The 72,089-nt window shown below is 45.0% G+C and overlaps 1 pseudogene; it reads right to left on the reverse strand.

The window, feature by feature from the left end:
• Positions 1–20,167: 20,167 nt before the first annotated feature.
• LOC127333817 (polycomb group protein EMF2B-like) lies at positions 20,168–56,649 on the reverse strand (annotated as a pseudogene).
• Between the last annotated feature and the right edge of the window lie 15,440 nt (positions 56,650–72,089).

Raw genomic sequence — 72,089 nt, forward strand, 5'->3', positions numbered from 1 at the left:
ACCGGCCTAGTCCGAGTCTGTCTCGACCAGATCTATTCTGGGTCGGTTATTCTTGTATCTTTTCGACCAGAACTCGTCCCGGACGCCTATATAATTGCCTTGGACGACCCCCTAGCTGATTTAGACCATGTTTAAGATAAACCCTAGTTAATAGTTGCTTGCTAAGCAAAACTATTGTTCCCCAACTCTCCAATTCGTTGCGATCTGGAGTTTTATGCTACTGAAAGTTTGTGTAATCTGTTGTTCCATTGGGGATTAGAAGATTGCAATCTACCGCTTCGTGGTCAGCGGCTACGTGCGCAAGTGTATGGAGTTGCAAATATCTTGCAGGGTTCAGAGCTGTTGCATTGGCGACAGGAATCAATCGAGAGACTTCGTCGGCGTCATACAAGTTATCCTCCTCATATCATCGAATCCATCCGCTGCTACCATCGCGTGTTCATCACCACCCGTCGCTTACTGAGAAGATCGGGCAACCCCATATCATCTTGGTATCAGATTTCAGTGTTTCCTTGGTAAGCCATCCACAATCCGCCCCATAGTTGAGTTGTGAGTGTTTCCTATCCAGAAAAGGCCATAAAAAGTTAGGGTTAGGGTTTGTCATAGCCTTAGATTGCACTAATTTCAAGTTTTAGTTGCTTTTCGTAGTTGTTTTTGCGTATATTTTTCTTCCATCTAGTATTTTAGGGTTTGAGTTTACTCTACCATCTTGTGTTTACTTCATCATTGGTGTCAGTCTTTGTTACTCCAAGTCCACATAGCGTACAGTGTGCTTGTTCCCAACCATAGACACAGCCTTTCGATATAACGTGACTAGGAACTTCCCCAACCGCACGACAGGCTGCTCGTTAGGGTTTTGGTGCTTTGCATATTTCTGTTGGCCGTGTTATCAAGGAGTTGTGTCATAAAATCAAAAAAAAAGAGTCAAGAAAAATAGAAAAGAAGCAAAAAGAGCTACATAGCTGCGTGTGTTATACAAAAAGAAAAATCCAAAAAGGAAAGTGAAGTGCTAGTTGAATAAAGTGAAGGCCTAAGTTTACTTTACTGCACCCGTAGTTGAGCAATCTTGTGCCTGTCTCGTTGAGCTTTGCTAGCGTCTCTCTAGTGCATTGCATCCTTTCCTACATATAGTTGCATTGCCCCATTACATCGCCTTGTGTGAGTATCATTGGTTGTCTACGGTCAGCGCTAGAGCTTGTTATTGGTGCAAATAGGTAGCCCACCTACAGCCCCACATATATCCTGCTTTGTCGTGTGATTTGTTCTTATACCCTTGATATTCGCTTCACTACATCCGTGCACTAGTCCGTCAATCCAAGTTGGTAAGAAATACTAATTCACTTTGGAGCGGTAAGATTTACCTTTCTTATCAGTTTTGAGTGAGTTGTGAGAATACCACCAACGACTTTTGTTTAGTGCACTAACCTACTAATCATGTCTTCTACCGAGAATGTTGATGTGATGCAGAAAAATGATCCAACTACTACCGTTACTTGGCTGGAATTTGAAGCACTTCGTGATCATATGCAACGAGAAATCTGTGTTGCTAGTGACTTGTTGGACAAGGATATACAAACTGTTCACTTGAAGGTCGATGAGGCTACTACGGCGGTTAACACCGTTCAAACATCCATGACGACTCTTCAAGCATCTATACAAACTTTGACAAACGCCGTTGGTGAGATACGTACAATGGTGCAACAACAACAACCACCACCTGATGAAGATGGCAGTGTGCAACGTGACAATGCCGAAGCTGCTAATGCTCAAGGGCGTGGTGTTGGTCGTGGTCTCGGACGTGGCGTTGGTGAAGCGTTCCGTGGTCGTGGTTTTGTCCCCGTCGGAGCCCAACGTGTTCCACAACAACAAGAAGATGGTTTGGGTAAGCCCAAGTTCTCAATTCCCAGATTTGAAGGAGGTACTAATGTTGAAGAATATCTCACATGGGAGCTGAAGATTGAGAGATTATGGCATTTACATCCTGACTATACTGAAGATAGGAAGATCAAGCTTGCTTCCTCTGAATTTGATGGCTATGCATTGCGTTGGTGGTATGGACTTGTTCGTGCTCGAGAAGAAGATGGTGAGCTGCCCATTATCACATGGCGTGTTATGAAGCAAGTACAAGCGCTACTCGACAAAGGTTATATCCACATAAGCCTTAGTCCTTGTGTTGTTCCTATTATTCTTGTTCTTAAGAAAGATGGTACATGGCGTATGTGCGTAGATTGTAGAGCTATAAACAACATTACTATTCGATATCGTCATCCTATTCCCCGTTTAGAGGATATGCTAGATGAATTGAGTGGTGCGGCTGTGTTCTCTAAAATTGATTTGCGTAGTGGTTATCATCAAATTAGGATGAAAGAAGGGGATGAGTGGAAAACAGCTTTTAAAACAAAATTTGGTTTATATGAGTGGTTAGTAATGCCTTTTGGTTTAACTAATGCACCTAGCACTTTCATGAGACTGATGAACCATGTTTTGCGTGATTTTATTGGCAAGTTTGTGGTTGTGTACTTTGATGACATATTAATCTACAGCCGCAATGAATCTGATCATACTATACATATTCGACATGTTTTGCAAGTGTTGCGTGTTAATCAACTCTATGGTAATCTTGAGAAGTGCACATTTTGCAAAGATAGGGTCATATTTCTGGGTTATGTTGTCTATAAGAATGGAGTAGAAGTAGATTTGTCTAAAATTGAAGCTATTCAAAATTGGCCTACTTCCATGAATGTGAGTCAAGTAAGAAGTTCATGGTCTAGCTGGGTTTTATAGACGTTTTGTGCCTAACTTTAGTGCTATTGCTGCACCTTTGAATGAATTGACTAAAAAGGGTGTTGTATTTGAGTGGGGCGTCACCCAAGATCATGCTTTTGATGAACTGAAAAGATTGTTAACTTCTGCACCATTGCTTGCACTTCCTGATTTCAATAAGCAATTTGAGATTGAATGTGATGCTAGTGGTATTGGAATCGGTGGTGTGTTGATGCAAGAGGGTCGCCCAATTGCATATTTTTCTGAGAAACTTTCTGGTGCTAAGTTGAACTATCCTATATATGATAAAGAATTGTATGCTTTAATTAGAGTTCTTGTGGTTTGGCAACATTATTTGTGGCCAAAAGAACTTATCATACATTCTGATCATGAAGCTTTGAAATATCTGAAAGCCCAATCAACTTTGCATAGGCGTTTTGCTAAGTGGGTTGAGTTCATTGAGTCTTTTCCATACATTATTAAGCATAAGAAGGGAAAAGATAATATTGTTGCTGATGCTCTATCTAGGAAAACTATGCTATTAACTCATCTTGATGTTAAAATTCCTGGATTAGAGGTGTTATGTGATTTATATGCAACTGATCATGATTTTGCTGAACCATATCGCTTGTGTGCTATTGGTAAAGCATGGGAAAAATATCACATACATGATGGGTTCTTGTTTAGAGCTAACAAACTATCGTCTGTGCGTTTGCTCTTATTGCAGGAATCACATGTTGGAGGTTTGATGGGTCACTTTGGGCGTGAGAAGACGCTACTCATGCTAGCTGACCACTTTTATTGGCCAAAGATGAGGCGGGATATGGACATGTATGTGAAGAGATGCATTACTTGCAACAAGTCCAAGTCCAAGCTGAAGCCTCACGGTTTGTATACTCCTTTACCGGCACCTACTACACCATGGGAGGATATTAGTATGAATTTTGTGTTTGGTTTGCCGAGTACTAAAAGAGGCCATGATTCTATATTTGTGGTAGTGGACAGATTTTCTAAAATGTCACACTTTATTGCCTGTCACAAAAGCGACGATGCGTCGCATATTGCTAACCTGTTTTTCAGGGAGATTGTTCGACTACATGGAGTCCCGAAGACTATTGTTTCTGATCGTGATGTGAAGTTCATGAGCTACTTCTGGAAGACACTTTGGGGAAAGCTGGGGACAAAGCTACTTTTCAGTACTACTTGTCATCCCCAAACTGATGGTCAAACTGAGGTGGTGAATCGAACCTTGTCACAACTGTTGAGATCCATGATCAAGAAGAACCTGAAGGAGTGGGAAGAGTGTTTACCGCATGTGGAGTTTGCTTACAACTGGGCGGTACATTCTACCACGGAGCTGTGTCCTTTTGAGGTGGTGTATGGTTTCAAACCCATTACTCCACTTGACTTGTTGCCTTTGCCCATATATGAGAGAGTTAATATGGAGGCATCCAAGAGGGCAGATTTTGTGCGAAAGATCCATGTGAAGACTAAAGAGTTGATAGAGAAGAAAGGCAAGAGCAATGCTGCAAGGATGAACAAGAAGCGCAAAAAGATGTTGTTCAAGCCTGGTGATATGGACTGGGTACATTTTCGCAAGGATAGGTTCCCGAAGCTGCAGAAGTCTAAGTTGAAGCCTCGTGGTGCTGGTCCTTACAAAATGATTGCCAAGATCAATGATAATGCATACTCGATAGATCTTCCGGTTGATGAGTTTGGTGTCAGTAATTCTTTCAATGTTGCTGATTTGACACCATATGACGGAGAAGACCTTGGAGCATCGGGGTCGACGCCTTTTGAAGCCCCGGCGCCTTTTGAAGGGGGGAGAAGATGAGGACATCCCTACTACACCACTACCTCCGTCATTGATAAATGAAGATGAACCTGCTGTTAAGCTCAAGTCCAATGAAGTTAGGATTGGACCAATTACAAGGGCTCGTGCGAAGCTACTTAAACAACAGGTGAACTTGTTTCTAAATGATACTTTGATTGATGAGAACTTTATACTGCCTAAGTCATGTTACTTATGTATCATCAGGTATCAAGAGGAGACGAGCATCGCACGAGGAGTAGAGGAGCAGCTGTCGAGGGTACTCCTCGGCAATGCCCTCCGATTGGGGCTTAGGGTTGATGGAATCCTGCAACCTGACACGAGACATCGGTTCACAGACAAGCGGGGAGAGCGATTTACCCAGGTTCGGGGCCCTCGATGAGGTAAAACCCTTACGTCCTGCCTGTCTGATCTTGATTATGAAGATATTGGGTTACAATGGGGTGCCGAATAGTTCGGCGGAGATCTCGTCGAGAAGCTAAGTGCTACGGTGACCTAGCTCTAGACTTTTGGTGGCTAAGGTGGCTAAGATTGCTAACATTTGAGTACAATTAGGTTTACAGTAGTTTTAAATCTCATATTTCCTTGTTTGGCTGCTTCCTTGTCTTGTCCGCCAAGGAATCTTCTGGTGCGCCATCCAGGTGGCCCGTGTTGCCTCCAAGTGCCTTCATGGGCCTCCAACTAATTAATACAGGATAGGGCAATGTCGGTTAACCGAAGGGTAATGCCCACGTCAGTAGCCCCCGAGTGTCTAGCCGAACATAGTTCGGGTAGAGACTGAAGCATGCCTCCTTTTAATGTTCTTGTTCTTCTTGAATCAGCATCATCTTCTTCTGTCGGGTGCGCGTCAGCGCTCCCGATGGGAGTAGCCCCCGAGTCTAGGTACGGATGCTTGCAATCCGTGCGTAGACTCAAGTTGTACCACTCGAACATTTTGCTCTGCCGAAGTTTTTCTGCAAGTCTTTACAGGTCATCCGATATATTTTCTGCATGCAAGGGATAATAAGTAACGTGCCCAACTTTTGCTGGTTAACTGCCGATGGCAAAACAACGTTACCCTACACAGAATCAAGTCCCCGGGCATGATCCTGGAGTGCAAAAAAATTATGTCGGGTGTGCGTTCAGCGCTCCCGATGGGAGTAGCCCCCGAGTCTGGGCACGGGTGCTTGCAACCGGGTGCAGACTCGTGCTGAGCTATCATCTTTGTCTCCAAAGTTTTTCTTCGAGTCCCCATTCTGTCGGGTGCGCGTCAGCGCTCCCGATGGGAGTAGCCCCCGAGTCTAAGTGCAGATGCTTCGTAATCTCTGCATAGACTCGAGTTCACCATCCGATACCTTTTTATTCCTTCGAGTGCTTCGAGCATTCTTCACGACGTCATCGATGACGTTTTTACTGACACCTTGATTTTGACTGATAAGACGCGACCCGCTGGGCCCATCCTTTCCCTGTCTGGACCTATTTTTAAGCAATATCCGCCCTTCTCGTACAGTTACCAAGGCGCCTCCTCGACTCCCGCAGTCATCAATGGAAAAAGATCTCTTTAATGAACTGGTAGCAATGACACGTGCCTACACAGCCCTCGCGTTCTCCCTTTCTTAAAATCTCCAAAGGACGAAAATTTCTAATCTTCTCCCACATTTGCCGTAGCATCTCCTCGTCCTTCTTCTTCCTTTCTTCGCAACTGCTGCGCCGCCACCACCGCTTTTCCGATCCTCCCCAGATCTCGCAATGGTGAAGAAGAAGAGCCTCACTGCCGCCGCCAGTTCCACTAGCGATGGCGCCGACGCCAAATCCTCCTCGAATCTTCCAAAGAGGAGTGCTCCAGATGCTCCTCCTCCAGCTCCGGCGCCGCCAGCGCCGCCAGGCTCGATAGCCAAACCTGGGGATTGGCTAGCATCCTCCATCACGAAGCGTGATGAGAAGAGGGCCCGAAGCCTCGGGTTAATCTCCTCCGACGAGGGGAACGTGATTCTTCGAGGTGCGATTTCTCGGCCCAATCCCCCTGCTGGTTTTTCCGTGGTGTTCCTGTCGTTCCTGTATCGGGGTCTCTCGCTTCCTGCCCACGAATTCCTTCATCATCTTCTGCGGACTTACGAAATCTAACTGTGGCAACTCACCCCTAACTCAATCCTTCACGTTGCTGTGTTCATCACCCTCTGTGAGGCATTCTTGGGCATTGAACCCCATTTTGGGTTGTGGAAAAAGATCTTCTATGTTAAGAGGTACAGCAGTAGTAATGGATCTTTTGTCATCGGAGGAGTGGGGTTTGTGGCTCGTTCAGAGGTCAACTATTTTAGTTTCCCAATGAGAGAGTCCGTGCATGGATGGAGACTGAAATGGTTTTATGTCAAGGACTCCTCGACAACCGAGTCCCAGCTTCCTTGCTTTGCCGACGTCCTTGAAGCCAAGCCTAAGGATTCTTGGAAGAACATTCTCTCTCCCGATGAAAAGACAACAGCCGACGAATTATTTGCCAAATTCCTTCGGATCAAAGAGGCCGATGGTCAAACTATGATTGGCACAGAGGTGGCAGCGGTGTTCCTGAAACTTCGAGTCCAACCAGTCAAGGCCAGAGTTCGTCCGATGTGGTTGTATTCGGGTCCAAAGGATGAAACCAGGATAAATATTGCTGAACTGTCGGAAAAGGAGCTGCTTGATGAAGTCCGTCGCCTTACTCTCTTTAGTCAGGAAGACTCGATCCCATTGATATCTTCTTATACTCCCCTTGATGCCGATCATCCACCATCAGAGGTAGCTTTCCTTCTCATACTCTTATTACGCTGCTTCTACTTAGTCGACATAATTACTATTGTTCTTATTTGTTCTTTTCTTCGACAGATCCCCATAGTTTCTGGAAACTTGCATGATTCGGCGAATGATACTTCAGAGGGAAGAGGCTCCTCAGTCCCTGTTGATTTTCACACTATCGAGCACACAGGCCCAGAGAGCGAACACGATGATCCGATAGATTCTGAAGCTGTTCACACCGATCTTCCTTCCTCAGCCGATGATGCTTGCGACACAGAGGGATCAGTGCGTGATGATGACGCTGATTGTGATGCCTTTGTTAATGCAGCTGTGGAGGAGACAAGGGCTTCACCCGTGAAGAGATCAACCGGCGGCTTTGCCGATGAAGACGATCTCTTCGATATGTAAGCGCCTTCTTCCCTGAATTCACATTTCGTCCTTTATTTCCCGCATTTCTTTCGTAACTTTTGTCAATCATTTCCTTTCGTAGTGACGAAGGTTTCATTGAACCTCCGTCTAAGAAAGCCAAATCTGGCGCTGCTCCGCTGGACGTCACAGCTTCCGAAGCTTCGGCTCCTAAGGCAGCCCCCACGGCTCAGGTATCGACAGCTTCCTCCCTTTCTAAGGGGAAAGATGTTCCCTCAACTGCTGCCGCCATGACTCCTCCTTCTGTAAGTCCTTTTTGATTACAACGCGAATTTCCTGGTGTGTACCTCGTTTAATGATTCTTCGTCGAACATCCTTTTTCCTTTAGGACCTGCAAGGCGTTATATCCTCTTTGGAGGCCTTCGCCTCCCAATTCACTTCTCTGGAGGCGGACAAGGTTCGGCTGCAAAAGGAAGTTAAATCTTCTTCCTCGAAGTTGGATGGCGCAGTCAAGATAGCTGCCAAAGCTCGCCAAGAAGTCGACTCCCTGAAGGAGGAACTGGACAAGCTGAAGGAGAAGCTGAAAGAAGAGGAGGCGTCCAGGCTGGCTGCCGAGGCTCGGGCAACTGAAAAGGATGAACTCCTTCGTCAATCTTCCTTGGCTTTGCTTGGAAATTTCTTTTATATTCCTCTATCGATTATTGCACTTGTAAATTTGATCTTTTTGCCAGTGATCTTTTCCATTTTATTCTCTTGCAGAAGCCGCCAACATCCCTGCCGATGCCTTGGACAAAATTCCAAACAACTCTCCGGCAAACGGTGTGTCGATGACTCTCGCCTCCCACCAGCTTACACGGGAGCTTCTTGAAAAGGAAAAAGGTGCCATGGCGCGGATGCACTCGATGATCTTCCCCAAGATCAATCAGGACAAAACTCTGGGGCAGTTGATCGATGCCTTCGCGGTTGACACCAAGGAGGTTATCGAGGTATTCAAACGCACTTCGCGTACCTATGGTGCCCTCCTTGCCTTCCAACTTATGATGGGTCACGGCTTTAAGGCCAACATTGAAGAAATGTCTAAGGAGCTGCCGAAAGAGCAGGATGGGCGGTTCGTTTATTTAAGCATCTTCAAGACATCGGCTCTTAAGTGTGCACGCCAGCTCCTCGAGCCGGTTTCATCAAGGAAGACATCGGCTGGGCCTAGTTTATCGACTCAGACCCAAGCCCTTTGATTTTTGTAACAAACTTTTCTTTGATCTGCTGTGAAACAATGTTCTGTCGGATGACTTCTGCTTGTAATAGACTTCGTGCTAGCAATGTTGCTAGCACACCTTTGTTATGATATTTTCACTTGTATTCTCCCGATGGGAGTATCTTCTGATGTTAATGCGAATCGGTCTGTCATGCCTTTGACGCTTTTCCTTGCAGGTGTTCCCAGTGTCTGCATTTGTTGAAGATTCTTCGGGTGCTCTTTTTGAAGATGATCGAGTCCAACGTATGAAGGATCGGATCGCGCAGTTGGAAAAGGATCTGCGCAACACCTATGCCTTGGCTGCTATCATCAAGAAGAAGGGCGAGATTGCAGCTGACGTAGAGCGCTATGCCCTTACTGAACTGCATAAGGCCACTGAAAGTTTAAACTGTAAGTTCCCTGGTCCTTGCGTTCATTACTCTTCCGTCAAAAACGTATTGCCTGATCTTCCGTTGATTGCTCTGCTAGTCATAGCTTTGAACCGTGCGGAAGAGAACAAGCGGATTCACGAGCGTGTGCACGCATTGACCCAATTATCATCAGCCGAGAAATTTTCTGGCGGGAACAGTCGAAGGCTTCGGCTGTCGCATAATTCCAGGATCGGGTCCAACAAGTCCACCATTTCTTCGACAAGTGCTACAAAGCCCTGAGGGTAATTTGGAGGACGATGTTCCCCTTGAACAGGGTTCCTCCTACGCTGCTAACTCTGATGTCTGAGTTTGGAAAAACCAAGAAGATTCGAGACTTGGTGCGAGCTCAGATTTTTGCAGGGGCCAGGTTTACTCTTGCCCTTGTCCTTGCGCGTTACCCCTCAGTGAATCTGCTGACTATCGCCAACGCGGTTGGTGACTTGGAAACACTGTATCCAAAGGTATTGTTGCCTGCCAATATAATTGTCGACAAACTTGAAAAGGATTCAAAGGTACCTGAAGAAAAAGAGACTCCGCAAGGGTGATTCAGGGGTTACGGTTGTTTTGTAAATAGGTATTTTGGCTACTTCATCCGAGTGTTTGGATTGTTTAGCCGAGACTTTTTATTCGGTAGATACATGTATATGTACTTTTACCGTGTTAATGCCGTTGGCAAATTTTGAAGGAGCAAATCTTAATTGCCCGTTTAGATGTATGCGTATTCGTTGGTCAGCAAATCATTTGAGTGATCAGCTCGTGTTGCAGGTTTTGCTAAATCCGTTGTATGCGCAACTTTGCTTTCAACCGATGTATGTTTCGACAGCCACTCCCGAATATTTCGGGTGCAATAATTCTGCCGATGAGCCCGTTGTTCTTTGATATTTCCATAAGTAAAATATCGAACGTGGGTTGTGTTATATGTATTTCCGAACTCTTGCTATTTACGGCGCTCGTAGAGGCATCTATAGCAGAGGGAAGAGTTAATGTCCTTTGTTTATTTTGCATCCTGTAGCACTCGTAGAGGCTTTTTCGGAGCACGATCTTTTCGCCGCGCACTATGATGTACCATCGTTCGCCAAGGGGCGTAGGCAAGGTTTACAACGATGCGGTTGAGGTGCTCTGGTTAACTGCAATGCTTTTCAAGGAATTAAAACTTAAGTTCTTATTAATAATAAAAAAACACGGGACTAAAGGGCGAAAAAAGGGAGAGCCCTGCTTGAAAAGAAAAGGGGAGCTAAACACTAGTAGATTGCTTAAGCATGGAAAGGGTTCTTCTCATCTTCTGGCTTGTTCACCATGTTGGTGGTTTTCGAAGCGTCGTCGATTTCACCGGAGGTCTGGGCAGCGATTGCCAGTGTCTTGCTGTCTCCTATGTCTTTTGTACCATCAGCTGCCGAAGCTTTTGCTGCCGAAGCTTGAGCTGCAGAAGTTTGTGCTGCCGAAGCTTCAAGGGCAAGGTCGGCTGGCTTCTTCTTTGCTCCTCTGACGCGTTCTTCTTCCTTATTATCGCGTGACAACGATTTCGAAGGAAGGTCAGTAATTTCCTGCCTCAGTCCAAACTTTGCAGCAATCCTCTGAAAGTCGCGATCACAATTGTTCGAGCGTGAGAAACTTCCATGGACTGTGATGTTTGTCCCGTTGCTCCCAGACATTTTGAGCTTGAGGTATGCGTAGTGCGGTACAGCCATGAACTTGGCATAAGCTGGCCTCCCGAGTATAGCGTGATATTGCGACTCCCAGTTCACGACTTCGAACTCGATCTTTTCCTTCCTGAAGTTGTCGGGTTTGCCGAAGATGACGTTCGGGTAAACTTTGCCAAGGGAGTACGCCGGTGAAGTGGGGATAATCCCATGAAAGCGGGTGTCCGTTTCTTCTAGCATTCTCATGGTGATCCCCATACTCTTGATTGTGTCGAGAAATATCAGATTTAGTCCACTTCCACCATCCATAAAAACTTTGCTCATCTTGAATCCCCCGACCTGTGCCTCGACTACTAGGGCAGCGTGTCCTGGTTTCGGTATGGTCATCGGGTGATCTGCTCGGCTGAATGTAATATTCTGAGACGACCACTCGACATATTCAGGGATGTTCGTCATGATGCTTTCTGCCAGGTTGATTTCTCGAGTGAGCTTCTTCATTTATCTTCTTGAAACGCCTGTCCTGTGGATCATGCTCATCTGCCCACGTGGTGGTGGAAATGCCTCGTTGGGTTAATGAGGTTGAGCCTGCTGGACCTGATGCTGTGGTGGAGGTGCTGGAAGTGGTGGTGGTGCAGGTGGTGGAGGTGGTGGTGGCGGTTGCTGACCTGCCTGCTGGACATGAGTTTGTGCATGTCAATGAACTGCCGACAGTCCCTGAGCAAGTGGCTTGACTTCGTTTTGCTGTCCTTAGAATTGACATACGAGTGCAAGTAACAAGGAGCGTTGATCTGCTCAGCGTAGGGCAGTTCGGGAGTCCTCTGTTGCCGTGGTTTATAATTGCCACGGTTCCCAGAGTTGTTCCGATTACCGTCCTGCCGATCGTCTCGTCTGTCGTCATATCGATCGTCCTGCCGATCAGAGTACCCTGCGGCTACCAGGTTGTTGTCGTCATAGTTGCGGTTCTTCCTTCTCTTGTGACGATCCCTTCGTCCACCCGAGTCGTGCTTCGGCTGGTCGTCATCTTCGTCGTCACTGCGCTGTCGCGTCTTTCGTACGTTGTCCTCGCCATCAGCCCAGCTGTTAGCGATTTCCATTAACTTGGTTATGGTTTTTGGCTTTTTACGTCCGAGTTCTTCTATGTAGCTTTCACGTCGAATGCCATCGCTGAAGGCGTCGATTGCTCTGTCGACAGATACATCTTCGGCAGCGTTTAGGAGCTTGGTGAATCTCCCGATGTATGCACGCATCGATTCCTTCTGCTTTTGCTGGCAATGCCGTAACTCTTCAATCCCGACGGGCCTTTTGTACGTTGCTTGGAAATTGGCAACGAAAGCGTCTACTAGGTCGTCCCATGATTTGATGGAACCCTTCGGCAGACCCCTTAACCAGGCTCACGCTGAATCCTTTAGGTAAAGCTGCAAGCACTGCATTGCTGCTATCTGATTCCCCTTATGCAGAATCACAGTCTGCAGATAGTCGTCTATCCAGGACCTTGGCTCCTGCTGCCCATCGTATTTGGCAGCGTCAGTAGGGGTGGGTTTGAACTTTCTGGGTGGCATCGCCTCACGGATTTTGTAGCTTAAACAACCGGCTCCCCTTAGCTCGCCGTCGTTCTCCTGACTCTCATCTGAAGAATCACTGTCATATTCCTCCCTAGCGGCGCGTCGTCGCCTTGCTTTGTCAATCCCGCTCTGGGTGATTTCATCCCGAGCATCTCTCGCACGATGCTTTGAGCCACTAGCCTGCAACGTGGTCTTTTCCTTCCGCAGAACCAGATTATCTCCCAATATTACGAAGCTTTCTAGGGCACCTCGGTGGGCTTGAGCCATGGAACCTTCAGGGCCCTGATTGATGAGGTATGCAGCGAGGTTGGCGGTCGCTCCCGTGACGGGTTTTGGCCGTGGCATGCCCGCGGTGTCCGTGGTCATAAAGGACTTGGTCAGATTCGACGTTATTTCTCTGGCGTCGTCTTCCGAGAGCCTGGATAGTCTTGATCGGTGCTTGCCTGCCCCTTCAGTACTTCGGGAGGCGCTTCCTTGCGAACCTCTTCGTCGTTCACTGGATCGGTCTTCCGCGGATAGGCGTCTCTCGAGGGTGGCTTGTTCTTTGGATAATCGTTCCCGCTTTTTCTCCAATATAGAGCGGTAAGCGTTGAGGGTGCCAACCGTGGTTCCTGCCGGGAGCAGCGTATTGATGGTATGATCGCTGTTGTTGTTGCTGGCGCTGTTCTCAAAACTTGCTCGCCTGCTGGAACGGGGGGTGCGTTCTCCGTCTCCCCTGTTGGCAACATAAACCTGGTGGTGCGCTGTTCCTCGGGTGACACCTCGGACGATGCTGTCGACACTGTCCTCTCCCGATGAATACTGGGCATTGTAGATGAACGGTGTGTCGTTTGATCCTAGCCCGTGCCTGGTGTCACAGTTCAAGCAGTAGTACGAGGTTAACTCCGAAGATGTGGGATTGTCGGATCCAACCGACATGGAAGACGCTGAACGAGGAGTCGATGGCGCGGGCGAGCTCGTCGAGCCTGTCAGACCAGCCAAAAGGTCGACTGATGATGACGCGCTTGGACTCGTCGATCTGGAAGTGGGTGATTCCAGTAGCCGAAGGATTCCTTCCGAGTTGACGTTGTAGTGGATGCTCCCGAAGGTCATCTCCATGTTGCCTTGTAGATCGGAAAAGTTCGAGCGAGACGAGTCGCTGTGCGGGGTGAATTCGTAGGAGCCGAAGCGAATCGGGCTTCCCAGCCTTGGCGATGACGGTGTTGATGAAGCTGCTGATGACATGACTGGTTCTGCCGATGTCCGATCCTGTGCCGACAGGGTTCCCACAGATGGCGCCAATTGTCGAGGGTACTCCTCGGCAATGCCCTCCGATTGGGGCTTAGGGTTGATGGAATCCTGCAAGCTGACACGAGACATCGGTTCACAGACAAGTGAGGAGAGCGATTTACCCAGGTTCGGGGCCCTCGATGAGGTAAAACCCTTACGTCCCGCCTGTCACTGACGTGGGCATTACCCTTCGGGTAACCGACATTGCCCTATCCTGTATTAATTAGTTGGAGGCCCATGAAGGCACTTGGAGGCAAGACGGGCCACCTGGATGGCACACCAGAAGATTCCTTCGCGGACAAGACCAGGAAGCAGCCGAACAAGGAAAGATTAGATTTAAAACTACTGTAAACCTAGTCGTACTCGGTTAGACCTCTTAAGACCTGGCCCCCTATATAAAGGCCAGGAGAGGGGCTGCCGAGGTACACAATCAATCTTAGCAATCTTAGACACCAAAAGTCTAGAGCTAGGTCACCGTAGCACTTAGCTTCTCGACGAGATCTCCGCCGAACTATTCGGCACCCCATTGTAACCCAATATCTTCATAATCAAGATCAGACAGGCAGGTTGTAAGGGTTTTACCTCATCGAGGGCCCCGAACCTGGGTAAATCGCTCTCCCCGCTTGTCTGTGAACCGATGTCTCGTGTCAGCTTGCAGGATTCCATCAACCCTAAGCCCCAATCGGAGGGCATTGCCGAGGAGTACCCTCGTCAGCAGCTGGACGTGAAGATGGACGTCAAGATCGACGTGGAGCTGGACATGGAGCTAGACATGAAGAAATCTCATGGACGCACGAGGGAGGAGCGGGAGGCATGCGCGAGAGGAGAAGAAGTCGTCCAGGCCGGCCCAGCGCCCGGTCAGACCGGCCGCCAGACCGGCGCGCCCGGTCCCCGGCCCGGTTCAACCGGGCGGCACGCCGGATCCACCCCGGCGCCAACTAGGCGTCGTACTGGGGCCAACCGGAAGGGCATCTGTGACACTTCCGGTTGCCGCCCGGTCCCTGGCCCGGTCTAGACCGGCCAGCCCGGCCCAACACCCGGTCAACCGGGTTCTAGACCGGCCTAGTCCGAGTCTGTCTCGACCAGATCTATTCTGGGTCGGTTATTCTTGTATCTTTTGGACCAGAACTCGTCCCGGGCGCCTATATAAGTGCCTTAGACGACCCCTAGCTGCTTTAGACCACGTTTAAGATAAACCCTAGATAAAAGTTGTTTGCTAAGCAAAACTATTGTTCCCCAACTCTCCAATTCGTTGCGATCTGGAGTTTTATGCTACTGAAAGTTTGTGTAATCTGCTATTCCATTGGGGATTAGAAGATTGCAATCTACCGCTTCGTGGTCAGCGGCTACGTGTGCAAGTGTGTGGAGTTGCGAATATATTGCAGGGTTGAGAGCTGTTGCATTGGCGACAGGAATCAATCGAGAGACTTCGTCGGCGTCATACAAGTTATCCTCCTCATATCATCGAATCCATCCGCTGCTACCATCGCGTGTTCATCACCACCCGTCGCTTACTGAGAAGATCGGGCAACCCCATATCACTCATGACTCATCCATCCCAACTATGCCTATCTAGCAATTTTATTGCATATCAATTCCTCAAGGCTCTCACATGTGCAATATAGATGGAAGTGCAAATTTAGTTACTTCTTTTGGTATCCTCGTTTGTGATACTTGTTGCCTTTCTCAAATGCATCCCAACTATGTTCTATCCCTTGTTGATATTTGTGATGTATTTTAGATGTTTGTGGTTGAAGTTCATGAATGTACAATAAGATAAAATTGAGCCTTTGGCCATGCTATTAAGCAAAAATTCTTATTGGTATATTGCATGACTTCGTCTTGGATATCATGCTATATGTCTTGTGTGTCTATTTTGTGTGTGCATGTTTCTTTATGAATAAATATCTTAGTGATTTTGTCCACTTAGAGAAACTTATACACATAAGAAATGATACATCTCCATTTGATATCTTATTTATTTGTTGCATGTTGATTGGTCATGCTAAGCAATATAATTCATTGAAGACTATGATGATGCTATTTTCTCATCCTTGTAATAGTCCTATAATATGCTTTGTCATGCCTTTCACATATACTCTTGGTTGAGCCTTTTATTATGGTGCCTCTTACTTGTTGCTCAACCATTTGTTTGTTGCAAGTGTTAAGCTTAATTTTCTATCTATGATCTATTGCAAATGATTGTGTTTTAAATGGTAATGAGGGAGTGAGGATTCCATGTTATGCATATTGTATTCAAATACAACATTTTGATTTATGCATATACCTTGGGGAGCCTCCTCATTTTATTTAAAGCATTATTTTATGGTGATCATTAGAGTTTAATTCACTTGAAATCTTTTGTTTTAATGATATTATGGGAGTGATGATTCCATGTTTGTGCACTTTATACTCCAATGCAAATTGTCTAGTTTTGTGCACAAACCTTGGGGAGCTTCCGCATAGTATTTAGAGCAATCTTCTTGATCTTATCATAATATCTATCTTTCTTTTGGTATCTTCTTTGTGGTTCATTTGGTTGCTTGCTTCATTTGTTGAAGCTTCTTGACCTCGTTATATTTTTGCGATCTTTGATCCTATCTATAGTGTGATTCCTTCCGAATATTCATCATTGGATACGTGCATTTGATCCCACTCAAATTATGAGAAATGCACACGCTATGGAGGAACTCTCACTATATTGGCCTTCTAAATTTTTCACCCATTTCGGCAATTGGTGCCAATGGGGGAGAAGTTTGGAGGGTTTAAGGGAATTTGGTTATGTCTTTGCTTTGTGCTTAAGCATGTGCCATTTGGTTATGTCTTTGCTTTGTGCTTAAGCATGTGCCTTTATTGCATTGCATCTTGTTGCTTTACATAGTTGAATATTTAGAGGAAACTCCACTAGGCTTTGAATGCCAATATATGCAATGAAAGTTAAGATCATTCACACATGCATATATTATGGGGGATTTTGCTCTATATATTCAACTTATTTGTTAATTAAATTCATTATATAAACCCTCTCAAAGAGATTGTCATCAATTACCAAAATGGGGGAGATTGAAAGTGCATGGAGCCCCCATGTGTGGTTTTGGTAATTAATGACAATCCCTATGGACTAATGTTTGCATTGAGTTATATTTGTAGGTGTTGTCCATAGGCAATGCTTGAACCATTTGTTGGCTTCAAGGTTGCAATAAGAAGAAATTGATGAAGGATATCAAGTGTCAAGTATGTCTTGAAGATGAAGATAAAGTGAGCCCTCAAGTTACTTCAAGACATCAACATAATGAAGTGCAAGTTCAAGATGAGCCATCTCGAAGAGATCCTTTGCTTGACTCTTGCCATCCATATGGTGATCATGGTTATGTGAAGATGCGCCGAAGAAGAAGCTCTCCCATGGTGGATTATGGGGGAGCAATCCACAAGACTTCATCAAGCAAGCACAATCAAGAAAGGCGTTCCATCTTGTTGAGGTCAAGATCATCATCATCGAGCTCAAGTGGGATGCGCAAGTATAAGGTTTGCTCTTGATAGGGTTTCTTTCTCACCGGTCTCATAGTGTAGTTGGAGACCGGTTTATAGTTTAGTTGCCGTACTATCAAGAGGGCTCTCGAGTGAGTAACTCGATCGTATCGTTCGGAGAGAGCTCAAACCTTTGCATCCTTGCATCATCTTTCTTGGTTGTTATTTGGATCTTATCCATGTGATGTTTTAGAGCTTGTGCTTATTCTCATGACAAGCTCTAGTTCATCGAAAACGGATTTCGCATAGATCACTTGTTGCGTTTTCGAGTTTGGTGCATCACCTTTCTTGGTTGTTATTTGGATCTTATCCATGTGATGTTTTAGAGCTTGTGCTTATTATCATGACAAGCTCTAGTTCATCGAAAACGGATTTTGCATAGATCACTTGTTGCGTTTTCGAGTTTGGTGATTTTCTCGGTGTCTCATGTTGAGGTATTGCACCTCTAAAAATAATAGAAAATCACCCCCACTGATTTCCATATTTCCACTTTCTGGCGGTTTGTCTTTTGCTCCTGGCGGAAGTTCCGGCCTCTTCTGGCGGTTTATCCAAGACGAGGTTGGAGGTTTTACCGGTTTGTCTTTTGCTCCTGGCGGAAGTTTCGGCCTCTTTTGGCGGAAGTTCCGCGCAGATGCTCCTCTCAGCAGATCCTCAGCGCCCCTCACGTTGAAGCTCGACGTTCGCTGGCCGGAAGTTCCGGTGCTGTTGGCCGGAAGTTCCGGTCAGCGGAACTTCCGCCCAACTTCCGGGCAAGTTCCGGAAACATCGTTTTTACTCGCAGATGGTTCCAGTATGGTTTTCGCGCTTTTCTGGATGTAGGCCGGAACTTGGCCGGAACTTCAGGTCACCGGAAGTTCCGCCCTAGTTCTGCCCACACTCAGTCCATCAACTGCACATATGCGAAGGGATCCAGCCGGAACTTCCGGCCCCTGTGGCCGGAACTTCCGGTGTTATACAAAAACGTGCATAACGGTCAGATCTGGAGCATCTTCTCATATAAATAGCTTTCTTCCCCATTGGAACAAGTGCTTCTCTCACTCTATCTCCTCCATTGTTGAACTAGAGAAGCTTGCTCTATCTCTCAATCCCTCCATGATTCTTGCCCCCATTTGAGGGAAAAGAGAGAGGAGATCTAGATCTACATTTCTACCAACCAAATCCATCTCTTTGTGAGTGGAACTCTCTAGATCTTGATCTTGGTGTTCTTTGTGAATTCCTTTGTTCTTCCTCTCTTATTCCCCCAATAGCTTTTGTAGCTTTGTTGGAATTTGAGAGAGAAGGACTTGAGCATCTTTGTGGTGTTCTTGCCATTGCATTTGGTGCATAGGTTTGATTTCTCCACGGTGATTCGTGGTGGTGAAAGCAAGAAGGTTGTTACTCTTGGGTTCTTGGAACCCTAGACGGATTCTAGGCCTTTGTGGCGATTTGTTGGGAGCCTCCAATTAAGTTGTGGATGTGTGCCCCAATCTTTGTGTAAGGCCCGGTTTCCGCCTCGAAGGAAATCCCTTAGTGGAACCGTGACCTGGGCCTTTGTGGCGAGGGTCACCGGAGAATAATGTGAGGCGCCTTCATGGCGTTCGGTGTGTAGTGTGAGTACCGCATCTTGGGGTGAGGCCTTTGTGGCGTTGGTGTGCATCGAGCAACCACACCTCAAGGTGAGCCTCTTGTGGCGTTCGGGAGCACTAAGCCACCGCACCTCTCCAACGGAGATTAGCACTCGCAAGAGTGTGAACTTCGGGATAAATCTTCGTCTCCCGCGTGCCTCGGTTATCTCTATACCCGAGCTCTTTACTTATGCACTTTACCTTGTGATAGCCATCGTGCTTGAAGTTATATATATATATCTTGCTATCACATAAGTTGCTTGCATTGCTTAGCATAAGTTGTTGATGCACATAGGTGAACCATTGCTTAGAATAAGTTGTTGGTGCACATAGGTGAACCATAGTATATAGGCTTTGGGCTTGACAAAGTAAACGCTAGTTTTATTCCGCATTTGTTAAGCCCATCTCGTAAAAGTTTTAAATCGCCTATTCACACCCCCCCCCCCCCCCCCCAGACGACATCCGTGTCCTTTCAAGAGGCGCCACACAAAAGGGTTAGATGAGTGAAATAGTTTGGCCGGAAAGCCAGTCCGTGCTATAGTTGTAACAAAGGGTTATTTGTGTAAATCGCCGTTCTTGGTCTTTGGGATCACTGTTTGAATAACATCTTGGTTAACAATTGATCTTTATTTTCTTTTTGTTTCAATCTTAAAGCTAACATATGGTTCAAGTATTGCCCATGAGCAAATCCTTCAAATAAAACTCAATATAAACATAGATCATAAGGATTGTCATCGCTTATCAAACCATACATAAAGAATTCATGCTCTTTCAGCTGGGCCGGAAAAATATCTAGTAATATGACACCTCAGATGATGGATTTGTGAGTGTTCACAAGTTGCCCATTTTACATTCCCTAGAATTTTTCAGAACCAAATTCGGAATACACAGGAAAAAAAATCCAACATGCATAGTGTTAACAAGAAGACAGAAACATAAAATGACACTATTCACATAACATGGTGGATTTGTCTTTTTTTTTTGGTTTCTCTATATTTTAAATTTGGTTTTGCAAATTCTAGGGATTGTAAACATACATATTGTGAACATCTAGAAATTTATTGCAACATTGTTTTTTCTATTCAAAAAACAAAACAAAAATGATTAAGAACACTAGCTTATATGCTTGCAATCAACATGGAGGACCAAAAATGTGTACGTTTTATTAGTAATCAGCAGTCCCCGAACAGTGACTTGCAAAATCAGCCCAACTCATTACAAAATTCATGAATTAATCATTGACTTGGAAAACAATTACATCAGTGCACAAACCTTCTACCTTGTTTGATTTCAACAGCGCACAACAACTCCACAACACTTGTCCCAAAATAGGTCATTGTCGCCGAACGGTAAATCCTGTGACCGTCAACGAGGCACGCCAGGAATCAAAATGTGTCACTTTGCACCACCACAAAGCATCACCATCGACGGGCCCTACGGCCGGCCTTTCTCGACCTGGCCAATGTTTTCCACGAATCAAGTTTGCTTGGGGTTGGATTTCTCACTTTCCAGGTCGTCGAGAAACTTGTTGCAGGTGTTCATGGTGCGAGCGTCAAGCAGTCTGTGGTTCCAGAGTTTGATCATAACAAATCGCCAGCACCTGTTCATCCAGCGTAAAAATTATAGATCAATCGATGGGCATGTAGAGTGAGGTGTTCATAGCAAATTTCTAGAGCAGTGTTTACCATCGTAGAGTGGGGTTGTGCACGAGCTCCTGTCCGTGCTGCCGGGAGAACGCGCCGCAAGCCCAAGGTATATGACCGTCGGCTAGTACTCTGTAGTTAACGTTCATACAATGTGAAAACAGGGATATGTCTCCAGAAAGGATACAGGAGAACTATTAGCACAGTAGCTCTTCTCTACTAAACAAAATCTAGTGCGGAGGGAGAAGCATACTTCAATGCACCATACCATCGAGGACAAAGATCGAAATACCATAGTGACATATGTTGCAAAATAAAAAGCACGACTATAAGTTCTAGTGGCTGTTTGCTACGGAAAGAACACAACGAATTTCATAATCCAACTTTTCAAGTGAAGTAAATCATTTGGACAACTTTGGACCTTCTATGCCATTGTTTTTAGTGAAATTTCCAATGCTCAAAATCCTCGTTAGTACAATAGAAAAAAAAAACTCCAGTGAACACATCCATAAGCAACAACCTTTTAATGGCATATAACTAAATTTTCCATTAATAATAACACGGTATTACTTCAAAGTTTAGATTTTACATGGATCAGCCTAACGTTCTACAACTTCTATCCAAAGATCATTGAAGTAGTCCCTTTGATGGCCCCTGCACCCGCTCTCCGCTCTTCTCCTCTCGCCTAGCCTAACCCTCCAACAGCCACGCCGCCGACAGCCCACCCCTTTAGCCCTCCTCCCCCTCCCCTGCCCCCTGCCCCCATGTCGACCTTCGGTGCCAGCTCTGGCAGCCACCGCTCCGCCAGCGAGCGCTGCTGGCAAGGGTAGGAGAGCGAGTCCTCCAACACGCGATCCTACTACAACATCACCTGCAGCTCGCTAGCTCCATGGAGCTCCCCTCATCGCCGAGATCAAGCACGTGATGGACCTATGGGCAAGAGATGGTGCACCTAGACTCGGGGTCATCCACCAAACAACCTAGGACATACACTAGGTTCCTAGCAGCTAATCTGTAACTTGCTTCCTATGGGTTGTAACTCAAACTCTATCTTTTCAATGAATACATTTGCGTTTTCTGGAGAGAGAGGAAAAAAACCATTGTGGCTATATATCAGCATTTAATATCCAAAATGAATTGGTAAAAGTTGGCCAAATTTTGGTTACTCTGTCCTTAACTTCATTTTATCTGAGCAACAGTTGCTTTATGGGAATTAAAATGCTAAAACACGATTTATCAGTATAAACTATTAGAGTTGGTTCACCAAGGCCCACGATTTGTACCACCGTAAACAATAAATAATAAATAGTTGCAGCAGGTCAAATCTCTCCTATGTGTCAAGCTTCATGCACTAGCCAACGCAACCCAAAGTCTGAACTGATGGAAAGGGCTAGTGCAATCCGCTTATACACTTCAACACTATGTACCGCGATAGCCAGAACTAAGAATGAAATGTTGGGGATATGCCTGACCTTTGTCTTCGAACAAATGAATTCCACATATACATAATACGCTTCTCGTCTTTTGTAACATCAGAAAAACCATCAAGCATCTGCATTTACTCAGCGAAGTTTAGAAAACCATAATCAACTATTTATACAGATGAATGTAGCAAATAAAGATTGAGCGGAGCAAAAAAGATCATCACATCTTACCGTCATATCTTCAAAGTCAGCGATGTCATCATCAATTTCGTCTTCACTGTCATGATCTGCCAAAACTTCTTCTAGTTCCATTCTCTAGAAAATGCAAAACCAATGTCGAGCTAAATTTCAGTATCAGGGCATAAAATCATAATATAGATGAGTGCATTGCTATGATCTTTCAGGATAAAACATCAGTAGAGATGGTGGAAACACACAAAAAACAAGCATAGGAAAGAAATTTAGCAAAACAATTGGATAGCCTAGCAAAGAACAATGTCAAGTAACAAAATACCACTAACAATACCATAGAAATTAATATTGACAAGTAAAAAATTTATTAAATTTCTCCTACTAGTAAGATTGCCACCTAATATGTAATAGTCGACGTAAACGATATAGACTACCACTAATGCCAAGCAAAGAACAATGTCAAGTAACAAAATACCACTAACAATACCATATAAATTAATATAGACAAGTAACAAAATGATTAAATTCTGCATACTAGTAAGATTGCCACCTATAATATGTAATAGTCGATGTAAATGATAAGACCACCACTAATGCACATTGCGAAGATACAATGCTGTCATGTAGTCGCCATGGTAGGTGAACTTTCTTGGAGGGTATGTTTTTCAAATGATTATTGTCTTTTACTTAAATCACTCAAATATAGCAGTAAAGCGAACAAATACTACTACTTTCCACCAACCTCTGGTATTAACATACCTCAATACTTTAGACCTCTACAAAAAAATTAACGATGCAATACTAGAACAAAAGGTTAAACTTTTCCCATACGTTATATACACCTGAATAAGCATCAGCTAGTCATAAAATGAAGTATAAATATAATGTCCAAATATGATCCATATGTGCAGGCATTATGTTGCAGACATACATGTGTGTTTCAATAGGTACATGCTACCACAGAAGTGCCCAACTTGCAACAAGCATGCTTAATTGTATACACAAAAGATAGCTGAGTGTTGCATGATTGCAATCACCTGTGCCTTCTGAGAATGGAAGAATTCACGTTTTTTGCAGCAGTAGACGACTGCCAGATGAAATAAGCACAAACAAACAACAAGTTAGTTGAACAACTTCTATCAGAAGATCTAAAAAAAAACTTCTATCAGAACAGACTCAAGAAACAATTAAATGGAAAGTAACAGGATATCAAGAACATAAACACTTTAACAGAATGGACTACTTTCTGAGGTCAGCTCGATCAACGGAGAGCTTCCTTGTCTTCCCAAACTCTAGAACTGCTGGTGTTGAATGATTGCTACCGTGTAATGCGGGATGAGAATCAATTGAAGCTTGTGGCACAGAAATCCCTGAAAATATAGGCAACGTCAGGAAAATTCCTGAAAAATTCAGTTAACATCAGGAATAAAATATGCAACGGATTTCAGGCAAAATATAAATCAGTTATCCACCAGAATAAGGAAAAAATGGCTAAAATGGGGATAGAACATCCTGACACTGAGAGTAGCAGAGCATAAGAAAACAGAAACACCGGCAATGATGTAAGTTTTCCTCTACATGCTAGCCGGATTATAATGGCAAATCAACAAATAACCAGTTCACCAGACAGTAGCTAGTCAGGAGACCATATCACCACAACCAACACTGAGGTAAAGATTGAAGTACTGAACTTTCGAGGGTTCCTAGCATGCAGTGCATAAAGAATTGATAAAGCTAGTTTTGCATAACGTAGTCCAAGACAAAACTATCAACTAAAGTTAAGAACCAAAGGAGACAACACGTGTAATTGAAGGATGGGAGCTGTTCCATGAGTTTAACGAGCTGAATTAGTTCATCAAGGTGACACAGAATAAAAAAATAGAAAAAATAAATTATATCTCATCGACTATTGAATGTAATCACAATGTGCCAGAGAAGAAATTTCTCTCAAGTGCTACCCATTTCCGAAATCTTGAACAGATTCCCCACCACCATACGAACCCCGTTCAATTGCTCTTAAGTGAATTGCTAAGCGAGCATATTACTCTAATAAGGAAAAAAAAGGTGTCATGCCACGTCGCCTGCACACCATTAGCACAAGCGATAACACGACAATCCCTAGCTCAACTGAGCCACCATGAATGCATCACCGCACACCTGGGCCATGCTACTGTGTGGTCACGTTCCATGATGACAGACGCAGATGATGCCATGAACTAAGTTGTTCGGTTGATTTGGGATTCGAAAGGGGAGGAGGAAGAACTCACATTTGGGTCCATAATCTGACAGGATTCTCGAGGGCAAGACAGCCATTTCGGCAGAAAAAATATACATTTTGGGGGGGGGGGGGGGGAGTTGGTGACAACAGGGCTGACGATGGTGGCAAATAAGGGTAAGGTTTTAGAAATAGGTGGCACCGGAAGACAGATTTTATTGCTGACAAACTGAGAAAAGATCCTGTCACCATTCAGACCCAGTGCTAGAAGCTCCCACACTAGGTGTGGTCTGGGGAAGGCTTATAGAGGCAAGCCTTACCCCTGCAAAGTGCAATGCAGAGACTGCTATGGCATAAAATTTCTTTTCTCCTAGGAAAACACATCAAACATGATAAGAAATGTGAAACATTCAACCCACTAAATACTGAACCAAGGATCAGAGATACTATGGTGTGTTCATTTGAATGTAGTTTGTTTAATATGTCAAGACCCATAAGATTGAAATTACCATTTTCCTTTGGGACATAATCCACTTCTGACTCTTTATGGGCATCTTTGGATGATCCTGATTCCCTAGTATGTGCATGTACATGACCCATATTTCCTGGCGATCTTGATTCCACATTATCTTTCTGCACAGCAATAGTCATTCCAGATGATCCTGGTTCCATGATATGTGGATGTACATGCTTGGTCTTCTCGATTGTTGTTTCTAATCTTCGGCACCTCTTCTTAAACCTTGATCTGATGGAACACCGTTAAGGCTATTTGAGTAGAGAATTTAGCATTGTTGAAAGTAATGAAGTATGAGCGCACCTGTAGAAAAATACTCTCTCTCCTCGTTCATCTCCTGCAGTAGCTAGAAGCTGGAAATTGAACAGAGAGAAAATTAGGTTTCCCAATTTAAAGCAGTATTCTGACAAAAATGCAGCCCAGATCATGTGGCGCAGGATTCCATCTGATCTAGGTGCACCTTTGCCTTTTGAACTGAGAGGAAGAAAACAAGGACCAACGTTGAGATTGCATTAGTCTAATATGCATAGATGTGTTATACTTAAAACACTGGTAAAGTACTGGATTCAGTGACAAGATCTCCAAATATACCAAAAAAATATTTCTCAGCTAATGAATGGTAGTACATTCGACATCCTTGTCACAACTTACCTCCTCTCTCCTGGTATCAGTCTTCAGACTAACATAAACAGCTTGGCAATCTTCAGATACCTGTGTCGACAAGAAAATAAAACTTATTATGAATTTATGAAACATGTGTGATTGAATTAGATTTTACAAAGGAGATTTTAGAGGATAACAAACCAAGAACTCAAAGTGGAATAGCTCATGAGACGAGGTTAAATGATATTCCAGACCCTAGTACCACAAAAAAGAATCACGATATGAGATATGGTTGAGTAAACAAAAACAGAAGGCTATTGGTTTTGACAAAAAAAGGTTTAGTGGAGAAACAAAAACTAATTTTCCTCTCTACAAAAGAGAAACATCAATGTTGCAGTGCAAGATAACAAAAATATGACTGCCTTAATCATAAATTTAGGCAGGTGGGATGATCTTCAGAACCATCGCTTAGCAGCAACCAGAAACATACGACGATAGATAAAATAAAAGACATTTCCCCTCAAATTTTACCTTGAAGCTTCCACACCGTACCAAGCAAAAGGAACAAGAAAAATCTTCTGTAACTGGTAAGAAGGAATAAACATATGAATAAGAAATAGGAACCCATGATAGGGAAGACTTAAAAAACTATCTGGCTAAATGTATCTGTTATACTGATCCATAACTGAAGTAAAACAGGTAATTCTTGCAAAAAAAAAGAATAAAATGGGAAACTAAACTCTGGATCTTGATCGTGAACAGCAGTCGAAGAAAGTAGCAACATATGCCAATGCAGATCAAGCTTGCTATCATAAAGATGAACAATAAAGTAGAGATGAGTCGGTGATCATGCTGGTGGTGTGGACCGCCCCTCGCCAGCTGCGCAAGGGCACTTCGTCGGTGATCATGCTTACCGCATGGTGGATATGGAAACATCGGAACGCGGCGATCTTCGACAACGCACGGTCTTCGGTGACATCCCTATTCAACGACATAGTGGCTGAGGCGCGGCAATGGGCGGACGCGGGTGCCCGGGGAGTGCGCCTTTTGCTCCCCTAGATTAGTTTTTCTTTTTCTTGGGTCGAGTTGTACGGCGTGGTGTTCATCCGCCCTCGGACTTGTACATATAACCTTCTTTTTCTATCAATGCATCGAAACGGAAGGCTTTTGTGTTTTCGGAAAAAAAATGAAGTAGAGATGAGTCGTGAAAAAGTATTCTAAGACCGTTTTCATAAGTTTCAAAAAACATTTAGGCGCAGGTCCGCAGAAAAATCACTATAGTTGGTAATGAACTGGGAACTTTAACTCCAGGACCATGTGCAAAACAAAAAATCAACAACATAAACTTGCATGTAGTTTACGAAACATGTGTTATGAAACAGCTTGGAAGGCCCATTGTAGAAGAGGAAGAGTGGCTAACCTAGAGGCAGCAGTCAGCAGCTGCTATGTTATGTCTTAGGGTTTCTAGCAGACCAGCCTCACTTATATACCATCCCAGGTCACTTGGGCTAATGGGCCACATGGGTCAGAATAGGACGACATACTGCTAGATAGAATGCAGCCCATATACTGTCCAACACCCATCTTATGGACAAAGCAGGAAGGCTGAAGCTGGTCAAAGCCATGCTCAGAGCTATCCCCATCCACCAGCTACTCATCTACGCCAAGAAAACCCTGAAACTCATAGAGAAGATCAAGCGTGGGTTTCTCTTGGCAGGACGCAAGGAAGCTAATGGAGGGTGTTGTCACATGAATTGGAACTGGGTCTGCCACCTAAAAGTACATGGAGACCCATGTGTAGTTTTGATAATTAATGACAATCTCCAGGGACTCATGTTTTCTTTGAGCTTTACTTGTAGGACTTGTCCATAGACAATGTTTGAACCATATGTTGGCTTCAAGGTTGAAAGAAGAAGATAAAGTGATGACCAAGGCATAATCAAGGAGTGATCCGAAGATTGGTTATGAGGGAGTTGGGGCAATGACAAGGATGTCTTGAAGAAGATGGAGTGAGCTATCATGGGTATCTTCAAGACATCATAATAAAGAAAGAATAAATGGAGTGCAAGTTCAAAATGATCCATCTCGAAGATCATATGCTTGAAGCTTGCCGGTCATATGGTGAGCATGGATATGTGAACATATGCCTAAAGAGAGTCTCTCTCGTAGTGGAGTATGGGGAGCAATCCACAAGACTTCACCAAGCAAGAACAATCAAGAAAGGTGTTCCATCTTGAAGCGGACAAGATCGTCATCATCAAGCTCAAGTGGGATGCGCAAGGATAAGATTTGCTCTAGATAGGGTTTTTTTCTTACCAATCTCGTGGTGCTAGTTGGGAGACCGCTCTAGGAGATAGTTTGCCATTCTATCAAGAGGGGCTTTCAAGTGAGTAACTTGATTATCGTTCGGAGAGAGCTCAAGCCCTTGCATCCTTGGCATCATATTTCTTGGTTGTTATTTGGATCTTATCCATTTGAAGATTTAGATTTTGCGGTTATTTTCATGACAAACTCCAGTTCATCAAAAACAAATTTCGTATGAAAAACTTGTTGCATTTTTTATGTTGCAGCTCTTACCAGTTCTTCTATTAGGAAGGTTCCACACCTCTATCTACTTGGTATTTTTGTTGGACACTAATTTTCTTTATATTTTCGATAAAACAAGTTTCATCTTAATCGGAGTTTGCATGCTCAAGATATTGCGTTTTTGGTTGTGGAGATTTTACCGGTTCGTCTCTTTTAGAGAGGTCAAATCTTTCATCATTTGGTTTTATCCTCCATGGTTCGACTATGATATTTATATGCATGATGTTGTAGAGTTTGTTGTTGTGATTCCAACGAGCCCAAGATCATCAAAGTTGGAGTCCGGATGCAAAAGTTCTTGAAGTTTCCGTATCAAGCTGTTTGAGTGTTCCCAAGAGCGGTAATGCCGCCCGTAGTACCGGTCTACTACCACTTATTGCTCGTACACTTATTGCTCGTACAGCCCCTGTTTCTTGAGCGGTACTTGACCGGTATCACCACACCACGGTACTACCGGTGACCGGTACTACTGCTGGTAGGTGGTACAAGCAGTAGTACCCGGGGGGGGGGGGGGGGGGGTTATTTCAGGGGCATTCTTCCCCAATGGTTCCCCAAGCACACTTTTCTCCTCCATTGTTGACCTTCCAAAGCTTGCTTCTCCCTCCCATGATTCTTGCTCTGATTTGAGGGAAAATAGAGGAGATCTAGATTGACAATCCTACCAATCAAAATCCCCTCTTTGTGAGGGAATCCATTAGAGCTAGATCTAGGAGAAATTTGGTGTTCTCCCCCTTTGTTCTTCCTCTCTTATTCCTCCATAGCTTTTGTAGCTTTGGTGGAATTTGGGAGTGAAGGGCTTGCCATTGCATTTGGTGCATCGGTTTGAGTTCTCCATTCGTGAGCTATTACTTCAGGTGTTTTGTCAACACCCGGATTTTTAAGTCCAGATGCCTGTTATGCCATACATCGCAATCCCAGGAATATTGTTGTTGCGAGACATAACAGTTGAATATCCTAAGTCATCATTCTTTACATACCATAGTCGTCTTACAAATAGAGATCACATGATCCATATTACACAAATAGTTGATCTATTGATCAACAGACACCAAGTTCACAGTTTCATAGCGGAAGCGTAACGTAGAAGGGACTCGTGAGTTCACAGGCCAACGTCTGACGTCAGAAGGCTCCCTAGTTGTCGTGGGCGTCCTGCTGGTCATCTTCCTCATACTGATGTTCTGCTTCAGAATCTGGCCATTTGAATAGCCAGGGACACAGCCGTGAGTACTTTAAAGTACTCGCAAACTAGTACAACTGTAAGTGCTAAAAGTTCTAGTAAGGGGGTGCTAAGCTCTAGGTTATTTTGCTTAAAGCTAATTTTATTTCACAAACATTTTTGTAAACAACTCTTTCTGTGCTATCTAACTCAAGTGGGAACATTAGGGTCATTCCCACAGCTCTGCTGTGATTCCAAGTCAGAATCACCTTTCAAATTCAAATTCACCAGCCACCCTTCACCATTCATAGTTTTCAAAAAGTTCTGATGACGGAACAGTATGGCCTTTCCAACTGTCCATAACCGAGGACGCGGCTATTCGAATAGGTTTACTCTGCAGAGGTTGTACACTTGTGCCACAACAATTGCAATAGCTCGTCAGGGGTAACTGGCCCTGATTTATCGTACGCAGTACGCGAACTACCAATCATAACCTTTCATTTACATACCCTAGTATAGGCACCTCTCCCCATGAGCTTGGCCTCCCAGTGAAGACAGACGGTCGGCACAGGGAACCGCACAGGCTTGGGCCGGACATTCACCTCATCGCGCATCATATCGTATCATCTCAGTTGTTGTGGTAGAGGCAGCTTTCGGCATAACCCCGATGATGCTTGTTTAGAGGGAACCCATACTAAGACACACAAACTTCCAGTTAAGCCCTACCCAGATTCAGGTATTGTGGGGGTACGGTAAAATTGGAATGGTATCGCATCCGAACCCAACCATCAGTGTTTTTGTAAAAATTCACCAAGTCCTTCATCAGTCATATTCACCTTCAAAAATCATTCAATGGAAAGCATCTTCATTCCAAGGTTTCAAAAACTCCTTCAAAATCTTTCAATAGAATGACTCGTCATTCCAAGGTTTTCGAAAACCTATCCGTTCCCAGTTTCCCAAATGGAGTAGTCACTTTCAAAACAGCACTAGCATCTATGTATGAGGGTGCTAAGTATTTTGTTTTGCTTCTAGGCTAAGTTTGATACTCTTGTACTAGTCCAATACTAGCCAAGTGAATCATGAATCAAAAAGTACTTTGATAAAACCAAAGTAAAAAGGCTTGTAAAGCAAATACTGGAAAGCAGGAGCAGAAGTATAAAGTAGATAAAGTAATGCCTTGCTCATGGTGAGCTTTGCAAGTCGCAAGATTAGCATCTTGCATTGGGGGTCAACTTGCAAGGGTCTAGTTTGGATTGGTAATAGTTGGCTAACTTTACTCTTCTAGTAACCAACTTGTACTTTGATCAACGTTAACTATAAAAGTAACTCATTTAGAAAACAAGTAGAAACTGGTAAAGTAAAAACTTGGGATGGGTTCACATAAGCAAAGCTAAGCAACATGGTGTCTTGCCCCAAAGGAGCTTTGCACTTTATCAGCATATTACTTACAAGCTAAGTAGTTTAGCTTGCAAACAATATTATTGATAAAAGCTTGCAAGGGTAAAAACTTGCAAAGATATCATCTTGCATAGTATTTTAGCTTGCAAACCATATCATGGATAAAAACTTGCATGGGTATGGGCTTGCAAATAATCTCATTGATAATAGCTTGCCTTGGTAGAGAGTGGGGGTCTAAGTTCTCTTCTCCTTCCTTGTGGTAGAAGTCCTCCTCTTCCTGCTGGTCTCCGGTACTAGCGTCTAAAATACGAATACGGGGTACACCATTATCCTACCAAACTTACATACTAACTAATCACACACAAGCTTCACACAGCTTAAACTAGCATCTCACACTACTATTAAGTGGGTGGAGGTGTTCCTCTTATTCAAGAAAAATAATTTCCTCTCATACTAAATTAGGTGTTACTTTTAATTATTCAGAGAAATAAATTCCTCTCATTATCTTATTAAGATTTAATTTCTCTCATGAACAAAATATGACCTAGGTTGACTACAGTCAACCTCTTCATACTCATCATTTAAGAAAATGATTTAAATGAGGTTCCATACCTCATACAATTTAATACTAACAGGGGTAATGATTTAATATCACCAAATACTCAACATGAGATTATATAGACCATGGTCCATACCTCATGTTGAAATACTGGAGAACAAGATTTAAATGAGAAGGAACCTCTCATAAGATTTACACCTAGTTGTAACTGGGTTAACCACTATCATTGAGGTGAGTTCACATCCTCAACAATTCATTGATTATTCTAACCTTACTTGTACTCACACCAATATTGCAATTAAGGTGCATTGGTGGTATTGCTTGAGGAAAAGTAATTTCCTCTCCTTACCTGTGTAAAAGATAATTTCCATATGGTTCTTGAGAAATACCTTTCTCTCATTGAAAACTTCTTAAGATTTAATTTCTCAAATAATCATGCATGAAATCATGTTGACTCAAGTCAACCATTCATTATCATTATTTGAGAAATAGATTTAAATGAGGTAAAATACCCCATACCATTTAATAACACTACATAGGATTTAAATCTCTAAGTAATTCATATAAGTGAGTTTGTCCAGGGGTCCAAACATCACATGAATTCCTTGGAGACAAGATTTAAATGAAGCATAAGACTTCACATGCATTACTTAGTAATTTTGGACAATATCAACTAGTTAAACTAGCCATATTGCACACTAATGAAACTAGGGCATGATCATGCAAGGTGACCACACCATTTTCTTGCAGAAACAATTAGTGTAAGTCAAATGTGAGCTAAAGGAGTTGGAATTAACTTAAAATCATTTGTGGTTGATTTTTAAGAATTAATCTAAGGCAGAAAAGTCCCTGCCTTGTTATTTTTGTCAGATTATTTCTACACAAGATCTTGGGGTGGGACCAGTGGCATTGGATAGATATTTTCCTAAGCTTTCCAACGGTATAAAATTCACTAAATTTGGTTTAGCCAATTTGAAAAGGTTGAGTTTCAAAGGGGAGGCAGTATTACAATTAAATGGAAAAGTTTAAAAGGGGTTTGAATTAACAGGGCCGGCGGGAAAATAAACGGCCCAAAGGTTTAAAAATGCTCGGGGCAGAGTTGGGCCGGCCCAGCTAACGTCCAAATGGGCCACCGACAGTGGGAGGTCCACCTCGGCGACGGTGACTTACCGAAACGGTACGCGCGAGTGGTGGCCGTGCGATCGATCAAGATCCAACGGCGGGGGATCGTCGTCGTCGACGCGAGGCGGCGCCGGCACGGCGAGGCACGAGGGTCGGCGGCGAGCCGGGACGTCGGCGAGCGGCGGCGTTGATGCGGTGTCGATGTTGTAGACGACGGCGAGTGCGCCTGGTACGTATGGTGTCGCCGATGGTGCTTGGATTCGTCGGCGGCGATCTCGGCTCCTCCGCGGGCTCCGGCGAGAAATTGGAGGGCTCCTGAGCGATTGAGGGAGAGGACGGTCGAGGATGATCGAAGAGAGAGGGAAGCAAACGAGTGTGAAGAAATCGTCCGAGTTGCTCTCTTTTTATAGCGGCGCGAGGTGCCGCGGGGGTGAGCTCGGGTCGACCGTGGCGCGGTGTTCCGGTGAGCGAAGGGGCAAGGTGAGGGCAGTGGCTAGGTAGGTGACATCCAGCGAGGCTAACGCGCGTGGTGGCGAGGGTGGGGACGGTCCGCGACGACGCATTGCGTCCGTGTCTGCGGCGGCGTCCGCGGGAAAATGGCGAGGGTGTCGATGGCGACAGGCGGCGCGAGAGCACGGGTCCGTGTCAGGCGGGTTGGCGCGGCGACGGCGAAGCTCAACGTGCAGAGAGAGGGTCCAGGGGAGGCGTGTTGCGGCGAGGCGACGCGTGGCCTGTGCTGCCCGTGGTGCGCGCGGGTGCGACGCCCACGGCATGCACATGTCACCCTGGGCGCGACGCGTTTCCGGCGGGGGCGTGTCGATCTCCCGGCAGGTTGGTCTAGGATGCAATAGGGAGTCGAGGTGGAGCTTACGGACATGGTGGGCACGGGCCGGGGTGAAGGAGAGGAGAGGGAGCACGGCATGGCCGGCATGCCATTGGCATGGTCATGGCTAGGCCATGTCTTGCCCTTCCCTAGGGTTTCTGTGGTGTGTGAGGCAGAGAGGGGGCAAGGAAACATGTAGGGTTGGTTTGGGTAGGTTAGAGTTAGGATAGAACACTATTTCAAATAGTGGGGGTTGTTCCCTATTTATGTTTCATCAAATTTTGCCCAAAATTGATTTAGCTCATATGGTGGACAAATTTGAAAAGGGTGTGTTTGATTTGGTTCTAAAAGACCAGAGGCAAAGAGAAGTGGTGGTGGAATGGTTGAATGCAAAGAATTGCAAAAATGGGCAAAGTGAGATTGTTGATCATGATATAAAGTTCCCATTTTGGATGAACCTAGCTATTGATCAAAGATGATTTTGGCCAGGGGGTCTTTACCAAAGTTGCTCACCTTGATGTGCTCTTGGATGACATGCAAAGAGTTGGGAAAGTTTAGATTGAAAAACTTGAAATGGAGAGGCTCAAAGTAGTGACCAGAATAATAATGGCAGATTTGACCATTATTGTATGTGAGCCAAAATTGAGTTGGAAAAAGATTTGAATTGGGTTTCTCTGATTCCACAAGTTGTAATAAATGTTTAGTAACATTATTCAACTCATGGTGCAGGCCAAAATGGTCTAGGGTCAAAATTTATAAAAAATGGCATAAGCCCTATGTGAGGGTTTTGTGATTTTCTCCCTATTTATCCTTTTATTTTTCTTGGCCTCACTTTGACAAGAGTGAGGTTTATTTGGTGTTAGATTGAGTGAGGTGAAAGGTTCCAACCATTTTGAGACAAGGTTGGTGCCTAGGTCAAGGTTTTGATAATTTGGCCCTAAGTATATGTGAAGGAAGAAAATGGAATTATCCCACTATTGGGTTTCTCTCCATTTGATTGGACTTGCCTTGACTCTAATGTCATTCTTACTAGTTTAGAAACATTCTCAAACCATTGAAACTATTCCAAAAGGTCTAGCTCAAAGATTTGCAAAATTGGCCAAAACACATAAGAGATGACCAGTCAATTCTTCTTATTTTGGTAAGGTGCTCCCCTTGCTTTACTTGAGCAAGGTTGAGGGTCACATTAGGTTTAGATTGGGTTCAGAGATGGTTTCACACCATTTGGTAAAAGTAGAAGTGCATTGGACAAGGATTGGTGAAAATGGCTATGGATCACATATGCCTCCATGCATATGTGGCATTTGATTTTAATTGAACTTGGCTTGACCCACTTGATGTTGTTGAGAGTTGAAAAGGTCTATAGGAGTGATCCCACCATTCAATTTCAAGTCTAGGGTCAAGATCCTCAATTTCCCAGATTTGATATTTTGCTCTCATATGCCTCTATGGCATTATTACTCTCTTTTTGAAAACCTTCTGTTCCACTTTGGATTGTGTGGGAAAAGTACTAGACAAGGTTCAAGAGGGTTTTCCAATCTTCTAAACAAAGTAGAAAGATCTAGGATAAAGTTTTACAAAATAGCCATAGGCATATATGCCTCTTTCTAAAATAAGGGTTTTTTTTTCCCTTTTATTGAACTCTTCAAAGATTGATGACAAGAGGGGTGTGGTTTAGGGTTTAATAAGTTTTGTAATGGTGCACCACCATTTAGCAAAATAAGAAAAGGTAGGGTTTAAGATTTTTCTTATTTGATTTCTTTCTCTTTTAACTTTATTTGGTTTGTGATCTTCACTTGATCACTCTAGGGTTTGAGGGTGTACCACACAAGTATACTACACTCATCAAGGCAAAAACACAAGTAATAGGTAGGAGCACTAAGCATAATACCTTATATAAGAAAAGTTTTTGTTGGTTCTCATTTTTGGAGAAAAGAAATTCATTTTTGCTTTGTTTTGAAATTTGGGGTGTTACAAACCCTTCCCCTTTAAACAAATCTCGTCCCGAGATTTTAAGAAGAGTTGGGTTCCTAGGAGAGATTGGGTGATATGATTTAGCAGGAAACATACTTGTCATGTTCTGAGATGCTTCTTGTGCTTCGGCGGTCTTCAGGTTGTAGTAGCGACCGGTGCGGTTGTTCGGGTAGTTTGGAGCAAACTTTCTTCTAGTGGCGATACGGTCTTTGTCGCCGTGCGTGCAGCGGGGTTGGCGGCGATCTTGGCAAGCTTCTTGCGGCATTCATTGGAGTAATGACCCACAGTTCCACATTCATAGCAGGTTACCGTTGACCTGTCGTTTTGTGTAATGGGTACAGCGTTGCTTCCAGTCCTTGGGGCTTTGTTAGTGGCTCTCCTCGGACACTTGTTAGAGTAGTGACCGGTAACACCACATGCGTAGCAAGTCACATCGGACTTGGCTCTGGGGGCATGGTGGGGTGTTGGAATGAGTTGTTCTAGTGATGCTATCTTCACGCGGAGGCGGGCAATGAGGTAGTCCTTCTTGGCGTGTTGATGGCGAAGTGCCTTGCGCTCCATGGCAAGGATGTTGATGGCGTCAGTCATCTTTGCGTGCTCAGTGGGTATCTGATTGGCTGGGGCCCGGGAGTTGTTGCGGGTCGGAGGGGCCATCTGAACATCGAAGTAGATAATAAGGTAAGAGGGAAACTTCTATGGTTTGTTTGAGTTAAAAATTCAAGAATTTTAAAACTTGAAGACTTGAGGAGTGTTGAGGGGGTAAAAACCAGCAACACTTTTTCATTCATACCAAACATCACACATTACAAATCTAACACACCGTTGGTTTGAAGAACCATTCTTTCGTTCTACGATACAAGGGATCCTGATACAACTCACACCTACTTAAGTGCTGGAGTGATACTACTCTTCTGGGTGGACTCTTCTTCTTCACGGTTGAGGTGCTTGGCGAGAGGCGAGGGTGTTGTCCAAATCCCTGCGGGTTTTGTACTGCCTGAAGTCCTGAGGTGCTTCAGAGGGGTTCATCTTTGGTTGTGGTGGGGGCATGGTCATTGGTCTTCCCCAGGGGTCATGTCTTGGGTAGTAGATGAAGCGAGTGTTCTTGATCTTGTCCTCATTTTGTCCACATAGACGAAAAATTGCTTCTTGCATTGCTTCAGCTAGTCCTTTCTTCCAAGTGTTTTCCGTTACAGAAATCCAAATGGTTTCCCATACCGGGGCATCAAGCTTCCTTCGTAGATCAGTAGAAACGTCCCACTGAGGGGGTTCTCCTGCCTTAGCCTTGAGTGGTATCCCGAAGAACTTGGGGTACGGGTGTCCTAGATAATCCACTAGTTGCTTCAACTCTTTTTCGAACTTGAGGTCACCTTCGGGACCAAGCTGATAGGACTCCCATTGGTACGTCATCTGTGAGCAAAGAGGAGTAATTAGAGAAGTAGTCAAGTGCGCAAAATTTTAGGTACGTTTGCAAAGAAAGTAGAGATTGCTCATTTTTTTTTTTTTGAAAAAGGATTTCAAGGATAAGAGTAAGAACAAGTTTTCACAAATATTCACTTCATTGGTTTTTGAAACTAAGTTTTTCCGACGTCCATTCTAACTAGGGTCTCCTAAGGTCAAACAATGGCTCTGATACCAACTTGTCAACACCCGGATTTTTAAGTCCAGATGCCTGTTATGCCATACATCGCAATCCCAGGAATATTGTTGTTGCGAGACATAACAGTTGAATATCCTAAGTCATCATTCTTTACATACCATAGTCGTCTTACAAATAGAGATCACATGATCCATATTACACAAATAGTTGATCTATTGATCAACAGACACCAAGTTCACAGTTTCATAGCGGAAGCGTAACGTAGAAGGGACTCGTGAGTTCACAGGCCAACGTCTGACGTCAGAAGGCTCCCTAGTTGTCGTGGGCGTCCTGCTGGTCATCTTCCTCATACTGATGTTCTGCTTCAGAATCTGGCCATTTGAATAGCCAGGGACACAGCCGTGAGTACTTTAAAGTACTCGCAAACTAGTACAACTGTAAGTGCTAAAAGTTCTAGTAAGGGGGTGCTAAGCTCTAGGTTATTTTGCTTAAAGCTAATTTTATTTCACAAACATTTTTGTAAACAACTCTTTCTGTGCTATCTAACTCAAGTGGGAACATTAGGGTCATTCCCACAGCTCTGCTGTGATTCCAAGTCAGAATCACCTTTCAAATTCAAATTCACCAGCCACCCTTCACCATTCATAGTTTTCAAAAAGTTCGATGACGGAACAAAGATGGCCTTTCCAATCGTCCATAACCGAGGACGCGGCTATTCGAATAGGTTTACTCTGCAGAGGTTGTACACTTGTGCCACAACAATTGCAATAGCTCGTCGGGGTAATCGGCCCCGATTTATCGTACGCAGACGCGAACTACCAATCATAACCTTTCATTTACATACCCTAGTATAGGCACCTCTCCCCATGAGCTTGGCCTCCCAGTGAAGACAGATACTCGGCACAGGAACCGCACAGGCTTGGGCCGGACATTCACCTCATCGCGCATCATATCGTATCATCTCGCTTGTTGTGGTAGAGGCTTTCGCATAACCCCGATGATGCTTGTTTAGAGGGAACCCATACTAAGACACACAAACTTCCGCTTAAGCCCTACCCGTATCTGTATTGTGGGGGTACGGTAAAATTGGAATGGTATCGCATCCGAACCCAACCATCAGTGTTTTTGTAAAAATTCACCAAGTCCTTCATCAGTCATATTCACCTTCAAAAATCATTCAATGGAAAGCATCTTCATTCCAAGGTTTCAAAAACTCCTTCAAAATCTTTCAATAGAATGACTCGTCATTCCAAGGTTTTCGAAAACCTATCCGTTCCCAGTTTCCCAAATGGAGTAGTCACTTTCAAAACAGCACTAGCATCTATGTATGAGGGTGCTAAGTATTTTGTTTTGCTTCTAGGCTAAGTTTGATACTCTTGTACTAGTCCAATACTAGCCAAGTGAATCATGAATCAAAAAGTACTTTGATAAAACCAAAGTAAAAAGGCTTGTAAAGCAAATACTGGAAAGCAGGAGCAGAAGTATAAAGTAGATAAAGTAATGCCTTGCTCATGGTGAGCTTTGCAAGTCGCAAGATTAGCATCTTGCATTGGGGGTCAACTTGCAAGGGTCTAGTTTGGATTGGTAATAGTTGGCTAACTTTACTCTTCTAGTAACCAACTTGTACTTTGATCAACGTTAACTATAAAAGTAACTCATTTAGAAAACAAGTAGAAACTGGTAAAGTAAAAACTTGGGATGGGTTCACATAAGCAAAGCTAAGCAACATGGTGTCTTGCCCCAAAGGAGCTTTGCACTTTATCAGCATATTACTTACAAGCTAAGTAGTTTAGCTTGCAAACAATATTATTGATAAAAGCTTGCAAGGGTAAAAACTTGCAAAGATATCATCTTGCATAGTATTTTAGCTTGCAAACCATATCATGGATAAAAACTTGCATGGGTATGGGCTTGCAAATAATCTCATTGATAATAGCTTGCCTTGGTAGAGAGTGGGGGTCTAAGTTCTCTTCTCCTTCCTTGTGGTAGAAGTCCTCCTCTTCCTGCTGGTCTCCGGTACTAGCGTCTAAAATACGAATGAGATTAATGCACGGGAGGTCCCTAAAGTATGGGCGCACCGTATGCAGGTCCCCGAAGTATAAAAGGCGTTGGTGTCAGTCCCTGATGTTTTTAAGTGATGCACCGCAGGTCCTAAACGTCTTTGACCGTGCATTGACCGGTGCCACGTAGGAAGAAATGCCACGGTGGCAAACCGCCTGGTGCTCGGTCAAAGACGTTTAGGACTGCGGTGCATCACTTAAAAACATCGGGGACCGAGCCAACGCCTTTTATACTTTGGGGACTGCATACGATGTACCCCATACTTTAGGGACCTCCGTGCATTAATCTCTAAATAAAGGGTAGTCAAGCAAGTGAATATCCTTGTATGGTTTAGCGGATTGGGATTCATAGTGGGATTTGGATCGAAACGGTGAGTCGGTGATGTAAGTAGGATTTCGGTAGTAGGATCGAGATTCTGACTACCTTGCTTTTATCTCAGTATCGACAACAATAATTGACTCTATATGTTGTTAGTTTTGATTATTTCATAGTATTGATCCACTCTTGACACCCTTGGATGTAATTTTATGACTTATATTACTCTACAGTTATATTGTACATTTGATAAGCTATCATCAGCACATATGTATTTGTATGCCATGTATGTACATTTTTTTTTGCGAATTCATGTATGTACATTTTAAGTTGAAGAAAGCGTGGGGAAACCTACGATATCGCCTCGATCCTTTTTAATTGACTTGGATTTTGTATAAAGTTATAATAAATCTGAGTCAATTAAAAGGGATTGGAGGAGTAGCTCTGTTACAGGGCACATTATTTGCCGAGATTAATGCACGGAGGTCCTAAAGTATGGGGTACACTGTATGCAGGTCCCCAAAGTATAAAAGGCGTTGGCCCAGTCCCTGATGTTTTTAAGTGATGCACCGCAGGTCCTAAACGTCTTTGACCGAGCACCAGGCGGTTTGCCACCGTGGCATTTCTTCCTACGTGGCACCGGTCAATGCACGGTCAAAGACGTTTAGGACCTGCGGTGCATCACTTAAAAACATCAGGGACTGACACCAACGCCTTTTATACTTCGGGGACCTGCATACGGTGCGCCCCATACTTTAGGGACCTCCCGTGCATTAATCTCAATACGAATACGGGGTACACCATTATCCTACCAAACTTACATACTAACTAATCACACACAAGCTTCACACAGCTTAAACTAGCATCTCACACTACTATTAAGTGGGTGGAGGTGTTCCTCTTATTCAAGAAAAATAATTTCCTCTCATACTAAATTAGGTGTTACTTTTAATTATTCAGAGAAATAAATTCCTCTCATTATCTTATTAAGATTTAATTTCTCTCATGAACAAAATATGACCTAGGTTGACTACAGTCAACCTCTTCATACTCATCATTTAAGAAAATGATTTAAATGAGGTTCCATACCTCATACAATTTAATACTAACAGGGGTAATGATTTAATATCACCAAATACTCAACATGAGATTATATAGACCATGGTCCATACCTCATGTTGAAATACTGGAGAACAAGATTTAAATGAGAAGGAACCTCTCATAAGATTTACACCTAGTTGTAACTGGGTTAACCACTATCATTGAGGTGAGTTCACATCCTCAACAATTCATTGATTATTCTAACCTTACTTGTACTCACACCAATATTGCAATTAAGGTGCATTGGTGGTATTGCTTGAGGAAAAGTAATTTCCTCTCCTTACCTGTGTAAAAGATAATTTCCATATGGTTCTTGAGAAATACCTTTCTCTCATTGAAAACTTCTTAAGATTTAATTTCTCAAATAATCATGCATGAAATCATGTTGACTCAAGTCAACCATTCATTATCATTATTTGAGAAATAGATTTAAATGAGGTAAAATACCCCATACCATTTAATAACACTACATAGGATTTAAATCTCTAAGTAATTCATATAAGTGAGTTTGTCCAGGGGTCCAAACATCACATGAATTCCTTGGAGACAAGATTTAAATGAAGCATAAGACTTCACATGCATTACTTAGTAATTTTGGACAATATCAACTAGTTAAACTAGCCATATTGCACACTAATGAAACTAGGGCATGATCATGCAAGGTGACCACACCATTTTCTTGCAGAAACAATTAGTGTAAGTCAAATGTGAGCTAAAGGAGTTGGAATTAACTTAAAATCATTTGTGGTTGATTTTTAAGAATTAATCTAAGGCAGAAAAGTCCCTGCCTTGTTATTTTTGTCAGATTATTTCTACACAAGATCTTGGGGTGGGACCAGTGGCATTGGATAGATATTTTCCTAAGCTTTCCAACGGTATAAAATTCACTAAATTTGGTTTAGCCAATTTGAAAAGGTTGAGTTTCAAAGGGGAGGCAAGATTACAATTAAATGGAAAAGTTTAAAAGGGGTTTGAATTAACGGGGCCGGCGGGAAAATAAACGGCCCAAAGGTTTAAAAATGCTCGGGCGTAGTTGGGCCGGCCACTAACGTCCCAGCGCGGCCAATGGTGACAGTGGGGAGGTCCACCTGTCAGCGACGGTGACTTACCGAAACGGTACGCGCGAGTGGTGGCCGTGCGATCAGATCAAGATCCAACGGCGGGGGATCGTCGTCGTCGACGCGAGGGCGGCGCTGGCACGGCGAGGCACGGGGGTCGGCGGCGAGCTGGGACGTCGGCGAGCGGCGGCGTTGATGCAGGTCGATGTTGTAGACGACGGCGAGTGCGCTGGTACAGATGGTGTCGCCGATGGTGCTTGGATTCGTCGGCGGCGATCTCAGCTCCTCCGCGGGCTCCGGCGAGAAATTGGAGGGCTCCAGTGAGCGATTGAGGGAGAGGGACGGTCGAGGATGATCAGAAGAGAGAGGGAAGCAAACGAGTGTGAAGAAATCGTCCAGGGTTGCTCTCTTTTTATAGCGGCGCGAGGTGCTGCGGGGGTGAGCTCGGGTCGACCGTGGCGCGGCTGTTCCGGTGAGCGAAGGGGCAAGGTGAGGGCAGGGCTAGGTAGGTGACATCCAGGCGAGGCTAACGCGCGTGGTGGCGAGGTGGGGGACGGTCTGGCGACGACGCATTGCGTCCGTGTCTACGGCGGCGTCCGCGGGAAAATGGCGAGGGTGTCGATGGCGACAGGCGGCGCGAGAGCACGGGTCCGTGTCAGGCGGGTTGGCGCGGCGACGGCGAAGCTCAACGTGCAGAGAGAGGGTCCAGGGGAGGCGTGTTGCGGCGAGGCGACGCGTGGCCTGTGCTGCCCGTGGTGCGCGCGGGTGCGACGCCCACGGCATGCACATGTCACCCTGGGCGCGACGCGTTTCCGGCGGGGGCGTGTCGATCTCCGGCAGGGGTTGGTCTAGGATGCAATAGGGAGTCGAGGTGGAGCTTCTGGACATGGTGGGCACGGCTGGGGGTGAAGGAGAGGAGAGGGAGCACGGCATGGCCGGCATGCCATTGGCATGGTCATGGCTAGGCCATGTCTTGCCCTTCCCTAGGGTTTCTGTGGTGTGTGAGGCAGAGAGGGGGCAAGGAAACATGTAGGGTTGGTTTGGGTAGGTTAGAGTTAGGATAGAACACTATTTCAAATAGTGGGGGTTGTTCCCTATTTATGTTTCATCAAATTTTGCCCAAAATTGATTTAGCTCATATGGTGGACAAATTTGAAAAGGGTGTGTTTGATTTGGTTCTAAAAGACCAGAGGCAAAGAGAAGTGGTGGTGGAATGGTTGAATGCAAAGAATTGCAAAAATGGGCAAAGTGAGATTGTTGATCATGATATAAAGTTCCCATTTTGGATGAACCTAGCTATTGATCAAAGATGATTTTGGCCAGGGGGTCTTTACCAAAGTTGCTCACCTTGATGTGCTCTTGGATGACATGCAAAGAGTTGGGAAAGTTTAGATTGAAAAACTTGAAATGGAGAGGCTCAAAGTAGTGACCAGAATAATAATGGCAGATTTGACCATTATTGTATGTGAGCCAAAATTGAGTTGGAAAAAGATTTGAATTGGGTTTCTCTGATTCCACAAGTTGTAATAAATGTTTAGTAACATTATTCAACTCATGGTGCAGGCCAAAATGGTCTAGGGTCAAAATTTATAAAAAATGGCATAAGCCCTATGTGAGGGTTTTGTGATTTTCTCCCTATTTATCCTTTTATTTTTCTTGGCCTCACTTTGACAAGAGTGAGGTTTATTTGGTGTTAGATTGAGTGAGGTGAAAGGTTCCAACCATTTTGAGACAAGGTTGGTGCCTAGGTCAAGGTTTTGATAATTTGGCCCTAAGTATATGTGAAGGAAGAAAATGGAATTATCCCACTATTGGGTTTCTCTCCATTTGATTGGACTTGCCTTGACTCTAATGTCATTCTTACTAGTTTAGAAACATTCTCAAACCATTGAAACTATTCCAAAAGGTCTAGCTCAAAGATTTGCAAAATTGGCCAAAACACATAAGAGATGACCAGTCAATTCTTCTTATTTTGGTAAGGTGCTCCCCTTGCTTTACTTGAGCAAGGTTGAGGGTCACATTAGGTTTAGATTGGGTTCAGAGATGGTTTCACACCATTTGGTAAAAGTAGAAGTGCATTGGACAAGGATTGGTGAAAATGGCTATGGATCACATATGCCTCCATGCATATGTGGCATTTGATTTTAATTGAACTTGGCTTGACCCACTTGATGTTGTTGAGAGTTGAAAAGGTCTATAGGAGTGATCCCACCATTCAATTTCAAGTCTAGGGTCAAGATCCTCAATTTCCCAGATTTGATATTTTGCTCTCATATGCCTCTATGGCATTATTACTCTCTTTTTGAAAACCTTCTGTTCCACTTTGGATTGTGTGGGAAAAGTACTAGACAAGGTTCAAGAGGGTTTTCCAATCTTCTAAACAAAGTAGAAAGATCTAGGATAAAGTTTTACAAAATAGCCATAGGCATATATGCCTCTTTCTAAAATAAGGGTTTTTTTTTCCCTTTTATTGAACTCTTCAAAGATTGATGACAAGAGGGGTGTGGTTTAGGGTTTAATAAGTTTTGTAATGGTGCACCACCATTTAGCAAAATAAGAAAAGGTAGGGTTTAAGATTTTTCTTATTTGATTTCTTTCTCTTTTAACTTTATTTGGTTTGTGATCTTCACTTGATCACTCTAGGGTTTGAGGGTGTATCACACAAGTATACTACACTCATCAAGGCAAAAACACAAGTAATAGGTAGGAGCACTAAGCATAATACCTTATATAAGAAAAGTTTTTGTTGGTTCTCATTTTTGGAGAAAAGAAATTCATTTTTGCTTTGTTTTGAAATTTGGGGTGTTACAGTACCCGGAGCTTGTTCCTCTTGGGTCCTTGGAACCTAGACTGGTTTGAGGCCTTTTGTGGTATTGTGACCTTGGTGGTGATTACTTGAGAGCCTCCAAATAGAATGTGGAGATTGCCCAAAGCTTGTACAGCTTTGGTGACCACTCTCAAGGGTACCTAGTGGATCGTGGCATCTTGCATTGTGCAAGAGCGCGAGGAGATTACGATGAGCCATTGTGGCGCTTGGAAGAGCATTGTGCTTCCACGCCGCTCCAACAGAGACTAGCTTCCTTTGGGAAGTGAAACTTCGGGATACATCGTCGTCTCCGCGTCCCCTCGGTTATTCCTATACCCGAGCTCTTTACTTTGAGAACCTGCGTGCTTAAGTTATACTACCTCCGTTTCAAGGAATAAGGCGCACGCGTATTCCAAGACGAACTTTGACCATAAAAATTGAGCAACAAAATCTTGATTATATTATATGTATATAGTATCGTTGGATTCGTATTGAAAAACACTTTTGAATGATACTAATTTCATACAAAAAATCTTTATCTATTTAAAGTAATTCTTGGTCAAATAAAAAGCTCGTAAAACGAGGGCGCCTTATTCCTTAAAACGGAGGTAGTATATTTTGCTATCACTTAGTTGTTTATCTTGCTTAGCATAAGTTATTGGTGCATATAGGTGAACCCTAGTTGATATAGGTTTTCCGCTTGACAAATTAAATGTTAGTTTTATTTACCATTTGTTAAACCCATATCGTAAAATTTCAAAAACGCATATTCGCCTCTAGGTGACATCCGTGTCCTTTCACCACCCCTTTGATCACGGCAGCCTGAGCGTCCAAAATATGGAGAAAGCCGGCCTCACACTTCGCCTACGATGGCTCTGGTTCAGCCAGACGGATGCAAGCAGAGCTTGGCAAGGCCTTGTTCTTCGCCTCGACGACCATGGTCTTGGAGATGGGTGCATGGCCAAATTTTGGGAAGACCGGTGGCTTGGTGGGCGTTCAATCAGTGAAATCGAGCTTCACCTGTACGCCTACATCCCAAAATGCAGACACCACGATCAGATGGCCTGTTTGGCCACAGCTGGGCACGCGACATACATGGCTTGATCGGCATCCCGGAGCTCATACACCTATAGGCTTGGTCTGAAGTGGAGCAGTGACGGTATCTGTTCTGCCAAATCTTGCTACAAGGCCATGTTTCATGGTTCCACCTATTGCAGCGCCTGGAGACTGATATGGAAAACTTGGGCTCCGCAGCGGGTCAAATTCTTCCATTGGTTAGCTAGCCTGGACCGATGCTGGACCGCCGCTTGCCTGCAATGCCGAGGACTCCAACACCACCCTCAATGCCTCCTTTGCGACCAGAAGATGGAAACCATCCAGCACCTACTGATGGGATGCTGCTCCTCCCGCCAGGTCTGGTGCGAGGTTCTCTCTTGGCTCCGTGCAGCGTGCAGACCTCCATAGCGCGGCGGCGTGATCCAGGATTGGTGATGCCAAGCGAAGCAGACATCACCCAAGCCTCTTTGCAAGGGACTTGCCATCGCCCTGCTGACCGTCTGGATGATTTGGAAACACCGCAGCGACTGTGTTCAATGGAGCTCAGCCCTCCATCGACAACGTCGTCAGCAAGATCAATGAAGAAGCTGCCCTTTGGGAAAGAGCCGGAGCACAAGGCCTACGCGTGATCATGCCGCAGACCTGGGATGTTCATTAAGTTGTAATCTTTCTTTTTGTTGCCTGGTCTCTTAAGAGGCATGTAACATCAAACTCTCTTTTCAATGAAATGAAAAGGCTTTTCTCGGAAAAAGAAACTCTCCCTGCTGCACACCTTCCTAGTTTCTGTTGATATTTGCCCTCTGTCAGCGCCTGTTGTTCATCCACTCCCAGTCTAACTTGCTCCGCAACCAAACCACAAGTTCACAACTAAATGTCCTTACTCATGTACACAACATGGATACAAAAGAAAAGTCACTAGGTTCTGTTCCAAAACAAGATACATGGAGTGGTAAAAACATTGGAGAAATGCCAATAATGATGCAAACAAGTGATAATAAAAATTTGGGGGGAGAGAGAGAGAGAGAGAGAGAGAGAGAGAGAGAGAGAGAGCAAACCTTCGCTTTGTAGCAACTTTTTGCAGTGCTTGTAGTTAAAGAGCACATTGCCTGTTCTTAACCTGTAGAATCAATATTCGCAGTAAAATTGGCTACATGAAATGTGAAATGTATTTGACAAAAAAATGGAACTCAACTACTCAATGATCTAATCAACATATGAACACATCCTAGGAGTGTCCATTGGTTTCTTTCCCCACCCTGTTTCCTGCCTGCCCTTCTCACTTGTCACCCCTTCTACTTTTCTGAGGCAAATCCTATCTTTCCCACCCCCACTTCGCTACAAGAGAGCCAAGGTGGCGCTAGAAGCCATTCGCCTGACCTGCACCCCCTAAGGCATGAGGTGTCAGAAGCCAGCAAAGCAGGACGAAGTTGCGGCTGCAACATCCTCTATGTGCTGGCATCCTGGACATGTTCCCACCACAACACAAAAAATAGGTGTGTGATGGAAGTTTCTGCAATTGAAAGTTGAACATACAATCTACTTGATGTTTTCTAGAGTCTCAACTGAAAAGGTTCCCAAAATGAGCTTCCCTCGAATCACAGTTGAAATGTCCAAGAAACTGGGCATTCATTTCAATCCCAGTTGGAAGTTAATCAGTTCATAGTTTGTTTGAATCTCAGTTGGAAATAAGTCAAGTTCTTGTGAATCTTAGTTGAAAGGCCAAATTTAGAAGTGTTTGAGTGCAGCAGGGAAGATGGGATGGGGTCATGGTGCGGCGGATGTGAGTGTGGTGCTGAATAGCAATTCATATATGGATTTATATTATTTACACAGTATATTTTACTTCATACTGATAATGCAGCACAAGCTAGAAAAAATCATCTTATAGAGCTGTGCCTCAGCGCAATTCTTGAGAGCAAGAACTTGCAATCTACTTAACCTAGTTGATACGGATGCTTTTACACTAGACCACAAAAGGACAGCATGTAACTATTTCCAGCGCCTTCTCATGATATTCCAAAGAGCGAACAAAATCTCATATTCAAGATATAAAGCACATAAGCAATAAGAACTAGACCATGCATTTTCTATAATGACAAGTAAAAAAATAGAATTATGGAACAAAGCTTCATTAAAGTTCAGAAACGAGCTATGTATGCTGGCCTGCTGGGTTGTTGTTACCTTATGATATGTGCTAATGACGAAAGTGGGACATCAGCATATGAGTAACGACTATAAGGATATACATCCCTGCCTTTTGCACCAGCCTCTTGTGCATCTATGCTTGCATGTAGTTTATATGAACCCTGTAACACAAAAGGTCGAGGATCTAAGGAAAGCTACTGGAAATAACTCACAGTTTTCAGCAAACTAAGGTGTTGCTATACTCAAAACAATATTTACCCGACAAATTTGTAAGTGACGATAATTAGATTGCACAAAGAAACAGAGAGCTTACTGTAGCATCTGCCTTTCGAGAACAAAATGTCAAGAAACTGCCACACTCAAGAAATGTTGGCTGTGTGGGTACCGAAATAAGAAAAGAGAGTCAACAAACAATTTATATAGAAATCAAAGATGATAGAAAAATCTGAGGGACCTGGGAATCAAAACAAGGAGAAATGTTCAAGAGACATATATATACTTCATAAATTTCAGATTGTTATGCTGTTAAATTTGAGAGTTAATCATATGCACCTAAATTTAATAAGTATAATTTTCACTGTGTGCAATTCTCCATTGTCATTGGGTGCCAATTTACAACAGGCGGTTAGGGAGGCTCTGGTGGAGCGCCATTGGATTGCCGATACTCAGGGCGCGACCAGCTTGCTGGCCCTATGGCAATACATACAGCTCTGGATCAGTGTGTGTGATGTACAGCTCGTGGCAAGGCCAGACACCATCCTTTGGCTTTGGACGACCGACGTGCAGTATTCATCCAAATCGTATGAAGATCTTGGAAGCTTAACTGGCGCTCCTGAGTGCCTCCAGGGGTTAATTTCTTCATCTGGCTTGCTTGCAAGGATCGTTGTTGGACGGGTGATAGGCTGGTGCGACGGGGACTGCAGCACCCCCCCCCCCCCCCCCCCCCCACACACACACACAAGCTGCCCGCTGTGCAATCAATCAGAGGAGACCATGCAACATCTTCTTACACAGGTCGCCCCTTTTCCAGAGCAATATGGTATGAAGTCCTGTCGTGGATCCGCTCCACGGCCGGACCACCGGATGAGGAGGACGACTTCGTGGAGTGGTCGATGGCCGCTATCCAATCTACCCCTCGCGCTTTGCGGAAGGAAGGGAACATCCACGCTTGTTATGCTGACGGCGTGGTGGATTTGGAAACAGCGCAACGCGGTCATCTTCAACAACGCAAGCCCTAACTCTAGTAGTCTCCTCGACACGATTTGATCCGAAGCTCGATCTTGGGCCACCGCCAGCGCTATTGGCTTAAATGCCCATAGTTGCTTAGATCTAGTGGGTTGAGTTGTATGGTGCAGTGTTGGCTCGTCGTGAGCTTGTAAATATGTAAACTCCTTTTCGTATCAATGCATCGAAACGCAAGGCTTTTGTGTTTTCGAGAAAACAACAGGCGGTTAGGTCGTGTACTGTTCTACAAGACTATCCCTCAACTTTAGCAAGCATTGAAAAATTTCCATGATGAATAGGTGTTAATTTGCACCATTTAAAAAGGTACAACTGGATTTTGCACCAGATGCTGAAGCTCAGACAGTTTTGTGTTAAGTATAAAAGTAAAGGTGGTCAAACACTACCAATTGTTGAAAGGTAGCAATATGCATAACAAAATCGTCAAAACTCAAACAGGTGGCAAAGTGCAAGTGAATGTGGTCAAGTCATTTGTTTTTCTGAAACAAGTGGCATTTAAAACAATGGTAGCTCATCTGTCGCATGATTATGAACCGAGCAGAAGATAAAATACTCAGAAAAAATGCAATAAAATGTCAGAATATGCAGCACATACTTTAATAACTTTGCAGCATACCTCTATGAAGCCTGGGCTCATGCTTATTTCCGATGTCAATTCCACAGTACGCCCCATACTTAAAGTTACGCAATTATCCAAAGATGACCAAAGTAAATCAATTGGTATGTTACCCCAGAAACATTGACCTCCAAGCTCTGATAAAATGTACCCGATATACAAGAATTAGTCCATCAGTACGATCAGTCGATCACAAATGTATTGTCTGTTTAAAACCAGTGTTTATGTTCACTAATTTTCAAAGGCACAATTTTGAGACTATATTTTCTCAGTGTGGAAGCTACAACAAAGAGAATACCCTGAACATGGTGAAAGATGAATTCATATTGCCCACAATCGAGAGGGCCTATTGACATGTTAATCCTTGTTGAAAACCTAACCATGTGTCTTAAGTCTTAACTACTCTAAAAGAAAGGCAAATAAGATGGCTATCTCGCGCGAGCTCATGTTGCGTTTCGACAAGGCCCAGGAGGACAGAACGCTCACTGCCCATGAGGAGCAGTTTCGCAAACAGCTCAAGGTTGCCTACCTAGGCCTCGCTTCCCTGGACCGAACAATTGCTCGGCAACGTGCCCGTTTAGCCTATCTCAAGGAAGGAGATGCCAACACCTCCTTCTACCACCGCCAGTGCGCGTTTAGGAGGCAGAAGAACAGGATTTTCAGCATCACCACGGATGATCAGGTGCTCACCTCACACGAGGACATGGCGGGGGCAGTTTTTGCGCACTTTGACGCACTCCTTGGCACGGCTGTTCGCCGGGAGCACACGCTAGACCTTTCAAACCTGATCGAGCCCCAAGACCTAAGCCACATCGATGAGCCTTTTAGCGCTGAAGAGATTTGGAGTGCGATAAAGAGGCTGCCGGCACGCAAGGCGCCGGGGCCAGACGGCTTCACTGCAGAGTTTCTGCGGGCCTGCTAGCCCACGGTCAAGCAAGACTTCGTTGACGTTTTCCAGCAACTGTTCGACAAGCGTGGACGCGGCTTCAGCAAGCTCAACCAGGCCCTCCTCACTCTGTTGCCCAAGCGTGCTGACGCAAGCCACGTGGCCGACTATCGCCCGATCAGCCTGATTCACCTCGTCGCCAAGATCTTCGCCAAAGTTCTGTCCCTTAGGCTTGCTCCCAGCCTTGACAGCCTCGTCAGCAACAACCAGAACACGTTCATTGCGGGAAGAAGCCTCCACGACAACTTCGTCCTTGTGAGGCAATCCGCGAGGCTACTGCATCAGCTGGGTGCACCAAGGATTCTGCTCAAGCTTGACATGGCAAAGGCCTTTGACTCCCTCTCATGGCCCTTCCTTTTTGAGGCCATGAAGCAGTATGGGTTCGGGGACAGGTTCCTTGAGTGGCTATCCATCCTCCTGTCTTCCGCGAGCACGCGCATCCTCCTGAACGGGGAGCCAGGACCACCTATATGGCACCAGCGAGGGCTGCGCCAGGGAGACCCCCTGTCGCCCCAACTGTTCGTCCTCGCCATCGACATCCTGAGTAGGCTCTTCAAGCGCGCAGTCGAGCTGGGAATCATGCAGAGTTTACACCCAAGGAAGCTGATACCGTCCATCTCTCTGTATGCCGACGACGTAGTGCTCTTTTGCCACCCATCCGTCGGAGACACCATGGCTGTCAAGGAAATCCTCAACTTGTTTGGTCGCTCATCCGACCTCTGCGTCAACTTCACCAAGAGCTCGGCCACGCCGCTGCGCTGCACCACGGAGGATATCGCACTGACTGCTGAGCGCCTTGGCTGCCCGGTGGCAACCCTCCCTATCACCTACCTTGGCATCCCGCTCACGATCAGGTGACCGACCGCTGCTCAGCTCCAGCCTATTGTCGACAGCATTGCCGGCCGCTTGCCAACATGGAAGGCTGGGCTCATGAACAAGGCAGGGCGCCTGGCCATGGTCAAGTCCGTGCTCTGAGCCATTCCTATACATCAGCTGTTGGTCTATGCACCGCCGAAGAAATCACTGAAGATGATCGAGAAGGTCAAGCGTGGTTTCCTATGGGCCGGACGCGCTGCCGCCAACGGCGGCCACTGTCATGTTAATTGGAGCCGTGTGTGCCGGCCCCTATCCCTTGGCGGTCTTGGCGTCCAAGACATTGGGCGGGCAGGGCTTGCCCTCAGACTCAGATGGCTATGGCTGTCCCGCACGGACGACGGCAGAGCATGGAGCGGCCTGGACTTACAGTTTTCTGAGGAGGAGCGTGCACTCTTCTTCGCGTCGACGACCATGTGCATTGGCAATGGGCAGAAGGCCCTGTTCTGGGAGGACTGGTGGGTCAACGGTAAAGCCATCAAGGAGATCGCACCCTTGTTATACAACTGCATCCCCAAGAAACGACGCAAAGCTAGGACTGTGGCCGATGGGCTCCAAGGGAACAGCTGGGCAAGAGACATCCAAGGCGTGCTTGGGGTACGTGAGATCGGCCAGTACCTTCAGCTATGGCTTTCGATCCAGGATACCACTCTCACCGACTCAGCGGAGAGGCTGATATGGAAGTGGACAACCACTGGCACCTACACCGCTCGCTCATGCTATCTAGCCACCTTCCATGGATCAACAGCTTGTTACTCCTGGAGGCTCATCTGGAGAACATGGGCGCCGCCGAAGGTGAAGTTCTTCCATTGGCTCGCCAACCTTGACAGATGCTGGACCGCTGAGCGCCTTGCCAGACACGGACTCATCTGGAGAACATGCTTGCTATGCGACCAGGCACCTGAGTCCATGAGACACTTGATGCTCGAATGCCCCTTCACTCGGCAGGCTTGGCATGAGACCCTTGCATGGCTTAGGATGACTACGGCCGCCCCTGACCACGAACCATCCATCATGGACTGGTGGCGACGCGCAAAATTGGACACTCCCAAGCCACTGCGCAAAGGCCTTGCCTCTGCCACCCTCCTCATCCCATGGATAGTTTGGAAACACCGAAACTCCTGCGTTTTTGAGGGTGCCCGGCCATCAATCACACTCCTACTTTCCATGATCAAGGAAGAGATTAGCTCATGGGCAAAGGCTGGTGCTAGGGGACTACGTGTAGTTCTGCCATCAACCTTGGGATGTACACTGATGTAAAAACTGTTTCTTGTAACCCACCTCTTAGGAGGATGTAAACCTATTCTATCTTTTCAATGAAATGAAGCGCAAAGGTCCTTTGCGTTTTCTCAAAAAAAAAAAAGGCAAACATAGCCAATTGTTGTTCAATTAACACAATACTTCAATTTCGTTACAAATGGGTGAATGGCATGTTTACTGGTTTTCAAGTTCAGAGTAAAAGCTATGAAGTTTTTATCTTCCACCCAGGAACACTTGGCAAGTTGATGTTCAATTGCTCTAAAAGAAAGGCAAACATAGCCAATTGTTGTTCAATTAACACAATACTTCCATTTCGTTACAAATGGGTGAATGGCATGTTTACTGATTTTCAAGTTCAGAGTAAAAGCTATGAAGTTTTTATCTTCCACCCAGGAACACTTGGCAAGTTGATGGTCATGATGTACCACCTGGGTCTGTTGGTGGTTTAAAGGATTCGATTGTTTGCCATTAATAGAGGGTGTGTGATGGATACAGAACATTGTGAGGCTTAATACATAAAATATGGTTGCCCCATTCCATCTTTTGGATGCAGAGGTTGAGCAAAAGCTTCTAAAATCCAGTCTGGTCAAGAATTTGTGTTTGAGACGAACAAATAGATCAACCTCAATAAAATGAACATATATATATTGTATCATCTGTCAAATGTCTGGCAAACAATATCAACCATAACTTACTTTGAGGAGAAGAATAGTCCATATGGTTCTCTGAGAAGTTTCCACTAAGATTTTGTCCATGTTGGCCTTTTAAAATGAAGAGACAAGTGGAATCAAATTTGATGACAGCAAAGAAAGGTTATCCACAAATAATCACATAGCACACTATACCACAACTAATAAGGATGATGTTGAGGTTGAAAACTTGGGAGGTTGCTAAACTCTTCAGATCGGGGATGGTGAATGTAGCTTTAGTGTGGTCACTATCTCCAGATTCACAAAAAGAAGTCAGGAGACAAGCCCGGCTGAACTGATACACTGGAGAATGCTGCAATACGAAGCTACAAATGAGAAAAACAAGACCATCTGATAGACATATACTACTATCTTTCATGAACCAAAGTGCTTACCCCATCAAGCGAATCATTATTAGTAGCTCTAGCAAACAGAACATGGAGAGGAAAGATACAATGTGCTGGCAGTTCATTATTTGCGCTTCCAGAAATTGATACCGATATATGTATCCTAAATTTATTAGCACAAACACAGGTCAGTATTTACCCGGAAAAAAAGTGACAACTTGCAATCATGTCACCGGTGCTCTTCAGAAAAAGCTTAAAGTAACTTGGAACTTGGAAGGCTTTGTTGAATCGAGCTACCATTCAGGTCTAGTACGAGATTACTTCATGAAAATTACTAAGAGCACCAAATTCCATTCTCAAGATGCTCGGCTAAATATATGAAATAATCCATCCATAGAGCAAGAAATACTTCAGTTTTGAATTTCTAATAAATTTACCTCTTTTTTCGTCTTGCGTCTATCTTATAAGAAAGGCATCTTTGAAGCAAAGGGGGCTGCAAAATTCAACTGAGTAACTGGTATCTAAAAATAGAGTTAACAGACCATGTTAGAATATGAAATAAAACTTTACGTCTTCAGTGGCTCTTAGTCGGATAATATTGTACAGCTCAACTGGTTTGCAGTATAATGTCAAACATTCCTCGGGAGTAAGTTCCTCATCTGGAGATAACTGAGCTCTTGACTGCTGACCACACCTATGGTCTGCAGACCTGGGGTATCCGAATCCACATCCATTGTTCCTACACAGAAAAAAAAACTGTTGCATCAAAGAAAAAGAAGAATCATCTCGCAACACGAACAAGGAACCCAGACACTATGCATATAGAACACCTTGACCAGTTCCCATTACTAGCCAAGGTACCACAAAGATTTCAAGTGAGTAATCTTTAACTGCCAAAGATGGCCATTTACCATCAAAACTCACATGGAACCCCATATAAACCTAAAGATATCAGACTTAACATAGTTCATAGTGCAATACAAAGTTGTTCAGACATTGTGCAAAATCATCCAATGGTTTATTCATAGTGTGCCTTTACAGGCGGAAAAGATTATGGGATTTGGATCCCAAACCTATCTACTAGACATTGAAAAAGCCTTGCAGTTCGCGAAAAGCTATACAGAAATTCTCAAAGCAAAAGAGACATACAAGACAAATGTAACAGTAAAATTCGCAAAGCAGGTAGCGGATTACGCTGCATCATGGTTAGGTAGAGCTAGACCAGGCATCTTCGCTGTGGAACACTTCAATTCCCTTGGGGTCACAGGAAACCACCGTAATCAGCACACACAAGCACATGCAACAAGTGTCTGCACACAGAATCCGATGCACAGGTCAGTAAAATGGCATAAAAGATTAACTCAGTATCCACGAACTGGATCGGATCCTGCAGGTAGATCTGACTGCTCGCGGCAGGAAATAAGATCAAGTTGCAACTAATTAAATAAAAAACTCACCACGGAAAGATGTGTTACCCCGGCTAGATATCTGGTAGCCGTCAATGGCTCTTCTGTAGGCTCCGGCGGAAGAACGGCGGCGGCGAGTGGTTGAGATATCGGGGGCTTTGTGCCTCGCCTTTCTTAAGTTCGTTCTTGCACTCCGTCGGGTTCAAATGGAGCATGAAACAGAGCCCCAGTGTGGAAAGGGATGTGGATCTAGCAGGGCTGCATGTATTTTTCAGTCATCCAATTAAGGAAACAACAGTTGAAATAAAAGTTCCAGTATGAAAACAGGGATGTGCTCAATTTGGAATGTTGCCAGCTGTACTGGATGTGAACATACTGATGCCGTGCATCCGCGTCCTTACAAACACGTCAATCCATGGGGTCCGGGGTTATCATATGGTTAGTTTTAAATCGATGAAGAGTTACTTTTACTGTTTATAATATATTGTTTGCCATTTCCTGATCGATAATTCAGATTATTGTTAGCATACATACATACATATGTTCAATCCAGCCAATACTTTGGCAACATAAATAATAATATCGCCTTGTTTGGGCCAAGATAGCCTGGGTCCTGGGACACGCTCAACCATGTGGATATGGGCCAATATCCGGGGGCTCAGAAAACACGAAAGAGATGTTCACTGTAAAAATATAATGAGCTCCATAAAGCATGAGTAGAGGCTTGAACTCGACTCGACAAAGTGAGTGTAGGTTGTTAAAATTATAGGGGTACCAGTCCTTGTAGAGCTACTCGAGCCCAAGCTCATTGCCCACAGCTTGGTTCCATAACCGAGCTCGGCTAATTTGTGGGTTGAGTCAAGCTGTGTGAATAGCCTACATCGTCTTAACTATTAGAAGAGCCACAACAGTACATATTGGTCGCTACGTCTTGTTAGGATGTGAGACCACAACATAAACCTTGCATCTCCAAAAGGAGCATCTCGAAGCTAACCTTTCCTGCAATTAAGGATGGCCATCTGGTCCACTTGTTACATGCATACCTACCCTTTTATCATACTTCCTGCAGAAGATTAATTTGCGTAACAAGTATGGTAGGATCAGGGATGACATTATTCCCATTAACGACAAAATGCACTACTAACCGGTGATGCTCAGATGGTTGGATTCCCAAATGAAACTGAAGCAAAACAAAAAAGGGTAACTGTTGCCTAACCGAGCAAGTGTGTCAATGGAACAGACAAAATCATCTACAGTATAAGCTGCATCTTACTTGCACTACGAAGGCCCTACTCGACATGCTAGATACATCTAGCTACCCCCTAGCTGAGCAAGTGTGTCAATGAAACAGGCAACCTGCCTGTGGTACAATACAGAGCTTCTACTTGCTAAAATGACTACAACTACACCATTCGGCCCTATACTTGTCGCGGATTTAGCCAATATGTATAGACTGAAATATGTTTAAATTCATTGAACCTGCGACAAGTATTTAGGTCTGGATGGAGTACCGGTTTATCGCTAGGCGTAGTAAAGCAAGGCAAGGCCCCGCCCAGTAATTGAATCCCAGAGAATGACTAGCCGCCGGTACGGCAAGCTCGACAATAGCATCTCTCCGCGTCTGACAACAATCGCCCTAGCAATTCGACAGCTGTGGTGTAGATTAGCAGCCACACATTGCGATTTCTGCAGGCCCCGAGTCCTACAAACCTGAAGAGGGGAGGTCGCAGTACCAACCTAGAAGGTCTGAACGCGCCGGTGGAAGGCGCCGGCGAGGACGCGGCAGCGGGAGGCAGACGCGGTACGTGATCCGCGGGCGGGAGAAGGGCGCCGCCGGAGGAAGGCTCGAGGAAGGCGGCGGCGGCGCCTGGGGAAGCAGGCTCCTGTGCTATTTTTGGAGAAGATTTTGATTTTGGAGAGCGAGACGGCCGAACGGCTAAAGCGCGGGCGCCCTCCAGAACTAAATGGAGAGGGCGCGTCCCCTGCGCGACGCGTATACTTGTGCAGAGTAGAGCGTTCGGATCCGCTTCCCGAGTTGCAGGGTGTGCTTGTTTTTGGAAATGAAACCTACCAGCATCCTCCTGAGGGCTTGTTTGGTACTAGTGTTTTTGTGGGGATTAGTGGGGATAATACTCTAGAGTATTGGGTGAATCTCTGCTGTCACCCAATCCCCACAAAACCCCATCCCCAATCCACTAGGTAGGGGTAGAGTATTGGGGATTGAAAAAAATACACTAAAATTTGGGGGGAAAGTGGGGATAAGTGGGGATTAAACTCTCTCATACTCTAGCACCAAACATGTATTGGGGATAAGTGGGGATTTAAAGTTTGGAGCGGATTATCCCCACTAATCCCCACTAAAACTCTAGTACCAAACAAGGCCTGAGGGTAAAAAAATAAAAATGATTGTATCCGTCCGGGGGATCGCGTCCTTCGGGCCCACGTTATCACATTCCTCCTCACCGTTTTTCTTCCCCACAATGCACAAAACAAACAGCACTGCCCAACTCCATGGCTGACCTCGCCTGATGCGCCGCCGCCTGCGCCCAACGCCGGTGCCATCCCCATCCCCATCAACCAACCACTGCACATCCCATGGCCGGTCCCCACGGGTACCGCCGCCACACGCCCTAGATCTCACGGACGCGGCACCATGGGCTCTCGCCGCCACGAGGAGAGGCCGAGCGCCGGCTACCGGCTAGGAGTAGCAGCACGGTTGCGGACCATGGCTTCATGCTGCTGCTCCTCCGTCGCCCCACCGCGCTCACTAGCTCATGTTGCTCCTCTATCGGCTTGATGCATTATAATAACATCCGTGTTGATGGCCTTGGGCATCACAATAAGAACATTCTTCATGCACTCTGGAGAGTTGTAGTAGTCATCCCACAAATGCTGTTGAGTGATGGTCCAGAAAATCTATCTCCATGAGGATAAGTGGGTTCCTCGAATCGATAGGGGTTCTCTTCTCGAAGTCTTCTCCAGGCACCAACATGTACTGTGCCAACATTGTACGTTGGCACTCTCTCAATAAGGTCATCATCTGGTGCTGCTTGCTTGTCTTTCTTTCTCTTGGCAAATGACTTGGTTCTTCCCCCAGTTGAGCTGCCTGGACCAGTAGGCGGAGGTGCTCTAGAAGGCACGCGGCCGCTAGTACGGCATCCTGGAGGCCTCGTAGGACTTTCTCTCTTGGCAACAGTGCCACGTTCATCACCACTGGAATCACCTGTGAATCAGCAAATAGAGCGAGGATAGCAGTGGGGTAAGTGTACATGTCATTAGGAAATAGGGAGGCCAAAGAGCATAGCATATATTCAAGTGTTTTGACGGAGTTGTGCGAAGAACTGGGCGACCCGGCGTACGGTCCAGTCCAACCGGACGAGAGACCGGGCGGGCCGGTTTCCCATCCGGTCAACCGGGCCACGCGCCGGACCAGCCGGTCGAGCAGCCAGTTGACCGGGCCTGGGGCCGGGTGATGTCGATTTGTCAGATTTGCCCAGAAATTTAACCATAAAATCATGCAAAAACTCATAAACTTGAACATATACTATAGCAGTAGAGTGGAATATGTGCATAGTGGTGTGAGACACTCTAATGGCATGAGGACTTATGAACCCTAACCCTAACCCTAAATGTTTCTCAGCTTTTCCTCAAGAATATGCAATGGGTGAGGAGGACTTAGAGATAGAGGGAAAGGGAGAGGAATTTACCCGAAGACATGGTCCTCCTTGTTCAAGGAACAAATAGAACACCTAGGGAGGGCTTGAGAGCCAAATCCTCAAGATCTCCAAATGTAGCAAGAGAGGGACCAAATACCTTGGTGGAGATTATGCAAGTGTCCCGATCTATGATTTGGTGAAGTTTGAGAGGATTCTAGTGGTGGGAGGGCCCTAGGAAGAGGTGGGGATGATGGAGGCGGCGCCCATGGTGTTTATGGTGGAGGGGGGAAGTGAGGAAGAAGACCCCCAAGGGGTAACCTCCTCCCCACTTATCAGTCGCGCGACAAGCGCACAGCCCGGTCGACCGGACCAGTGACCGGGTGGCCCGGCGCAGAGGCCGGTCCAACCGGGCCATAGACTGGCCAAGCTGTTTTGCCACGTTTTGTCTCGTTTTGCCTCATTTTGCCTTGTTTTGCCCCTATTCTTTGTGCACTTGTGTGTGTATGTTCAGAAGATGACATGCACATATAGATAGATAGAAATATGACGAGATGAGCATAGACATGGGGTAAGAAACACAAGGTTTTCTAGGCATACCCATTGGAGTGAAATCCAAACAAGATATAGATAGCAACAATGGGCATGATTCAAAGTATATCAAGAGTCATAAATCATTTTGAAATAGTTTTTTGCAATAAGATCATTTAGCCTTGTATAGTCGAATCAATTTGCAATTGAGGCTTAATGAGGGGCGGGGGATTACTCCCCCTATGTGAAAGCGCAAATGTCATGAGACCTCGAAGAGACATGTTTGGGTCCATATAATGACATTGGGTCTATTTATGTTGCACACATAGGTATGCATCATACCAAGATATGGTAAGATGACTATCCCCATATGAGCTGTGCCTCTAAGCTAGATAGCTAGATAAATGTAAGAATATAGTGCAAGAAGTTATTCAATCTAAGTTTTTAGGATTAAGAATACCAAGTTCTCCTCTCAAGTTTACAAACTGGGCTTCATCCAAAGGCTTAGTGAAAATATCCGCCAATTGGTATGTTGTCCCCACATGAGTGAGAGCAATGTCCCCATTGGCAACATGGTCACGTAGGAAGTGATGGCGAATGTCAGTGTGTTTGGTGAGACGATGTTGAACCGGCTTATTGGCGATCTTTATTGCACTTTCGTTGTCACATAGAAGAGGCACCATACCAAGAGACATACCATAGTCTTTCAAGGTTTGCTTCATCCATAACAACTGAGTGCAACAAGATGCCGCGGATATATATTCGGCTTCGGCGGTGGATAAAGCGGTGGAGTTTTGTTTCTTGGATGACCAACTCACCAATGACCGGCCAATAAATTGGCAAGCCCCGGAGGTAGACTTACGGTCAACCTTATCACCGGCCCAATCAGAATCCGAATAGCCAATGAGTTCAAAGGTTGACCCCTTTGGATACCACAGCCCGAGAGTAGGAGTAAGAACAAGGTATCTTAGAATCCGTTTGACCGCCATCAAATGGCTCTCCTTAGGAGCAGATTGAAAACGAGCAAACATCCCTACACTTAGCATGATATCCGGCCTAGAGGCACAAAGGTAAAGCAAGGATCCTATCATGGAACGGTATACCTTTATATCCACATCCTTCTCACCATCACATGAGCCAAGTTGCCCCTTTACGGGCATGGGTGTCTTCATTGGGCTTGCATTGGTCATGTTGAACTTGTTTAGCATGTCCTTCACATACTTTTCTTGAGAGATGAAGGTGTCTTTTGCAAGTTGCCTCACTTGGAAGCCTAGGAAGAACTTCAACTCTCCCATCATGGACATCTCAAATTTCCTAGTCATCAACAGATCAAAAGCTTTGTTATGATTGGGGTTAGTTCCACCAAATATAATGTCATCAACATATATTTGACATATAAATAAGCCACCCCCTTTAACCCGTTTGGTGAAAAGGGTGGAATCGACCGTACCCATGCAAAACCCATCATGTAGTAAGAAATCCCTAAGGAACTCATACCAAGCACATGGAGCTTGCTTGAGACCGTAGAGTGCCTTATGGAGTAAATACACGTGGTTGGGTCGGCGTGGGTCTTCGAAACCCGGGGGTTGAGCTACATATGCAGTTTGTTTTAGGGGACCATTCAAAAATGCACTTTTCACATCCATTTGATATAGTTTGAAATTGTGGAAAGATGCAAATGCAAGCAAAAGACAAATAGCTTCAAGACGGGCTACCGGCGCAAAGGTATCCTCAAAATCCATACCTTCTATTTGGGCAAACCCTTGCGCCACTAAACTTGCTTTATTTCTAATGGCAATGCCATTCTCATCTTGCTTGTTCTTGAATACCCATTTGGTCCCAATAACATTGATGCGATGATCCTTGGTTCTCTCAACTAGAGACCATACTTCATTACGAGTGAAACACTCCAATTCTTCTTGCATGGCAATTACCCAATCCGGATCAACCAAGGCTTCATGTACCTTGAGTGGCTCAAAACTAGACACAAAAGCATGATGTTGACAATAAGTGATAAGTAATGCATGGTGTTTACGAGTTACCACTCCTTTTGAGATGCTACCAAGGAGTTGATCTACTTTCATGTCAATTGCCCTTGTAGCATCCTTGATCTTCCAAATGGTTCCTTCATGATCAATGAATTCATCTCTTGCTAATACTTGATCATGAGGGACAACTTGAGCTTGAACATGAGTTGAGGATGTTTCTTGATCATCATCATGGTCTTGCTCAGTGGGTTGAGGGCTTTCTCTTGTTCTTCGGAATGTGGCTCATCTTGAGTAGAGGATAAATCTTGAGTTGCACTTGATGGCTCAGCTTGAGTTGAGATAGGCTCTACTTGGGCTGAACTTGATACTTCTATTCCATCATCTTGATCATCATTATGAACTTCTATGGGCCGGATGTGTCCAATGCCTATAAGCTTGATGGCACTAGATGGATCATCATCATTACCTGCAACACATGGAACAACTTGCTCCACTTGGGAGCCATTATCCTCCAAGAACACCACGTCACAAGATACTTCAATAGTCCCAGTGGACTTGTTGTAGTATCAATAGGCATGGGAGTTCTCCGCATATCCAACAAATATGCCCTCTATGGTTCTAGTTTCAAATTTACCAAGCTTCCCTTTATTGTTCTTAACAAGACATTTGCATCCAAAGACACGAATGTACATGACATTAGGCTTGTTACCTGTGAGAAGCTCATATGGAGTTTTGTTGTGGAGGGGGCGGATGAAGAGACGGTTGGAGTAGTGGACAGCTGTAGAGATGGCTTCTCCCCAAAAGTTGTGGGGTGAGTTGAATTCACTCAACATGGTTCTTGTCATCTCAATGATAGTCCGGTTCTTCCTTTCAACAACACCATTTTGTTGAGGGGTATACGGAGCTGAAAACTCATGCTTGATGCCCTCATCATCAACAAACTCTTGCATAGTGTAGTTCTTGAGCTCGGTGCCATTGTCGGTCCTTATTGCCTTGATCTCAGATTCATACATCCGTTGAGCCTTCTTGGCAAAGGTAATGAACTCTCTATGGGTTTCATCCTTAGACTTAGGAGAAAGACCCAAGAGTATCTTGACTAATCATCGACAATGACAAGTCCGTACTTGCTTCCACCAAGAGTATCATAATGTGATGGCCCAAAGAGATCCAAATGAAGGAGCTCCAAAGGCCTAGATGTGGTGACGATGCTCTTGATAGGATGACTCTTCTTGAGTTGTTTTCCGGCTACACATGCACTGCATACATGATCTTTATCAAAAGAAATGCCGGTTAGTCCAACAATGTGCTCACCCTTTAGGATTTGTTTAAGATTTCTCATGTTGACATGACCAAGGCGGGCGATGCCACAACCAACCTTCGTCATGTTTGGCCGCCATTAGACATGTGGAGGGAGAGGGCTCTCTTTCGAGAGGTCAACCACGTAAAGGTTGTTCTCCACATATCCAACAAGGACCAATTCTAGATTGTCACTCCTAAAGACTTTCACACGATAATTAGTAAAATATGAATTGTAACCGGCATCGACAAGATGATATATAGAAAGTAAGTTATAGCCAAGGGATTCAACAAGCATGACCGTCTCAAGGCACAAGTCCTTAGAGATTGCCACCTTGCCATACCCAAGTACCTTTCCCTTTGAGTTGTCACCAAAGGTGATGCTTGACTTCTTGTTGATATCCTCAATGAATTGATCAAGCACACCTCTTCCTCCGGTCATATGATTGGTGCATCCACTATCAAACACCAATTTTTGACCACTGTAGGAATACCCCTACAAAATCAAGTAGAGGATTTAGGAACCCATCGATTAATGGGTTCCTTTGTAATGGCAACAATATCTTTTGGTACCCAAATTGAGTACCCTCTATAGGCATAGCCATTACGAGGGCCAACATAGTTAGCATAAACATCACCATAGTAATCAACAAATAGTTCATAGTGATTGTTAGGTCCCGTGCGGTCACCACTAGTGGCTTTGCCAACATTAGTGACCTTCTTGTTCTTCTCTTGAGCGGGCTTCTCTTTTTTGTAGAAGTTCTTCTTGTAGGACTTGGGAGTATACCCAAGTCCATGCTTTTGATTGTTTGACCTTTGCTTACTCAAGAGGTCATCCAATCCCATCTTATTATTGGCGGTGGTGAACTTGGCAAGTTCCGTTTTCAACCTAGCATTTTCCTCAATAATAGTTGCTTGCTCACAAGCCGATTCATTAGGATGATAGTTGAGACCATATTTGGTCACCAAAGATTCAAGATATGTATTGGTCTCAACATGAAAAGATAGTTCCTCTTGTAAATGAACATGTTCCGCAACAATCTTATCATGCTCACTAGTAAAGGAGGTGGAGGACCTAGCAACATCTTTATCAATAATGGGATCATTCATTGATCCAAGAGCCTTCTTGTAGGTTTCTTGGAGTAGATCATGGTTCTCTCCAAGTTTATTGAGCTCATCCTTAACAAGCTTGTTAGCTCTTTCAAGGTGGTCAAGATCCCTAGTGAGAGAAGCATGAGCAACTTCAAGCTCCTCCTTTGAGGCATTGAGCTCTTGGGTCAATGATTGAGCCCTTTCAATAGTTTCAAGGTCCTTAACTTTATCTAGTTCATAAGTTTCAGTTTGTTGCTTAAGGCCTTGAGATATGCACCTTTCGGTTTTTAGCTCTTGTTTTAGGAGATTGAATCTCCGTTCCTTATCATTTAAATGATATTCTAATTCCTCAATGGACTCGTCCTTTTCTTTGAGGGAGTCCATCAAGAAATCAAACTTGACAAGAGCTTCACCACGAAGGGTGCATCTAACTTTGTAAAGTTCCTTAAGCATGGCTGATTCTTCTTGATTTCCAGGTTCATCATCTAGAACACTAGTTAGAGAAGGTGGGGATTCCATTACCTTGGTTTCTCTTGCCACTAGGCAAGAGCCAACGATCGTAGAGGAGGGAGAATCATTGGAGTCATCATCTTGAGTCGTTCTTGCCATGAAGGAAGAACCGACATCATTCTCCGTGGAGTAGTCATATGTGAAGAGTGATCCGGGCTTGGAGAAAGCCAAACCGGCCACTCCAGTCTCCCTCTCGTCATCTTCCTCTTCTTCATCGGAAATGTACTCGGCCCCAACAAAGGTTCTTCCCTTGTTCTTCTTGTATCGATCGTTGATAGGGTTTGGCTTCAATCTTGGCTTGACCCTTTCACAAACTTTGGCTTGTCTACCCTTTTCTCATAAGGGCACTCATTTGCAAAGTGACCATCTTCATCACAGTTGTAGCAGGTTCTCTTCTTCTTCTTCTCATTGAGGAGCATTGGAAACTTTGCCTTGTACTTCTTGGCAAAGAAAGCAAAGTCTGTGGCGATGTCACTAGTTGAAGTCATCTCTTCATCTTCTTCAATTTCATAGACTTCTTCTCTCTCATGGTCATCCCTAGCCTTGAGGGCAAGGTTGTGTGAGGCTTCATCAACATGGTTCATTGCCATGAGAATTTCTCCTGTCTTGGCCATGTTCTCATTGGCTGCCACATAGGAGACTAGATCATCGGTGTTCAGATCAGCACTCTTGGTAATGATTTCCAAGTGGAGTGCAAGGTTGGTGTCTTTTTGCTTGACGGCAATCATGGCAATGACCTTGGACTTTATGAATGCTTCATTCATCTCAAAGCTATCATTGTATATCTCACATCCAAGTCCTTTGACCTTCACTCTAAGAGCACCAAGCCTTGCATAGGCATCGGCCACGGATTCTCCTTCTCTAATCATGAACATAGTGGCCTCTTGCTTTGCGGACTCAAAAAGAGCTGATTGGATTAGATCGGTTCCCTCTTGGAGTACTACGATCCAATCCCACAACTCTTTAACGGAGTCAATGTCATTGACTTGATCAAGGAGCTTGCGGTTGATGCCACTCCTAATCTTGCCACGTGCGGAGGCATTGAGTTGACGGTTGTAGAATTTGGTGGAGGTCAACCGAGCGGGATGTTGTGTGATAAGGGGTGGCCCGATCTTCTCAGTAAGCAACGGTGGTGATGATGATCACGGGGCGAACACATCGGAGATAACTTGATGAAGTGGATGATAACTTGTATGATGCAACGAGATCTCTCGATTGGTCCCTATCGGCAATGCAACAACTCTCAACCCTGCAAGATATTCGCAACTCCACACACTTGCGCACGTAGCCGCCGACCACGAAGCGGTAAGTTGCAACCTTCTAATTCCCAATGGAACAGCAGATCACACAAGACTTTCAGAGATTACACCAAATCAAGGCAATATGGTGTAGGGATTCAATAGAGTTGCAAAGCAATCAACTATGAACTAGGGTTTATCTTAAACGTGGTCTCCAACAACTTTGGGGGCGTCCTGGGTACTTATATAGGGCTTCGGGACGACCTCAGGTCAAAAAAGTACGAAAATAACCGACCCAGAATAGATCTGGTTGAGACAGACTCGGACTCGGCCGACCTGGGGCCCGATCGATCGGGTCAGCCGGTTCAAACCGAGCCTGGCGCCGGGTGGTGACCGGATGATGGTTCCGGGCATACTAGATAGTGCCCGGCTGGCACAAGCGCCGCATCCGGTTTGGACCGGACGGTTCCGGCCTGGCAGCCGGTCGGACCGGGCCTGGGACCGGATGGTCCGGCGGCACGGCCGGTCGGACCGGACCTGGCGCCGGCCTGGACTGCATCTCCTCCTCTCGCGCATGCCTCCCGCTCCTCCCTCGCGCGTCCATGGGATGTCTTCATGTCCAGCTCCATGTCCAGCTTCACGTCGATCTTTGTGTCCAGCTGCTCCTCTTCTCCTCGTGGATACTTGTTTCCTCTTCATACCTGATCATACATAAGTAATACGACTTAGGCAGTATAAAGTTCTCATCGATCAAAGTATCACATAGGAACAAGTTCACATGTTGCTTAAGTAGCTTCGCACGAGCTCGTGTCATTGGTCCAATCCTAACTTCATTGGACTTGAGCTTCACAACAGCATCATCTTCATCTTGCAATGACGGAGGTAGTAATGTAGCAGGGATGTCCTCATCATCTCCCCCCTTCAAAAGGCGTCGAACTCGACGCTCCAAGGTCTTCTCCGTCATATGGTGTCAAATCAGCGACATTGAAAGAATTACTGACACCAAACTCATCAATTGGAAGATCTATCGAGTATGCATTGTCATTGATCTTAGCAAGAACTTTGTAAGGACCAGCACCACGAGGAAGCAACTTGGACTTCCGCAGCTTTGGGAACCTATCCTTGCGAAAATGTACCCAGACCATATCACCATGCTTGAACAATATCTCCTTGCGCTTCTTGTTCATTCTTGCAGCATTGCTCTTTCCTTTCTTTTCTATCAACTCTTTAGTCTTCACATGAATCTTTCGCACAAAATCTGCCCTCTTTGATGCCTCCATATTGACTCTCTCATGTATGGGCAAAGGCAACAAATCCAGCTGTAAGAGCAAAATTCATTGCCCAAGTTTTGTGTGTTTGATGACAACACTTGAGTAATCTCACCGTGTGCCTTGAGTATCATTGTTAGATTTGCAAGTACATGGTGACCTCGCCGGACGCGGCAAGATCGGAAGACTGAAGCGTAGTTGATAGGTTTTCTGGTTTTGTGTGTGTTTAGCGAGGTAACAAAGTTGGAGAGAAAAAGGGAGGAAAACCAGATTTAGCCAGGCCGGTACTACCGGTACCTGTAGCGATAGTACTGCTACCCCTATAGGTACCGCTGTCGGTACCGCTCTGAGTCTGCGCTGATTCGCCCTCTAGAAACACGCTGCGGTACCCCTGCAGTACCTGGAGCGATAGTACCGCCCACGAGCGGTAGTACCGCTCAAGGTACCGCTTAGGTACCGTAACCGAGTTACGGTCGTACCGCTCCGGTACCGCCCTGGTACCGCTCTGGATCCAGTAAGGTCTGGACCCTATTGCGGTACCTCGAGCGGTACCTCGGGCGGTAGTACCACTCTGCGTCCTTTGACCAGATCTGGATCGAATTTGAACTCAGAGCGGTAGTACCGCTTACCTCAAAGCGGTAGTACCGCTCAGGCCAAATCTGGACATAACGGTTGGATTTGGAGGAGCCTATTTAAGGGCCCCTTCTTCCCCAACACGATTTTATCTCTTCCCCTTCTCTCTCCTCCATTGTTGTTGAGCTTAATCCTTGAGGATCTCCTTCCCCATCCAACCAATCTTGTCCAAACTTTGAGGATAGGTGGAGGAGACCCCGATCTATAGTTCTACCAAGAGAGATTTCACAAATACTAGCTATTCCTTAGTGGATCTTGGTGGTAGGGTTCCTTTGGTGGATCTTGGAGAAGAGTTCCTTTGGTGGAACATTGGAGAGTTCCTTTGGTGGAGCATTGGAAGAGTTCCTATGGTGGAGCATTGGTGATGGGTTCCTATGGTGGAGCATTGGATGTGTGCAGCTATGGAGTCTAGCTTGGTGATGTACTAGATCCATAGGGTGTTGGGAGCATCCTTGTGTGTGGAGCTCGCCCCAACCTTGTGAAGGAATCACCGCCTCGACCGGTGCCTTAGTGGAAGAGGGAGAGCACCTCCGTGGAGCTCTCTCGAGGAAGAGGGTGAGGCCTTCCTTCGTGGTGTGGCCGCCTAGTCTCTTGTGTGAGACTAGCACCTCCTCAACGCAGACGTACTTCCTTTAGTGGAAGGAACTGCGGGAAACAAACCTCGACTCGCCTCGCGCCCCCCGGTTGTCTCGCTCCTTACTCTCGTTATCTTGTTGATTCCTTTACTTGTTGCACTCGTCCAATATTCATTGTAGGATCACCCCCATTGCTAAAAGTCACACCTTTACCTTCCGTTGCATAAAACTTGAAAAAGACTAAAACTTGCCGTAGCGCCATTCACCCCCCCTCTTGTTCGCTACGATCCATTCAAGTGGTATCAGAGCAAGGTTTTCTTGCTCGGGCTTTACCGCCTAAGAAATGGCCGAACAAGAGGCGGATAAGAATGGGTCACCTTCCCTTGTGCCACCCGCTCCATCATCGCCCATCGATTCCACGACGGCTACGTTGGATGACCTCAAGAAATTGGAGTCATCCATCGTTGCCCAAATGAAGGCGATGATGATGGAGTTGGTGGTACAAAAACCAAACCCTCCACCAAAAGCAAGTGCCGAGGATCCACCACCAAAAGCTAACACCCTTCCTCTTGTTGATTTTGTCGCGGAAGCGACAAAAGATCCACAAAAGGAAGGGCTTGGGGATACCGGCACTTCAACAAAAGGGAAGGATGATGACACACCGGTTGAGGAACGTCAAGGGAGTTATCATGCGGTGCCACCACCAAATGATTACACCATCAATGTTCCGATACCAATGCCGCATATCTTGTCGCATGGTTCACCACCATTACTTGAGTCAAACAACTTTGAGAATTGGCAATTCTTAATGCGTTCACATGTGCGCAGCGCTTCTACCGAGCTTTGGCGTATCATTGAGGAGGGATATTCACCACGAGATCCCAAGAAATTGACAAGAAGATATGTGGTGGATGACCAACTCAACGCCACCGCCATCAACATGATTCATATGGCCATCTCCCCCAAGGACTGCGCTCATATCCGCTCGCTCAAGACCGCCAAGGAAGCATGGGACAAACTTGAGAAGCTCTTCCTCGGCAATGCAAGCATCCAAAGCTCTCGTTTTGATGAAGTGAACAACATGGCCGACAACTTCGTCATGATTGAAGGAGAGACCCCCGAAGAGATGTATCGACGCCTCATCGCTCTTGCCGTGCAAATGCAAGATCTTGGAGCAACGTTCGTGGATGACCATTGGATCAAGCGCAAGTTCTACAACGCTCTCCTCCCTTATGAGGAAGTGAAGTTGACGGCCATCCGCCAAAACGCCTCCTTCCGTGCTATGACATCCGATGAAGTCCTTAGCGAAGTCATCGCTTTGGACATCTCCAAGAAGAATGCAGAGGATCTTGTTGCTCGCGCCCACAACTCTCGCAAGCCCAATCTTGCATTGAAGATGAAGGTGCATGAAGCTAGTGAAAGTGATGAGGATCCCGTTGAGTGGGGTTCGGATGATCTCAAGCTCAACTACCATGAGCACATGGCTCTCGCCGCCAAGAAGTTTTGGGATGGAAACATGTCCCGAAACACAAGACCAAGAAGATCATGTGATTCTCCAAGAAGACCCTCCAAGAGCCCAAGAGAAGGGACAAGGGGAAGAACATGCTACAACTGCGGTGACAAGAATCATTTTGTCGCGGATTGTATGTTTGAGAGAAGAGAAGATCATGGTGGAAAGCTTATCCCAAAGGATAGGTACAAGACACTCTCCAAAGGATTCTCCAAGTTCTCCCCAAGGTCCGATGAAGACAAGGTCTCCTCCAACAAGAAGCCTAGAGCCTTCATCATCCGTGAAGAGTACACCTCCGATGAAGATGGGGAGCATGAGGACAAGCGCTCCAACAAGGAAGGAGAGGGAGTGGCCGCCATCGCCATTTCCACTCCCTCTACCTCCCTCTTCGACTCTCCAAATGAGAACCTCGTCACCAACAATGCACGGTGCCTCATGGCAAAGGTATCCACGGAGGTAAAATCCCCTTCCAAACCATCATCTTCGACTAATGCCTCATATATTGATGATGCCACTAGTCTCACCGTTAAACGTGAGATTATGGGTTTGGATTCCTTGGATTCTTTTCTCACTAACATGAAGGGGGACACCAAGATTCATGTTGGGGCTCTCTTAGCCCAACTTGGTGCAGCACAAGATCTTATCGAGAAGAGGGAGAAGTTGGAAAGGGAAGCGGCCTTTGAGCTTGCCAATCTCAAGGAGGAGCTTGATGATGAAAGGAATCTTCGCATGTCTCTTGAAGCTAGTGTCATTGTGCTTGAAGACAAGAATGAAGCTATTGTTTCTCGTCTCACCAAGGATCGAGACCATGCTCTTGAGTTGGTTGGTGACCTCAAGAAGAAGATGCTATCGATCGAGGAAGCCAACAAAGCAAAAGACGATGAAGACCCCGATTCTTCCCATGATGAGCTTGTGGATCAAGTTACTTCCTTGAGGAGGCACAATGCTCTCCTCTTGGAAGTCAATGCTATTCAAGAAGAAGCCTTGGATGAGTACTACCGCTTGTTCAAAGAGAAGACCTCATGTTGCAACCATGAAGAAGAAATTGCTGCTCTTGAGATCACCAAGGCCAAGCTATTGAGTTTGAGTAGCAAGCAAGAAGAGTCGTTGGTGGAGTGTGATGGCGTGTATTTCACACGTTCGTTGGGCAACCCCAAGAGGAAGGTATGATGCGCACAGCAGCAAGTTTTCCCTCAGAAAGAAACCAAGGTTTATCGAACCAGGAGGAGCCAAGAAGCACGTTGAAGGTTGATGGCGGCGGGATGTAGTGCGGCGCAACACCGTAGATTCCGCGCCAACGTGGAACCTGCACAACACAACCAAAGTACTTTGCCCCAACGAAACAGTGAGGTTGTCAATCTCACCGGCTTGCTGTAACAAAGGATTAACCGTATTGTGTGGAAGATGATTGTTTGCAGAAAACAGTAGAACAAGTATTGCAGTAGATTGTATTTCAGTAAAGAGAATTGGACCGGGGTCCACAGTTCACTAGAGGTGTCTCTCCCATAAGACGAACAGCATGTTGGGTGAACAAATTACAGTTGGGCAATTGACAAATAAAGAGAGCATGACCATGCACATACATATCATGATGAGTATAGTGAGATTTAATTGGGCATTACGACAAAGTACATAGACCGCCATCCAACTGCATCTATGCCTAAAAAGTCCACCTTCAGGTTATCATCCGAACCCCCTCCAGTATTAAGTTGCTAACAACAGATAATTGCATTAAGTATGGTGCGTAATGTAATCAACAACTACATCCTTAGACATAGCATCAATGTTTTATCCCTAGTGGCAACAGCACAACACAACCTTAGAACTTTTCACATCCTTGTCCCTGTGTCAATGCAGCATGAACCCACTATCGAGCATAAATACTCCCTCTTGGAGTTACAAGCATCTACTTGGCCACAAAGCATCTACTAGTAACGGAGAGCATGCAAGATCATAAACAACACATAGCATAACTTTGATAATCAACATACCAACGATTCTCTATTCATCGGATCCCAACAAACGCAACATATAGAATTACAGATAGATGATCTTGATCATGTTAGGCAGCTCACAAGATCCGACAATGATAGCACAATGGGGAGAAGACAACCATCTAGCTACTGCTATGGACCCATAGTCCAGGGGTAGACTACTCACTCATCACACCGGAGGCGACCATGGCGGCGTAGAGTCCTCCGGGAGATGATTCCCCTCTCCGGCAGGGTGCCGGAGGCGATCTCCTGGATCCCCCGAGATGGGATCGGCGGCGGCGGCGTCTCTGGAAGGTTTTCCGTATCGTGGTTCTCGCACGGGGTTTTCGTCACGGAGACTTTTATAGGCGAAAGGGCAGGTCAAGAGGCGGCACGGGGCCCCACACCACAGGGCCGCGCGGCCAAGGGGGCCGCACCGCCCTAGGGTGTGGCCCCTCCGTGGCCCCTCTTCGTCTCTCCTTCGGACTTCCGAAGCTTCGTGAGAAAATAGGCCCCCGGGCTTTGATTTCGTCCAATTCCGAGAATATTTCCTTACTAGGATTTCTGAAACCAAAAACAGCAGAAACAAGAATCGGCACTTCGGCATCTTGTTAATAGGTTAGTTCCGAGAAAATGCACGAATATGACATAAAGTGTGCATAAAACATGTAGATAACATCAATAATGTGGCATGGAACATAAGAAATTATCGATACGTCGGAGACGTATCGGCATCCCCAAGCTTAGTTACGCTCGTCCAGCAGGTAAAACGATAACACGTATAATTTCTCGGAGTGACATGCCATCATAATCTTGATCATACTATTTGTAAAGCATATGAGCTGAGATCAAATCATTCAAAGCAAGTATCTATATTGACATAAGAGATGATAATGCAAGAGTTAGACAAGCTAAAAGTTTTCATGAACTATTGCTTTAAAGACATGCAACCGTACAAAGTTCATTAAAGATGTATTAAGTATTCAGCATAGAAGTTCTATCCTTCATTCCAAGCATCAAGTAAATTTTCACAACATAAGAAGGATTCAGTCAAGTAAACATAAACATGAACATCATGAATCAACTGTTTCGAAGTCTACTCAACCGGTGAGCGCAAGCATTTGG

The sequence above is a fragment of the Lolium perenne genome, chromosome 2 (assembly GCF_019359855.2).
Source record: "Lolium perenne isolate Kyuss_39 chromosome 2, Kyuss_2.0, whole genome shotgun sequence".
NCBI classification, from domain to species: Eukaryota; Viridiplantae; Streptophyta; class Magnoliopsida; order Poales; family Poaceae; genus Lolium; species Lolium perenne.